A 72,089-nucleotide genomic window follows, 5' to 3' on the forward strand; every position below is an offset into this window, starting at 1 on the left:
GAATCTACATCTTGGGGTGTTCTTGCCACTGTGGGTGGCTGCTTTGTGCATCTCATGGTGCTTTGGGGTCTTCATGTCATTCTTTGTACATCTCTCAGTGCCTGTTTTTATTTTTTATCTGCACCTTTGCTGCTTTGTTCTCCCTTCACGATGCCTTAGGTTGCTCATGCCACTCTTGATGCCAATTTGCCCCTTTCATGCCACCTTTGGAGGTTCATGCCATTGTTATCGGGACTCTCCTTTGAAGGCTTGGGGTGTTATTGACACTCTTACTGCTCATTTGTTCCTGTGGTAGTGCCTTGGAGAGTTCCTGCCACTGCTGGTATCCTTTTACCCCGTTACACTGCCTTAGGCTATTCATACTCCTTTTGGTTCCACTTTGCCACAGTTTTGGAGTTCTCTTCCCCTTTTTTTGATGTTGTCTAACAATTTCATTAGAATTTATTAGAAAACCCCCTATTTTGAAGTTCAAAATTGGCTGCATTGCTTCCCTCATTAACTTTAATAGGAAACAAATGAAACAAGCATTTTTTTTTTCATTTCAAATTAATGAAATGAATGGAGGTGACCTATGAAATGAAGGAATGAACCAAAATGAAAATGTTTGTCTCTGCACATCCCTACTTGGCATTGGTGAAAACCCGAATGCTAACAAGATTTAGTACCTCTAGAAAATCCTTGAAAAAAGAAAAAGAGATTAATGAACTGATTGTATAAAGCTATGTAATGGCAGTAGATTCAATTAATTGAAGAACCTTTCTCAAAGAAGTATGCATATTTCTACCTATGAATGACATAAAATGTGTTCCTGTTCACTGACAGACTATAAGGTGCTAGGATTGTGTTCATTTTCATTTGTTTTTGCAGTTTAGGTAAGTAAATTGTTTACACACAGAAAATTAGACTTCGTGAGCCTATTTTCAATAGTCTGTATAATAACACTGAAAACTTTTTTATGTGCATATCCTTATAAGATGCCTAAATCTACTATTTCTTCTCTAGTAGAGATCTGTTGCCTTCTTCAAATACAAACTGTTTTACAAATCTAGCAACATTTTGAGAAAATGCAAACAAATCTGGTTAAGAATTTTTATAAAAACTGTCTTCAAATGTTTCTTATCTGCTTGAGATTTTCCCCAGATCTGAAGCAATTCTAAGGAGGAGTAGCCCAGTAGTTAGAGCACTGGGCAGGAAACCAGGGTTCAAATCCCACCGTTGCTCCTTGTGACCTTGAGCAAGTCACTTTACCCTCTGTTGCTGCAGGTAGAAACTGGGAAGGTAATTGCAAAAGGAATACATATTTAAATGTAATATACTATCGTATCAATTTTAAAAAGCAATTTTAAACACTTAAAATTGGGTTTTACACATGTAAATACTCTTTAGTCATGTAAGTGGGCTTTTGAAAATTGCTACAATATATGCCATTGAATTGTTCATTGGACTTACCCATGTAAGTGCACTTTATGCATGTAAATGGCTTTTGGAAATTGCTACAATAGGAGGTAATTTTCAAAGGAGATATGCATATAAATGCTTTTTAAAATCAGGCCCTAAATATGTTAGATTTACATGTGTAACTCCTTTACAAATTCACCTGATATGTTATGCGGGCCACCTGTGGCAGACTTGCAGCGTGGCCCTCTCATCTTCTTCATGGACTCCAGCTCCTGGTTCCTCTTCACTGGCAGCGGTGGGCCATCCGCTCTGTCCTCGGGCCGCTTCCGGTGCCTCAGGGTCTGCCATGGTCCCCAACATTGCCAGCCAGGATGCCCCTGCTCGTCATGCCTCTCTGTGTGGACCGCGGAGAGATGCCGCCATTGGCGACGCGTCCCTCCCTAGGCGCGTGCACATCGCTGATTCATTTAAAGGGCTTACGGCGGGAACTTGGCCGCGGCCCAAGATGCTGCGTCAGACTCTTCAGTGTATATAAGCTCAGGCCTTGCTCCATAGTGTTGCCTTTGCAACAGGTCTCCTCATACTCTGAGTACTCGTTGCGGATAGAGAATCCTCTCTACTTCGTGTTCCTGTCTCCTGTGGTTCCCAGTTCCTGTCTTCCTTGTTCCTGCCTCGTCTATGTGTTGGACTGACTCTCTGGGTTTTGACTCTACTTAGTTTGACTACTCTCCAGCCCCGTACCTCTGCTACGCTCAACTACTCTTCAGCTTATCTCTGGCTCCGGACCTGCTACACTTGACCACGCCTGCCTTTTCCATGCCCTGACCATTGTTTTGATTGACTATGCCTACCATCTCCGTGCCCTGACCATTGCCTTGATTAACTATGCTACAGACTTCTCTGTGTCCAGAATTCTACATTCTTTGCCATAACCTCGGTTTCCGCTGGCCCTGATCCCAGCCTGTTAGTGATGCCTCCTCTAGCCTATTCCCTGGGCGTGGACTTACAAGGCTCCGGCCTTTCTTTGCTTGAGTGCCTCCAGTTACTCTCCATTCCATTGGCGACTGAGTTACTGTACCGAATCCAGTCCAGAGTAGGACTACACTACCTATTGACTGCTGTCTCTGGGTGAACCACCTTACTTCACAAACCAACCTTGAGGCCCACCTGTCCTGCCGGCCCCGGCACCCAAAGGCTCAACCCGCGGGGAATGAGGGCTGGTATAGGTGAAGCTCCAGCAGCCTCTACCTTCAGCCCACTCCACCTGCCGATGGTGGGGACCCATAGGCCCCAACCTAAGGGTTGCGTTAACCCCACCTCGGCCCAAGGGTCCACCTCTGATGCAACAGATTGCAAAGGCCATGGACTTGGTGGAGCCACGTGCCCTCCATGCCATCCCAGGCCTGGTCTCCGAGGTACAAGAACAGCAGCAGTTTCTTGAGGCACTGGCCTCCTCCATGAATCATCTTCATGCCCAGCTTGATGCCCTTATAAATAATCTGGTTCCTCTTCCGGCTCCTCCTCATCCACAGCCACCTATATCGATGCCTTGAGCCTTGTTGGCAGTCCCAGTGCCACCATGTTTCAATGGCGACTCCAGACTCTGCAGAGGGTTTAACCAATTTTATATGCAATTTTCTCTGCAGCCTTTCGTCTTCCAGGACAAGTGATAAAAGTCACTTTCATTCTATCCCACCTTGAAGGGAAAGTGCTGGCCTGGGCTTCTCCCCTGTGGGAATGCCCAGACTCTTTGTTGAAAGAACTGGCTCAGTTTATTGCTGTATTCAGATGCACCTTTGATGATCCCGGGCGACATGTCGTGGCAAGCACCAGCTTACTACACCTCCGTCAAGGTCAAAGAAGTCTTTTTGATTATACGATTGAGATTCAGACTTTGGCTACTGAGCTCACTTGGCAGGAAGACTGCCTCCGAGCTATCTACCTATATGGACTCTCCCCACAGCTGAAGGATGAGTTGGCTGCATTGGAACTCCCTTCCTCCTTTGAGGACCTTATTGACTTGGCAGGCTGAATCGACCATCATCTTCAAGAGCATCACCGGGAGAGTCGGATGCCCAAGAAGCCTTTGCAGATTCGTTCCCTTTCACACCTATTACCAACCCTGCTTTCGGCAGTGATACTAAAGTGGTCAAGACAGAAGAGCCTATGCAGTTGGGTCATGGGTGGCTGACACTGGAAGTGCACCTCCAGCGGAGACAAACTGGTCTGTGTCTGTACTGCGGAGCACCTTGCCACCATCTACAGACTTGCCCTATCCGTCCAGGAAACTCCTTGGCCCGAGTTCATTAGGGGTCCTGAACTTGGGAGCAACTTATCCAGCCCCTCAGTTATTTGTACCAGTTACTCTGATCTTGGATTCCCGGTCCTTTCCTGTTCTTGCTCTGGTAGACTCTGGAGCAGGAGGTCATTTTATCCTCAACGGACTTGTTCAGCTTTTGGGCATAAAGACACGCTTGTTTGGCATCTCACTATGCATTGCCCATCCAAATTTCCTTGACTACGGAACCTGTCCAGTTTTGCACTGGGGCCTTACATACCGAGGAACTCGAATTACTAGTGTTGCAGAAATGCATCCATCCCATAGTGCTTGGACTCCCTTGGCTAAAGAAGCATTCTCCCCAATTCAACTGGGGTTCATTGTAACTGGTGGAGTGGGGCCCCACCTGCCACCAGTCTTGTCTCCAGAAAGTGATACCACCTTCTGTGGTCCCTCTGGCTACTACGTCCTCTGTCATACCTGCCCCATATGCAGCCTTTGAGGACATGTTTTCTAAACAAAAGCCCAACCTCCTTCCACCTTTTCGAAGGTTTGATTGTCCAATCGACCTCCTTCCAGGATCCATGCCTCCTTGAGGACACACCTATCGCCTATCTCTGCCCAAGACAAAGACAATGACAAAATATATCCAGGAAAATCTTGCAAAGGGATTCATTCGCTCATGTACATCTCTCTCTGGAGCGGGATTCTTTTTTGTGACCAAGAAAGATGGGTCACTTAGGCCGTGTTTTGACTACCACGGCCTAAATGCCATCACCCATAAGGATAAATATCCCTTGCCATTAATTTGCAAAATATTTGACCGCCTCCAGGGTGCCTCCATATTTACGAAGCTGGACTTACGCGGGGCGTATAACCTGGTAAGAATCCATCCCAATGACATTTGGAAAACCGCCTTTAACACCCGTGACGGGCACTATGAATACTTGGTGATGCCCTTTGGCCTCTGTAGCGCACCCACATTATTCCAATGAATGATGAACAAAATCTTCAGAGATCTACTGTACACCAAAGTCATGGCTTATCTGGACGACATTTTCATCTTTTCCAAAGACCTCAATACTCATCGTGCTGACATTCGAACCATTCTCCAGCCCCTTAGCGAAAACCATCTGTTTTCGAAATTGGACAAATGCCTGTTTGAGAAATCCAGTCTACCTTTTCTTGGTTATATAATCTCTTGGCAAGGCTTCCCTATGGATACAGCCAAATTAAAGGGCATCAGGGATTGGCCACAGCCAGTAGGCCTCAAGGCGCTCCAGTGCTTCTTGGGATTCCTCAACTACTATCGTCACTTCATCCCACACTATTCTACCCTGGCTGCTCTGTTGACAGCTTTGACCCGTAAAGGCCAAGACATGCAAAATTGGCCTCCTGAGGCCGTTGCTGCCTTCCACCGTTTAAAGGAAGCTTTCCAGAAGGGGTCCTGTCTGCACCATCCTGACCCAAATTGTCTGTTTCTAGTTGAAGTTGACGCCTCTGCCATTGGGGCTGGGGCAGTCTTGAGTCAATGCACCACCTCTGGTACCATAGTTGCCTGTTCTTTTTACTCCTTTAAATTCTCATTTGCAGAGCAAAATTATATCATCGGGGATCGTGAGCTTCTCACCATAAAATTGGCTCTCGAGGAGTGGCGCCCATGGCTAGAGGGCGCACAACACAAATTTACTGTGTCACTGATCATGAAAATCTGGAACATTTGAGTCAAGAATAACATCTCAATGCCCATCAAGCTCGATGGGCCTCGTTTTTCTCCAGATTCGATTTCGAACTCCATTATTGCCCAGCCGACAAAAATCTCTGCGCAGATGCCCTATCACGATCCTTCGAGCCCGAAGACACTCCGGAAGAACCAACTCATATAATCGACCCAGCCTGTATTTGTTTATCTGTCACTCATCCAGTTCCTACTGGAAAGACGGTTGTGCCCTGACAACTCCGAAAAAGAGTTCTCCGCTGGGTGCACAATTCCAAATTCACTGGTCACCCAGAACAAGCACGAACTGTGGCACTGCTCCAGTGATTCTTCTGGTGGCCTACCATGGCCTCCGATGTGAAAACGTACATCAAATCCTGTAATGTATGTGCACAGCAAAAACCCCTGGTCGGTTGACCTTGGGATCTTTTACAACCACTTCCATCACCTAAAGAACCATGGACTCACTTGTCTGTGGATTTCAACGTGGATCTGCCTTCAAAGGGTCACACCATAATATGGGTCACCATAGACCAATTTTAAAAAAAGGCCCATTTCGTACCTCTACCAGGCCTACCATCTGCTCCAGAGCTAGCACGATTATTCTTTCACCATATCTTCAGACTGCATGACTTACCCATGGACATTGTTTCGGATCAAGGTCCTCAATTTGTTGCCAGGTACAGGCGCTCCCTCTGCCAAACATTCAGTATTAACATCGGCCTCACGACTGCATATCATCCATAAGTCAATGGGCAAGCTGAGCAGATGAATCGCTCCTTGAAGACCTTCCTGTGCACTTACATCAATGACCGACAAGATAATTGATCAGACCTCTTATCCTGGGCAGAGTTTTCTCACAACTCTCACATCACCACCGCTACTGGAACATCTCCATTTTCAGATGTCTATCGAAAACAACCACAACCACCACTATCCATACCTCTATCAGTGCCATCCCCTGTGACACAAGCTACCTCAGATGCCCTCAACGTGTTATGAGAGCAGACAAACCTCCGCTTGTGTCAGAACGCCTCCCAGGCCAAGAGAACTGCTGAAAGTTGATGTCGCTCGGCTCCTGAATTCCTCCCTGGCCAGAAAGTCTGGTTAAGTACTCGATATATCCGACTTCAAATTCCATCTCAGAGATTCGCTTCTAGATATATCGGTACCTTCGCTGTTATCTGACGCATTGGACCTGTTACATATCAGCTTCAGCTGCTTCCTACACTGGGAATACATAACACATTCCATGTATTGTTCTTAAAACCTGTGATTTTATCTTGGCCTGCCCGGAAAGCCCCTAAGCCACATCCTTTGGTGGCAGAAACCGGTATGACGTACAAGGTCCATGAAGTCCTAGACGTCCACCGTAGGGGCCGCGGGTGGGAATCCCTCCTTTCTTGGGAGGGGTACGGACCCGAAGAGAATTTGTGGGAACCAACTTGAAACATCCTGGATAAGACTCTCCTCTTGAATTACCATCGTGCCCATCCGGGCAAACCCCGACCTCCAAGAGGGGTGCATAAATGGGGGGTACTGTTACGGGTGCTGCCCATGGCAGACCCGCGGCATGGCCTTCTCACCTTCTTTCACGGACTCCAGCTCCTGGTTCCTCTCCACTGGCGGTGGTGGGCCGCCAGCTCTGACCTCGGGCCGCCTCCGGTGCCTCTGGATCTTCCATGGTGCACAGCATTGCCAGCCAGTATGCCCCTGCTCATTGGGCCTCTCCACGTGGCCCACGGAGAGACACTGCCATCGGCGCCACTGATTCTTTTAAAGGGCCCATAGCGGGAACTTGGTCGAGGCCCCGGATGCTGACCTCAGACTCTTCAGTGTATATAAGCTCAGGCCTCGCTCCATAGCATTGCCTTTGCAACAGGTGGTCTCATACTCTGAGTACTCATTGAGTATGAGACCACAAGGAAGACAGGAACCGGCAACCACAGGAGACCTTCATGTCTCCTGTGGTTGCCGGTTCCTGTCTTCCTTGTTCCTGCCTCGTCTATGTGTTGGACTGACTCTCTGGATTTCGACTCTGATTTGTTTGACTACTCTTTGGCCTATCTCCAGCCTCAGACCTCTGCTACGCCCAACTACTCTTCAGCTTATCTCCAGCCCCAGACCTCTGCTATGCTTGACCATGCCTGCCTTCTCCGTGCCCTGACCATTGCTTTGATTTACTACGCCTGCCTTCTCCATGCCCTGACCATTGTCTTGATTGACTACACTAGACTTCTCTGTGTCCGGAATTCTACATTGCTTGCCATGACCTCCATTTGCCGCCAGCCCTGATCCCAGCCTGTCAGTGATGCCTCCTCTAGCCTATTCCCTGGACGTGGACTTACAAGGCTCCGGCCTTTCTTTGCTTGAGCACCTCCAGTTACTCTCCGTTCCATTGGTGCCTGAGTTCTTGTACTGAACCCAGTCCAGGGTAGGACTACGCCACCTATCAACTGCTGTCTCTGGGCTGAACCACCTTTCTTCGCAAACCTACCTCGAGGCCCACCTAATTCCTGCCGGCCCCGGCACCCAAAGCCTCAACCCGCGGGGAATGAGGGCTGGTATAGTTGAAGCTCCAGTAGCCTTTACCTTCAGCCCACTCCACCTGCTGATGGTGGAGACCCGTAGGTCCCGACCTACGGGTTGCGTCAACCTCACCTCGGCCCAAGGGTCCACCTCCAACGCAACAGATAAAGTGCACTTACACATGAATATCCTATGGACATTTCAATGGCATACATTGTAGCAATTTTCAAAAGCCCACTTACACAGGTAAGTTGTATTTACATGTGTAAAATCCAATTTTACAAGTATAAATGCTTTTTAAAAGCAGGCCCTTAAAATGTAGGCCCTCTAGGGATAGGGAAATACCTACAGTTCCAGAATATAATCTGCTTTGAAGTGCCAAAAAGCAGAATATAAATCAATAAAATATCTGTTAAACCCAAACCAGTCCGAAAGCTGTCTTAAGTTCATTTATCAAATGATTGTTGGTATATCTCTACTTTCTATTTCTGTACAACTTAGCGCACTGCCCTTCTACTCAGTGATTTTCTCTGAGCTCTTCATATACAGAATTTTGTTTATATTCAGACAAAATGTATTTATTTATATAGAGATATTTGATATTCCGCCATTTTCCAAGAATGCCTTCAAGGCAGATTATAACAATTTAAATATTGTTAAAGACACATTACTATTATACCAGAAATTAGCAGAAGTCAGCAGTAGAATTCAGCAGTAGATACTTTCATAGGCATTGCTCACCACCCTTTTGCAAGTTTATTATATCATAAATGACATTAAAAATAGTTCTCAATGATATCATCCCAGCCAGTGGTATTTCATTTTGGCCTGGGCGCAAGAATTCTCTTGTGTACCATAATTCTAAATAGAAAAAAATGTACCCTTCTGTATTGCACATATTTGTGGGATAATGTCATTAGCTTGCTGATGCAAGTTAATGGTTATATTATCTTTCCACTGACATGTTGAAAAATGTTATGAACTTCATCTGCCCTGTATTCACAGTAGGGGATTGTTTAACTTCTCCGAGTCCAAATTTCTCCATGCCAGGCATAATCCTAAATGTCAAAGTAGGCAAGCCATTAGATTATGTTATGGATCTACTATACAACAAATTGGGAGGAATGGAAATTCAAATGCTTTTGAGCTATCTGAGTGAATAAAAACAGAAATAGCACTGCATTTTTCTTTCTACTGCTCTATATTAAATAATAGCAAATCAATCTTGTTCTGACTTGGCTATAGATTAATTTTTTCTTAAATTGTCAGCTAATGAAGCATATATTTTAGTGAAAAGCATTAAAGACTCGGAACTTTGTTGATTTTTCTACTCCTCACATCAAAATATCGATGCATCAGTTCAGTATTTGTTCAGGTAAATCTGAACTTTCATATAACTGTCTAATATGCAGATTGATGAGTGGGCCTAGGAAATGAATTAGTTCTTCATCGAAATGTCACATTTTTGTTATTATTTTTAAATAATACAATCACTCTTGTTAAGCTCAAGTTGACATTCAGACTTTTTTGTACAGATTTTCAAGTAACATGAATAAGGCTGGACATTTGTCAAGGCTGAAAATCTACAATATCAGTGGCATAGCTGTGCTGCTCTGGGGTGTAAAGCTGAGAGCCTCTGTTTTCAAGAACATGGTACAGGACCCATGGTACATTGTGTCTGGTGGTTAATATGGTGACATTAATTCCAGAATTTCTTCATATTATTCTGCGATACCCATGACTGGCAGACCCAATGCTCATTCTTAAATTTTAACTATAATATAAATCATTAAATTATTGTTTTAATAAAAGTAAACAATAATCCTTGGCTGTCACATTTATATGGTATTCCAAAATATCCAAAGCATATATTTCATAATATCGGCAAGACAATGTACTCCTATTATTTTGAGTTTCATTTCATATGACCGTGAGGATAATTTTCTGAAGGTGATTTATGTATATAAATCCTGGTTTATGCACGCAAATCACCTTCTGAAAATTACCTGGGGGTTTGTGAGGGGAAAAGTACATGAAACACAATTTTACTTGTACCAGCTTCTGATACAAGTGGTGGGCATTCCTGGGAGTTGAGCTGGGGAAGGGAAAGAATTTAGAAGTCTATATTCAGCACCACTTAGCAGTATATGTAAGGACTTGTCTGGCTAAATGATGGTATTGGCTGAATATCTGGCCATGTTTAGTGATTGCCACTTATCTGCATAAATACTTATCTGGCTAAGTGGTGGGCAGGAAATGGGCGTTTAAGGGAGGAATTACTCATCCAGCTAACTGACTGGTTTGGCATTCTTTGGATGGGTAAGGAAGTTGTTGAAGTTATTTATTGAGGTAGCCAGGGTGGTGAGAGCTTGTCTGTGGGCTGCTGTCTGGTCACGCAGTGCCTGGGTCTGCCCATTGACAGCCCTGCTCAGGTACATGTTTTGCCAATACATGGTGGAAGTAGACACCATGGCTCCTTTCCAGATGGTCCAGCTGCTCATGCATTGAGTCCTCGCTTGGGTCTGGTGCTGTGCTAGTTGCAGGCAGAGTAGAGATTTGAGCCTCCTGAAATGACATGAGGGGGCTGGTGAGCTGCTCTGGCTCAGTGTCTGCTGCCTTGTGCTGACCATGTTGTTGTGTTGATCAACCGTGTGCCACTGCAGGCTGCATTCCTCCATGAAGCTTGAAAGGTTTAAGCTCACATTCAGTGGGCTTGCTGAGACAAGGGCTTGCAGGACCTGGCTGTGCTCAGGAGACTGCTGCTGCTCTTCCTTCTCCTCGCTGAACTGTCTGAGCATCCATAAGCAAGGGGGCAGAAAAAGTGCTGCTGCACTTTCCCATGGTCCCATGCTATTCACTGCTGGACCCTGGGGCTGGGTGGCTGGGAGCAGCTGCCCTGGGAGAGAGATGTGGAAACAAAGAAGAAGACAAAGGTATCAAATCCAAGAGGTACGTACATGCACCATTTGGCATGAGATGCGTACTTTGCATGTCAATCAATGTGAGCATCTTATGCCAAATGATATGCGCAACAGTAGCAGCCTTGCCATTTCAGGTGAAGTGAACTTAATAGCTCAGGTTCACGGGATGTCAGCCATTCATCCATGCCTCCATCACATCCAGTCCCAGCCATTGGACAAGGTCCTCTTCCACGGGTGTCAGCACATTGGACAATGAGGCTCCTTCACCGGACTGCCAGATGTATCTGTTGCGATTCACTACTTTGGTCTTCAACTAGGTCTTTATGTCCCGGTACTTGTGGGCCACCAGCTCCCCACTGCGTCTCACACCTCTGCACCTTGAGATAGCCTGGGTGCTGGTGTGTCAGATCTGGCCCTTGGTTGCCCTCGAGATTTTGACTACATGGTTGCTGAAGAGCAATGCATATTGTTCCAGAACCCCAGCAATGATGATCTTTTTGTCCTCTGAGCTGCTGAACAGAGGTGCCACTTCTGCTTCAGGAAAGGTGTCCTTCCTTTTCTGACTCTCGCTCCCACTCTTCTCTCTTCCTCTGCCCTCTTGAACCTGCCCTACCAACTCCCCTCCCCTCCCCTCCCCTCTTTCTATCCCTAGCCTGAATTTCCTCCCACCTGACTCATCTGCTTATCCCCTTCCCTCTCCCACCTCCTCCTATCCCTCTCCCACCTCCCTATTTCTACTCGTGTCCATGTCCTCCTCCTCCTCCTCCTCTTTCTCCTAACACTCCTGTCCTCCTCCTCCCCATCTCCTCACACCTCTCCTCTCCTCACCTGCCTCTCATGCTCTACTCCTCAATACCACCACGCCTCACTACCACACCTCATCTCTCCTCTTCAGCACTCCTCTACACTCCAGGAGAGAGGGGGTGCCAGCATGGCCATTTGGCTAGGGCTACAATGTTCAAGGGGCCTACTTTTGTTGGGCAAAATTTTTTTAAAAAGCTAAATATATCTATTTCTAACATGTATAAATAAAAATGTCAATTGTAATTGAAGAATTTGCTAACAAAAAAGCTCATAAAGCCTACTTAAATAAACAACAATTATTTGGGAAATGTAGAAAACAATTTCTCTTATTAAGCATCACATCAGAATCTTACATAGGGGCCTACTTTTCTTAGCTGGCATGGGCCTAATTCCTACTCTCTCCGGCCCTGCTCCTCTTCTGCCATCTCCACCTCCACCATGCCTCACGGCCATGCTTCACCACTCCTTCTCACCACCACACTTCACTAACCCTCCTCACCACTCCTTATCCACCTCACCACCACTCCTCCTCCTGACACAAACACAGACAAAAAGGACAAGGTAAAGGGAAATATTTGAGAACAGAAGATAAGACAATGCACTGAGGAAATCAAAATCTATAAGCACCTACTCCCACTAACACTCAGCATCTCTCCTCTTCTCTCTCTAACGCCTGATACCCCCTCAAAGAGATATATAAACTAGGAAAATAATGCGCCACACACAAAGCAATGCACACTGTGTAAAATGAAGTGCAATACGCGACACACTGACACAACACGCGACACAATATTTCCTCTGCAATGTGATACCAGGAAATGTTCCCTAACCATGCTCACACATGCTATTTCTGCTATATTTATAGCAACTTGATTAATCTAGGCCTTAGCTGGATAAGTGCCAATATTCAAACTTATCCATTTAAGGGCCTCATTTACTAAGCATTTTTCCCATAGACGCAGAATGGGAAAAAAAGCTTTAGTAAATTTGGCCCTAAGTTAGTACTGCTCCATAATTGGTATAAAGTTAGCAGGATAAGACTTTTCCAGCTAATTAATTATCTTTTTCAGGGATTTTCAGCAGTATAGCTGTGCTGCTGAAAATCCTTTATAAGTTAGCTCGATAAATCTTATCCAGCTATTTCACCTAAAAGCAGATCTTTAATATCTACTTCTCAGTATGCTTTTGATTTTTGACAGTATGAATGGACATGTACATGCAGAAAGTTACATTTACTCAGGAGCAAGTGTAACTTCATGTGTGGATCTCCATGCACATAAAAGCACAATCTGGGGATTTTTAAAGTAGACTTATGTGCATAAGTCCACTTTGAAAATTCCATCTAATGTCTGCAGGTACTTTGAACAACACCCAGATAACACGATCTATAAATTGTTCCAAATATATGCATTTTTATCTTTTATACAGTATATTAATTTGGCTCTGCATCTCCATCACAAAACTTGACAATGTCAGTAGAAAATAAAATAAAATAATGAATAGGGATGCAAATCATTTTTATAATGAATTGAAATATCGTACGATATTTCTTAATTCGTTATATATATATATATATATATATATATATATATATTAGGGATGTGCAGAGCAAAAGTTTATGTTCATAAGTCCATAAGTCGAAAGGGGGGGTCAATTTCCGTCAATATGGAGATATGGAGAATTCCATAAGTTGAGTCTATGTCCATACGTGCAAATAAAAATTTAAACCCCTCACCCTCCTTAATCCCCCCCCCCCCCCAAGACTTAACAAAACTCCCTGGTGGTACAGCAGGGAGTCAGGACGCCATTTCTGAACTCCTTTGCGAGGAGCACATGATGTCGGCGTCACGTCGGAGTGACGCGGCGTCACGTGATTCCCCGCACGATCGCTCCGGGACCCTCGTTGCACCCAAAAGGAACTTTTGGCCAGCTTGGGGGGGTCAGGAGGTAAGTCTTGGGGGGGGGGGGGGATTAAGGAGGGTGAGGGGTTTAAATTTTTATTTAGGATCAACAATCGCGATTTCCGACTTATTCAACATAGCTATGTTGAATAAGTTGGAAATCCGATCGTTTTCGCCTCATCACTTTTTTAAGTTAAAAAAAAAAAAAGTTGTGTTTTACATTTAAGTTCAAAACGAATGCACACCCCTAATATATATATTCGTTACCTATTCACCTGTCTGCTCATGAAAACATAAAATCTTTTAAAAAAGACCTTAAAGCATGGCTACTCAGCCAAACTCACACAGACTGCACGCTCAAAGATTATAATGGATAATCCCACAGATCTCTCCCTCCGTGAGCCCCTCCATCCGACATACAATCTACCACCTTTGACTAACTCTCTTTCTGACTCCCAGAATCCTTCCCTTTCGTTCTATACAGATGTCCCTTACAGGATTTGAACTCAGATTTCTGCTTTTACCTTTTACATGGTCTTTCATTATCTGTTATGCTAATGTTCCATACCAACTTTTACAGTGTTTACAGTGTTTGCTGTTATTCCACTTTAAATGTATCAAGTTGTTGTAACTGTAAACCAGAGTGAAGGCAACTTTTTGTTATTTTTTGTTAGAGCGCACAAACGGGAGTTAGTGCGCACTAAGCCAAAAAAATGATTTTTTACTAAAAAAAAAAAAAAATGCCTATCCACGGGAAAATGAGATTTTCCTGCAGCCAGACAAACCCAAAAGCGCAAACGATTGGGCACCCAATGCACATCCCTAATAATGAATGTTATTGAAATAATCATATTTATTATTATTAATATAACAATAGCATGGCTTAATAATTTTCCTTGCATTTAAATGACTCAATAATCTTCTTACATATATAGTATATACAGTCATCTAGAGAATGGATAACATAGTAAATAGTGATTTTGGTGTTAGGACATTGCATGTCATTAGTTTCAGTGAGGGGAGAAGGAAGTATTTTTTTATTATCCAATTTCAAATTGTTAGATTGATACAAAGGAAGGCCAATATAATGACCTACACAAAGTCATAAAAAGAGTAAGTCATAAGCCAGGAACTACAATCCACACATTTTATTTTTCAGTTTCATGTTCTAACCTCCAGACCGAATCTGCTCCTTATTTTAAATCACTTATAGTATATCCATAATTACATGTGCACCACCCTTGACATCATAAAAAAGATATATACTGTAGCAAAGCAGTCAAATGAACTGCAGAACTGTATCCTATATGGATTTCTCTTGATAGATACAGTTTATAAGATACATACTTAAAACATGACCTATAAGATGAAAAGAATGAGAAGAGATTTGAATCATATGACCCTTTGCAGAATGGAGTTATTGTATGCAATAACTTAATGGACTGGTAGTTATAGTTATAACACAAAGAACAACCTGTGCATTTATTTTCTGAAAAAATATTCCCTTCATCAGAGCATTAAAAAATGTATTAGATAGTTGCTTATCATACTGTTGTCTTCATCTATGAAATCAGAATTGCATCATCACATGTATTTTAAATTTCTAGTTTAATATGTGTTTTATGAAATAGTGTTGCAATCAGTGTTACAACCATAAAGTTTGTATGTTTTATTTTTGCAGTGTTGACTTAAATAAGCAACAGATGTACATTTGTAGCAAAATAATATTTGTTTGCTTTTGTTTTTTTACTACAACCAAATGACCTAAGCCAATATTTACAAAGAATGAATAAAAACACTTGAGCAAAACATGGGAATTTGGAACTGTCCAGTATTTCTCTCACATTCTACTTCCTTCACAAGTCTTGTCTACATTCCAAATTGGCAAAGTACTACAAACAGGTAACTTTGATGGCATGATAAGTAATCAAACAATATGAGGCAATCCCTTTCACCAAATGCCTGACATATCTGTCATGCCCTAGGAAGATGGGCCATCTTCAGCCCAGCCTGGGTTTCACTTTACTTTCCACCATGTCCCAATTGGGGGACCCTTCAGATATGATTACCCTAATTACATGCACATTGCTATCATTCAGTGCAACCATCCCCAAATCACACTAATGGCTTACCAGGGTCTCATAGTGTTGTCTGCTGCCAGCTGTGCAAGACAAATTCCTGCTGCCTTAAATTAATGACAGCTTAAGTAACCCACCATTGACAAAGGACAGTTGCAGACATACCTGTGTCCCCAAAAATATGATGAATCTTTTTCAATAAGGGACCAAGTTTCAAATTACCTGCTTAGGTACACATATTTTCATTTCATTTTCATTTCATTAATAAAATTTATTAATCGCCTAACACTAAAAAGGCCTAGGAGATGTACATAAATACATACATAAAATTAAATCATTACAAACACATAGTTTCACAGAAACTATGTGTATATACTTTGTACCACAAAACCTATACCTAATTTTCAAAAGGAAGATGGGCATACTTTGTTTCTGAAAATTGCCATGGATACAACGTTTCTACAGTCCTTTGCATTTGCATTCTGTGTGAGTAAAGTTTCTATGGAAAATAATGGATATAGATTTGAAAATATGTGTTATTTTCCAATCTGACCCAAATCATGCTCTTAGGAATTCCTGCCTTCATTCCAGCTTAAAGAATGCAAGCTATTGAACTGCACATATACTTTTAGCTAATAAATCAACATTTATCCGGGTAAATGGCTTTGAAATTTGTATGTCCATGCACTCTAAGAACTTCTAGAGAGTGGTTTTGACTACATTGATGCTGATGTCCATCAAATGGACACTGTTAGATTGATACATTCCCTCTCTACTAATCCTAGCTCAATTATGGTGGATATGCTGACCACCTTTCAGTCAATATCCAGTTTGACAATTTACCTTTTTAAGTCTGTAACACTACAAGTCATTGCCATCAGGAGCAGCAAGTCCCATTGCATCTCTGTTGAACTACTACACTAATATCCTATCTGGTGCTGGGACCAAATGATTGGTATACAAATATGTGCCCATAAAAATGAATAAATGAATGGCCTATGACCCAGGAACTGTATGTACCCAGAGGAAAATCTAAGAAAAAATATAAATGTCACTAATACTCTCACCTGCAAACTGTTCATCTCATGCCTGACATAGGAAATGAAAACCAATATTTCACGGCTACTGCCAGATCTCACCAACAAGAAAAATCAAGCATTTCATACTAAGCAAGTTGTTAAATTGCCAATTTCTACAATATTAAAACTTACTTAACCCACTGGGGAATCTTCGGGCAGTCTTCTATCACAAGGATGTGTTTGTTAAGTAGCTTGGAAGACTCATCCCCTTCAAGAGACATAACCAAATTTCTCCTAGAGTATGTCCAAAGATTTAGATGGATTACTGTCTAGTGAGAAAGTCCTTAGAGAAACAATACTTCTTCATTATCATCACAGCTATGCTGATTAATCTAATGTAGAAAGAAAAAGTCACCTAATTCCACCCTCCAGTGCACCAACAAACGGCACATTGATCTCCCATCAACAGCACCAGTCACTCAGTAGCAATACTGGTCCAGTCCTCTGTGGTTTGAATGCCTCACATAAAATTGCCAGCTCTTTCCTCATTAGATGTGACTGCTTCCAATTATACTGTCTGTCCACTGCAAATGTAATGATGGTTTCAGCCTCCACCTATTTGCAATGCTGGCTCCATCTTCTGCAGGTGTGACCAGCCAATGATACACCAGCTTTGTCTTCTGCATGTAACTGCCTCATCATATTGCTGGCTCTATTCTCTAATAGGGATTTGCATTAGTTTAAAATGAAAGGCTTATTCATGATGAATATACTGTATTCATTTGATTTGTATGCCCCTGAAAATGTATGAGCAAGTCCCACAAATGAAACATATGTCATTGGTTTCATTTATGTTTGAAAAGCATTGGATACATTGAAAAGATAGAGCTGAGGCTGGGCAAGTTTCCATAGCAATCAGCCCTGATGCCTATGACTCATGTGTGAGGTCAGAGGAGAACCGGGATCTATTGTCAAGAAAACCAGACTGACAAAGCAATGGAATCAGAGGGAAGCATCTTTCTAACAGGCCTATACATATCAGTGCGGTCCGAATGAGCGCACTGTTAACCCGCCATTGGACACGTGTTTTCCCTTACCCCTATTAGGTGTTCCCGCATGATTCACAAAGCAAAATGTGCAGCCAAGCTGCACATTTTGCTTTCAGAAATTAGCGCCTACCCAAAGGTAGGCGCTAATTTGTTCAGGCACTGGGAAAGTGCACAGAAAAGCAGTAAAAACTGCTTTTCTGTGCACCCTCTGACTTAATATCATGGCGATATTAAGTTGGAGGTCCCGAAGGGTAAAAAAAAAATAAAAAAATGTGAAATCGGCCGGCAGCTGTCGGGTCGAAAACTGGATGCTCAATTTTGCCGGTGTCTGGTTTCCGAGCCTGTGGCTGTCAGCGGGCTCGAGAACCGACGCCGGCAAAATTGAGCGTCGGCTGTCAAACCTACTGACAGCTGCCGCTCCGGGCCAAAAGGAGGTGCTAGGAATGCACTAGTGTCCCTAGCGCCTCCTTTTGCCTGTTTTCTACCGCCGGGCCTAATTAGCATACAGAATTGTGTGCACAGGCGAGTGGCCTGTGCATGCGCTGGGAGAGCAGGCATTTGCCCACTCTCCCACGGACTTTACTGAATCGGCCTGTAAATCAGCAAATCACTATTCTGTCCATTCTTCATATAGTATTCCCCAACTGTTACAGCTTGCATTTGGATCTCTCACTCATTGAGGACACATGGTACTTTGCTGTTGTGTGGAAATTCTGTATTTCATTGCAGTCTTCTGTAGTAACAATGCCTTTGTTCAAGATTAAAAACATTTCATCTTTTCTAATCCTTTTAGCTGCTGTCATACTGAGTTAATTTGCACAGGTTTTTAATTTTATTTTTTTACATCTCTGTGTCGCTGCCACTGACCTAAAGGTAGGGTAGTCTTTTTCATCTCCTCTCTTCAGGGAAGGCAGGCTTCTGTCTTGAAGTGGCTATGTTTATAGTGATTTATTAAATTTAAAACTGTTGCTGTGTTAACTAACCTGTACAGTGCCTGTGCTGTAGCTATGCCACAGTATCCAACATAGAGAGGCTGTTTTAACTCACTGTGTCTGGGTTTGTGTGTAAGTCAGTGATCCACAAGAAGAGCAGTCTGTGCCAGTGAACACCACAGGTACAGCCAGCCACTGTGGATTATTTTCTTACTGCATTTATTACTAAAGCACTGCTGTTCTACTGGTACTATTCACACAAGTATATATTAGAGCATTATGTCATCCTTTGCTTTTTCTGTATGTGTGTGCATGTGAATGCACTGCGCTAGTTAGCAGAGCAAAATGCTAAAATAGTTGTTGTACTCTAGTGTATTCTCTCTGTGTGTTGTTCAACATTACACAGAAGGATCACTAAAGCCACATTAGTGTCAGTGTGTCCCATATACATCCACCTCATTTTCAGAAATAAAGATTAATTTAAAACATCTTTTGTCCAACACTGCAGCAAATAAAATTCCCTCATGTCAGGCAAAAGTGGTGGTACTAGAGGATGTAGGAAGCTCATAGTTTTTGGTAAGAGATTTGCTAGCAAGACAACAGTGAGTCCCCGACTAAGAAATATAGTGCTTTTTTTTTCAAATACAAAACATCAGAAGGAGAAGCAGGCATGTCAAGTCACAAGAAATTGAGATTTGGGGAGGATCTGCCAATTCTATCAGTGTCTCAGCCAGATCCTGCTGTGTCAGAGAAGAGGAAAAGAGAAGGCACCAGTAGCAGCCGCAGAGTACAACTGCCAGTGCCTTTAGAAGTAGAAGTACATGTGATGAAACCTAAACTACCAGCAGTGCAATCTTTTAGTGCAGCAGAAGCCATAAAAGCCGTTTTGTCAACTCTTCCTCTGAATCAGAGCTTGAAGAATCTCTTGAAGCAGAGTTGGGAGAGGCATTAGCTGAAGACCCAGTATTAGGAGGTTTAGTCAGTACTGTGCTAGCTTCCACTTCACTGACAGAGGAGAGTGAGACAGAAGGATATATTTTTTATTTATTTGTTTTTATATACCGGTCTTCGATTTACATATCACATCGGTTTACAAATAATTTGAAAGGTGCAGGAAGGAAGTCCTTTCCTTTTGACTGGTACAGTAAATGATTACAGAAATATGTTAGTGAGTGAGAGCAGGCCACACTGACAGTGCAGGAACAAAGGATGAGTGAAGCCTCTGCTGCAATTCCTCAGGCTCCATCTGCATCTACCGCCATTTCAGTGCCAGCAGCATCATCCACTCCCAAGAATGCAGACAGAGGCAAGGGATCACAAAAGAAATCTGTGATTATGAAGCCATTTTCAAATGAGGAAGGACCCATGCTTTCCACGATGTAACTATTGCACAAAGGACATCAGCTGAAGGAAGCAACTGGGCCACTTAAACAATGCTTGAATGGAGCATCACCTGAAGAAGCAGCATCCCTCTCAATATCCACATGCGAATGGTAGTAGCAGTAGTCAGGGAAGGCCTTTCTGCAAGACAGAGGACATTAGTATTTGCAAAGAGAACAAGTGTTCCTGAAGCTGCTTCCAAGGCTATGGCTACTTCTACGTCAGGTGGCAGGCCAGCAGCAACAGTCCCCAGCTATATCTAGGAAGTGACAGCCCACAATTGGTGCAATTGGGTGGTATTCAGTGGCACTGTCACAGGGAAAGAGGAAGGGAGCAACCAAGGTGGTGTCTAGGACTAATGGTGAGATGATCACTTTAGATGATCAACCCCTGCAGGTTGTTGGGGAACGTGGGTCTCAGGCCTTTGCTGCTGCTCCTGGTGCCTAACTATAAAGTATTCCCCAGGTCCACTTTCAGCAGAAAGGTCATCCCCAGTTTGTACAAGCATTGTTTTAGCCATCTGTGAGTGCTACTGGTGAAGGCACAGGGGAGCAATGTGCATTTCAAAACTGACATCTGGACATCACAAATGCCTCCCACTCCTCTCTCTGATGGCACACTGGTGGGACCTGGCTGAAGTAGAGGCAGGAAGCAGCTCCACAGGGGCTGGGGTAACAGGACGCAGGTGGGCTTTGCTGCACACTCACCTGGTGGACAGATCCCATATTCCTGCCAATATTTTAGCAGCTATTAGAGGAATGCTGGAGGGCTGGCAGCTGGATGTGAGAGCCAGAAGTCTCAATGCAGGGTTCTTTATCGCCGACAATGGCTGTAAAATGCAGGAAAACAAAAGTGTGCTGCACAAACAAGTTTGGTGGTCTGTAAGTTCAGGTGAAAACGTCCAGTTTTAATGTGAAAATAGAAAAATCAATCACTTGTAGCTGAAACAGTCCAGGCAAATTAATAGCTGATGACAGCAAACAGATATTTTTGAAGCAGGTAGTATAACATTCATCTGTCCCTCGACATGGACCGTGTTTCGCATAAAGCTGCATCGGGAGGAACAAATCTGCAATAAGAAGCAAGTAAAAGGATATCTTAAAGGCAATACAGTTTCAAAAAAACATAGCAATATGATGGCTCACAGCAGAGGGAATGCATACCAAATTGATGGCAGATTAATCACTGACAATGAATAAATCTGAAAGAAACAGCACAAGTCAGAAAAACAAAGTTCAGGCAATGGTCGAAATTTCAGAAAGCAAAGCTGAAGAAGCCGGAAATATAAACCTTAATGAGAGTTTATAAAGACAAAGTATCAACAGCTTCTTGTAGACAAAGTATGGTGCGACTTTAAAGCAGAAACGATTGGGAAATGGCTGGCAGATATAGCAGAAGAGGTAGTAAAGCACGTGAAAAGACAGCACAGGCATAACCTGGGGGCCGGTTTAATGATGTCATTCCTTCTGATGAACAGGGATGCCCTGAGGGCGGATTAACATAACGTCATTTTTTTCTGATATAGTGAGAAAAAGAATGGGTGTCATGGGGGTGAGACTATTACGGCCGGATTTTAAATGCACTGCGGCGTAAATCCAGCCGGATTTATGCGCGCAGGGCCCTCGCGCACCGGCGCTCCTATTTTGCATAGGCCACCGGCGCGCGTAAGTCCCGGGGCTTCGTAAAAGGGGCGTGTGGGGGGGGCGTTCCGAAAATGACGCCGCGTTTCGGGGGCATGACGCAGCATTTCGGGGGCGTGCCTGGGGGCGTGGCCGAGGCCTCCGGACCAGCCCCCGGGTCGGGTGATGGCGAGCGCAGATTTACGTCTGCTTTCAGCAGGCATAAATCTGCCAACAAAGGTAAGGGGGGGTTTAGATTGGGCCGGGGAAGGGAGGGGAAGGTGGGGGGAGGGCGAAGGAAAGTTCCCTCCGAGGCCGCTCCGAAATCAAAGTGGCCTTGGAGGGAACAGGCAGCACGCGCTGGGCTCAGCGCGCGCAGTTTGCACAAATGTGCACCCCCTTGCACGCGCCGACCCCGGATTTTATAAGATACACGCGTATCTTATGAAATCCAGCGTACTTTTGTTCGCACCTGGTGCGCGAACAAAAGTGCGCGCTCGCGCAAAATTATAAAATCTACCCCTTAATGTCAAATTTGAGAAATGATTGATAGAATGTGCAGGGAAAGGAATAATTAAGGGATAAAAATGACAAAAAGCCACAATTGGGATTTAACAAAAAAAAATGGGGACAAAAATGAAATGCTGAGATTAAAACTAAAAAGAAAAAAGGAAAAAATGACGTTATATTAACCCACCCTCTGGAGGTCAAAAGTCTTACAGTTGGGGCATCCCTTCCCTTCAGAATCAGCCTCTAGAACTGCATAAAGTAGACTGGTTGAAGTCTCATCCGTGATATGTAGGAAGGCATCACTCTCTTCCTACTAGCTGTGCATCTCCCTATGAAACCAGTAATAATTATAATGTATGTGTGTAATAACCCTGAGTCTTTTATTTTATAAAGAACTAGTTGCAAAACCTGCCAAAGTGATGGCATAAAACGGGCTTTAAACGTGTATCATCAGTACTGTAATCTTTTTGCTTTTCTTCCTTCTCTATATGCACACTCAACCCTACCACCCGCTAAGGCCCTGTGTGTACGTGAGAGGAGACAGACATGAAGCCTTCGAGAAGTGTCTGGCAACACATCTTCCAATCCCAGAGAGGTGCCTTTATCAGATTCAAGAACTGTCTGCTCAGCTTTCTGCCATGTGGCAGAAGGATGACCCTCCTTGGGTCAAGCAGTTCAAGCAGTCCAAGTGAAGAAGGTAAACCAATCAGAACTCGACTCATACTCTTGTTTTTCATATGGATGAAGCCTCTGAATATGCATAGCCTGACTCTTAAAATCAGAGGCTCGGGGTTCAGCTAAGAAGATTCCATCCACACCACTGAGAAGACATCTGAGTTATTGCTCTCTGCCATGCCCTGCAACTAAGCTTATAGATGAGATCCAATGTCCTGGAGCACTGCATGCAAGAGTGTCTCAAGCCCTGCTAGTTCAGCCAGAGTTGAACTTGCCTGGTTTTTCTCAAGGAACTAAGGGAATCCTCTACTCTTCATCTAGGTGCAGAGAGCCACAGCCAGAGACAGCATTCAAGAGCTCCAGCTTCTCTTACAGCTCAGAAACCAAGAATCTTCAAAGTGGCGAGAGAGGGATTCGATTCATGGTTTTGTCTGCGGTCTAGTAAGATAGAATTGTTTATAAATTATAAGCAAGTTCCATCTAAGGTGATGGGTTATGCTTCTGCTAATTTATTCATACTTGCCAAGCTAATCATCATAAGTGCATTCTGTGCTACTGATTTATTATAAGTTTCTAACATTGCTGGTAACCTAATGCCTTACAATAAGAATCTCTATTCTGAGCCAAACGGGTGTGACTTCCTGGGCTTATCGGGTCACATATAAAAGTAATGCCCCCTTGACCGCTTACCTCGTGGGGCATTCCTGGATCTGGGAATGTACGCCGTGACGTCATGGCGTACGTGCATATGCTTTCGCTGGCTTGGGGGCCCGTGCACTATGGGCATCTATCTTCGCCGGCAGGGCTGCTTTCACCGCCGGGCATACATCTTCGCCGGCGGGGGCCACTTTCACCGCCGGCTGCCCCCGGGAGGCAGGGGAGCCGCGGTGCGTGTCTCCGGAGGAGGGCAGAGAGGGCTGCAAGAAAAAGTAAGTTAACTTTGGTTACACTTTACATGTCGAGTTGCTTTTCACCTGCGCCTTGCTTCAGGAGGAGGGGATTTTAGGTTTTCCTTTGGTTAAAGTTGCTTCAGGAGGAGGGTAGAGAGGGTAGAGAGGACTGGGGCTGCCCCGGAGACCGGCACCCATGAACGCGGCCAGGGCAGGTGACCGGGGGCTGGGGGAAAGTTTGCCGCCTACCCTTACCCCTGCCTCTAACGCAGGGGTAAGGTTAGGCAGTAAGTTAGCAGGTTAAACGTGCGGCAAAACTGCAGATTTAAAAAACGATAATTGGGACGCGCGTTAATGTATGGGAGGGAATAGCTAATCCGATCGTTTACATCTCATATACATGCCGCGGGCGGAAAGGGTTACCAGTTGATTTAAAGAGGCAGTAAGGATGGGTTAAAAGGGATAGTGAATTGCGGGTTGGTCTAACGCGGCCAAATTGTGAGTAGAAAGCGGGTTAGAAGCAGGGTAACCGCGGCCGCACTTTACTGCATTGGCCTGTCAGATAATAGAAGGACCAGGGAGCATGCCATTAAGTTAGCAAGTAGCTCATTTAAAACAAATTGAAGAAAATTATTTTTCACTCAGTGCATAGTTAAGCTCTGGAATTCATTGCCAGAGGATGTGGTTATAGCACTTAGTGTAACTGGGTTTAAAAAAGGTTTGGATAAGTTCCTAGAGGAAAAACCCATAAACTGCTATTAATTAATAAGCAACTGTAGCTTGTGATTTATCTAATGTTTGGGTACCTGCCAGGTACTTGTGACTTGGATTGGCCACTGTTGGAAACAGCATACTGGGCTTGATGAACCCTTGGTCTGACCCAGTATGGTATATCTTATGTTATGTTATGTTATGTTATGTCAACTCCTTTGATACAAATGTGTTTCAATTCCCTAGTCCTCTATTCAAACCATGGTACTTCAAAGATTTCCTATAGGAGGCCAATAGAAATTATAAACCTGAACATTTTTAGAAAGTTTAAAGAACAACCAATTCCATCACTGTTCCACATTACCTTTTATTTATTATTTATTTAGTTCTCTAATTTATAAACTATACTCTTACCCAACAGTCATTCAGCAGAACATGGTTTGGAGAAATGTATCCATCTTGTGCTCCTACCATGTGACAGGGGCCGACCAATAGCACTGGTAGCCCCTGTGACATAGTAAGGGCAAAGGCTCTCGGCACCATTTTGAATACTGGCAGCCGACGGCCCGAGTGCAAGATATGGCTCCAGGACCCCCACTGGACCAGCAGGGACTTTTGGCAAGACTTGGGGGGATCAGGAGGGTGGGGGTTTATTCGTTAATGATACGTTGCATTCGTGGTGGTTCGCCATACGTTTCGGGAACCCACAAATGCAACGAAAAGGGACCTATACATTGCGGATTGCGCATTCGTTCAAAACGAACGCACATTCCTACCCTCTGCTGCAACCAGTTTCTAACTCAGGATGCCATGTTAGTACACCCCACCCCACTCCAGCCCCTCCGCAGGCTGCTCAAATTATTTATGAGTTTCCTATGTGGATCGGTGTCATAGCCTTTCTCAAATCTAAGTATAACACCTCTGCTTCTTTGGTAAACCAGAGATATTTTTATGTATTTGTCATGATCTACCTTTGGTGAAATCGTAATGCTTCGGTAACCTGTTGGATTGAAGATATTCTGCAATCCTTTCCTTCAATGGAGATTTTACCCACCATAGAGGAGGCTGACAGGCCTGTAGTTAAGCTGATTTCCCATTCTCACTTTCATGACGAGAGATGGCATCTGTTTGGCTCCAGACTTCTGGAACCATTCCTGTTTACAAGGAACTGATGAACAGAATTGTCAGTGGAGCTGACAGATCCTCATTCTGTTTCTGCAGAAGGGATTCTTCAATCAACATCCACAAGATTAAAATCTTCCACCAGAAACATCTCCCTCTTCATTACTCTGTTATAGATGTCTCGCTAAATCTTTATCCAGCTCTTCCTCCTATATAGGAGGTCCATAAATCATGCCAGAATAAATAAAAATACCAATTCCCTAAGGTAAGCCAAAGTGCTTCCTTCCTTCCCATACCATCTGCATTTCAGTGACTTTAATATTATGTTTACATAAAGTGCTAGTCCTTCCCTCTTTCGGCCAACCCTGTCCTTCCTGAGCATAGATAGACAGTACAGCTAAATCCAGGCATGGGTCTCTTCGACACATTTTTCATCCTCATGGCATGCCCAAGAACATCCTCTCTGACCGAGGGGTTCAATTCACAGTGAAATTCTGGAGATCCCTCTGCAAAAAGTTTGATATATCCTTGGATCTAACATCAGCTTACCATCCGCAAGCCAACGGACAAACACTCCACTCTAATGTCACTTCCAGACAAAGCGACTGGACCAAATTGCTCCCCTGGGCCGAATTTGCACTGAATTCGCATCCCTCAGCTTCTACAGGATCATCACCTTTCCAGCACATCTACGAACGTCAACCGTTACCTCCGTTACCGATACCCTTGTCAGTGTCATCTCCTGCAGCCCAGGCTTCGGTGCAAGAACTGCATCAGCTTTGGGAGCACACTAAAGGACTTCTCCAAAAGGCAGAACAAAAGGCCAAAAGATTTTATGATGCTCATCACAGAGCAGCTCTGCAGTTACAACCTGGAGTGAAGGTATGGCTCAGTACCTGCTTCATTCGCCTTAAGATGCCATCTGCTTGATTGGCGCCTCGCTGCATTGGGCCTTTTGCAATACTCCGCCACCTGGGACCAGTAACTTACAGCTGTCAGTTGCCATCATCTCTTTGAATCCACAATGCTTTCCACATATCCCTCCTAAAGCCGCTCATTTTGTCAGAATTCTCAAAAAAGACCCCAGAACCTCAACCTCTCACAGCAGAAGAGGATATTACCTACCAGGTTGAAGATATTCTTGATGTGTAGAAACATGGGAGACACTGGGAGTACCTCATGTCCTGGGAAGGATTTGGACCAGAGGAGAACAGTTGGGAGCCTGCAATTAACATCCTTGACAAGGATCTGATGAGACAATTCCACTTATCTCATCCCAGGAAACCGAAACCCCTGGGGAGAAGCCTTAAGAAGGGGGTTACTGTTACACCTGTCAGTCGCAGACTGCTGCAACTTCTCATGCTCACCTCTTTTTTTCCCTGCACCAGCAATCCTCAGAAGAGTGGCAGCCTCTGCCAGCAAACGCCGACCTACCCGGCACCCCCAGGATGGTGAGGGCGCTGCCGACCACCTTCTTGGTCCCGGAATCTCCTAAGGTGCGCACACGCACACAAGGGTCTCCTTTCTACACGTCATGACAGGAACCTCGGAGGCATCCCCTCCTGAAGACATCAACCCTCTGCTGTACTTAAACCATCTGGCCCGCTCCTCCTATGAGTTAGCAAGGAGTTTCTTCGTTGATGAATTCTACTCTTCGTTTGGACTTGTAGTTCCTATCTCCGGGTTTTGGATGCTCTAGGTACCTCTCCTCGGTGGCCTCTCCACGTCCTGGCTATCCCCTCCTCGGAGGGCTTTCCAGCCGGGAGAACCTACCTGACTTACTCCCTGGGACTCTGTCTAAGAACTGCCTCGTGAGTACACTACTTCTGACTCTACGATACCAGCTTGCTGAAACTTCCTTCGGTGTACCCCGAGCCTCGGGCCACTACTGTTCTCGCTTCAGTGACTTGCTCCAGTATACCCTGTGCTGCAGGGTTCTGCCTCATCATCTACTATTCCTCTCTGGACATCTGCACCTCAGTCATCATCACCGTCTACTGTACAGACTCCTCGACGTACCCCGCGCTGCGGGCCACTACCATATCCTCACTACTGGGTTTACCCCATTACTCTGAACTGTACTTTTTTATTCCCGCTCTGCGGGCTCTGCCTTCCTTCCTGCCTAATAAAGTTTCTACTTCCAGCTGAGTCCTATGCTGCTTAGGCCATGCCAGCCCATGTGAGGCCCCACAGGGCTCCTCCCTGTGGGCAGAGACACCTCTCAGTCCGACCCAGGGTTCACATCCATACCAAAACATAACATTTACATTTATATCCCATCTTTTCAGACCCAAAAAACTTCCTAAAGTGACTTGCGGCAAATCAAAAGTACATTTCATAATTGAATATAAAACAACATTGTTTCTTTATATTCTTTTAGTCACATCAGTGTGGATTACACTCAGATACTATGTTTATTTTCCTGTAACTAAGGGAATGGAGGACGTAGTAACTTGCCCAAGGTCACAAGGGGTGGTAGTAGAATTTGGACCCTGGCATATAGCTCGCTGCTCTAACCACTAGGCTAATCCTCCACTCTAATCAATACAAAATTACAATTACAATATTTGCAAAAACATGAAATAATATTAATAACTAACAAAATTTAAATTATCTAACTAAAGCAACAGACCCTAACCCAAATTAGCCTCCCCATGCAGAGAACAGGGACAAAGTTAATACCCATGTCCTTGAGGGCTCATGAAGGGGCACAAAAAGGGACAAACCCCTTTGATTCACAACTTTAGTGATGAACCACCACCCAAAGTTGGCCACTTTTGATCTTCTGGTTAAGTAGTGGCATCATCTGGAGTGGGAAAAACCATGGCAAGCAGGAACAACATCATCTGACATTGAGGGCAGAGAATAGGAGGAGGGACGCTCATTAACAAGGTCCCAGTACAGGAATCATTCTCCCTTTCACCTCAATGGCCACATATAATGGTGATATGTTCAGTCTTGCAGCCACTTCTAAGCAGATTACATTCAAGTACTCTAGGCATTTGGCTATCTCTAAAGACCTTGTAATTTAAAGGGTGTCATCTACTAAGGCCTTTTTCATATTCTGTGTCTATGGGGAAAAAAGCTTAGTAAAGTAGGCCCTATGGGCAAGCTTCATTAAGTTGTTTCTCCCATTTTGTATCTATGGGAAAAAAAACCATAGTGAATCAGGTATTAAATTTGTACCTGAGACAATGGAGGGCAAAGTGACATGGCCAAGATCACAAAGAGTGTCAGTGGGACTTTAGAATTTCCAGCCAGTGACATAATTGAACATCAATTTCTCCTTCTTTCTTTCTTAGCAGTCTATAAAATGTGCATTGTATCTCTCCTATGGATTTAGGTTGTCAACCTTATTTCTCTCCAATCCTGCCCCTAAATCTGCCCCATCATTTCAAGGATTCTGTGCCACTGTTTTCCTCTATACTGGAACTCCATCATTGCCTCTAATCTAGATGACTCTGCAACGATCTGAATGGGGCAAATAAATTGTTAAGAACTTAAGGCACTGAATCTCTCTAGATAGGGTTCAATTAGCATTTGGATCAAGCAAGTGGTGTAGTGGACCCAGGCCCAGAGGCTAAATAGGGTGAACTGATGTTAGCTGGGTAGGGTTCTCACCCACTGAAGACCCATCTATGACCCCCCACCTTTTGACTGCTATTTCTTCTTTTCTACCCATCAAATACCAGAAAATGTGACTCACTCCACAGTTTATTTCTAACAAACTAACTTTTTTTTTTCCTAGTAAAACCAGCAGTAAGAGAATGAAATAGAGTAGAACAAATTCACTGATTAAATCAGGGCCATAGGCTTATACAAGCTAAGCTGAGGTAGTTACAAAAGCAACTGAAAAAAATACAGTTAAAAATGTTTCTGCAACTATATACAATTGTCCCTTATGAAAAGAGGGAAGCAAGTCATATTTAAAATATTTTCTGCCCCTCTTCTATCCAACAGCGCCCAGAGCTCTCAGTAAGATACAATTGTCACATTCCCATCACTTGTTGCTATCCAAAGCATCCCTTCTGTATGAGAGTCCATGGATATCACAGTCCCACCATCCACGTATGCATCATCAAAAAGTTCTTTATTCACTTCGTGTTCCAAAGTATGCCATCTCCAAGGATCAAGAACTCTGATCACTCCAGAATCCCTTGCTACCAGATCTTATCCAGACAATATCCCTGAACTTCCCCAGGGTCCAGGCTCCCACCCATCAAAATTTCTCTATTCCAAACTCTTCTAACACAAAGAACTCCACTTTTAGCTTTGGGACTCCTCGGGTTCCAGGCTGTCTCTCCTTTAGAAGACTCACCACATCTTGCTGCTTCCCTGTGAGAACTGTCTACCACCTCAGGCCTTTCCCCTTGAGGGCAAAAGCCTCTGCAGGGCCCTCTCACCTGAGAGGCAGCTCCAGGCTGAACCTACTCTCCCGGATGGGTTCCATCCAATTACGCCTAATCCAACTAGCTCCCCGCCAAAATCCTAAACCATTTTATTTATTTATTTATTTAACACTTTTTTATACCGACCTTCATAGTAAATAAACCATATCGGATCGGTTTACATAAAACAAGGGTATAACAGAAGCAATAAATAAAAGTAATTAACAAGAAAAGAGAATAAGATAAAGTTACATTTAACAAGGAGTAAAAAACTTGGGAAGCTTAAGAGCTGGAAGGAAGTTAAAGTTTTATATAAGGAACAAAGCTCCCCCTACAGGATTTAGTTTCCTATCTTTCTTAAAGGACCACATACCCGTAAACCCAAAATATTTAGTCATCATGACATCATGAAAGGTGGGAAGCAACTCAGAGAGAGGCAAATAGCTGTTGGGGCACCTTTGCAGAACCTTGTTCAGGATTTGCCTACTAGATGGAATTCCACCTATCTTATGTTGGAGAGGTTGTGTGAAAAGCAGACACCTGTTCATGATTTGGCAATGGCATTTGAAATTGGATTGGAAAGTCCTCTTGGATGTCAGGACTGGACAAACATTGCACAGATGGTGCATGTCCTCAAGCCTTTTAAAGAATATACTGATGCAATGAGTTCAGCTACAGCCACGTTAGGTGATGTCATCCCCGCAATATACTATCTAGAGAAATTTATGCATCAGCCACAGTTCTCGAAAGAAGTAATGTAATTGTAAACCGTTGTGATGGCATTGCCGATGTGACGGTATAGAAAAACCAATAAACTAAACTAAAGTGGTACTACTTGTGAAATCCTTAAAAGAGCAAGTACAGAAAAGGTTGAAACCTGTCATGCAAAGGGATTGCTATATATTGGCTGCTATGTATGACCCACGTGTGTAAGGCAATTTTGCTGTCAAGTGCAATGCTCTTACACACTGCAAAAAAAAAGTTGATTGCAATGGTTGAAAATATGTTAAAGAGGCTCAGTTTTAAGGATGATGATGATGAATTAGGATCATCTTCTTCTCAGTCTCCAAATCCATCCTGCTCAACTGCTTCTACCAGCTGCTCCCTACCATGAGAGACCAATCTCATCCCGTTTCATGAATTCATGAATTGGGTATAATGTACCAGTCAAGAGCATCACTTGCTCGCAGAAGTGTGGGTGGTGCTGACCAGCAGCAATACCTGCAAGAGAAGGTTTCAGAAATTCAGGTTAAGAGTTTTCTGTCCTAACCAATTCAGAGCATGAACTCAGATCCCTTGAGATATTGGGTACAGAAACCTTCAATGTGGCCTGATCTTGCCATAGTAGCACAGCACTTTCTTTTCTGCCCACCAACCAGTGTATAACGTGAAATAGTATTTTCAATGACAGGGAGCATTGTGAGTCTACACCGTGCACGTTTGTCTCCAGACTCAGTAGAACAATTGGTTTTCATCAAAATAAATGTTGCACTGCTAGGGTATCCGGATGTTCCCTGTGACTGGGAGGAGGAGTGAGCCTCTTGTCTAGGCCCGGAATGCAAGGTCAGTTGGGGACCCAGCAGGATGGAGCATTCCTGTCTTGAGACTCCCAGACTGGCTTCTTCATGAAGCTCCGTCCTGCTGTGTTCTCAACAGCGCAAGTTGGGGCACACTGCAGCCTGCCAGCAGTCAGCACTGCCCCTGCCAGCCTCCTGCCTAGGCCCATGATGCAAGGTCGAGGGCTGGAAGAGAGGCTTTGCTTTATGCAGCTGTGCTCCCCGCACCACCCGCTAGGGCACCCGTCAGTGCAGCTACCACCTCACTGCCGCTGCTGCCTCTTGTGGCACCCAGAAGAAGCCAGTCTGTGAGTCACAAGACATGAATGCTCTGTCCTGCTGCACCCCCGACAGTGCCTGTTGGGGAGCACTACAGCCTGCCAGCAGTCAGTGCTGCCCCTGCCTGTCTACTGCCTCCTGTCCAGGCCCGATATGCAAGATCAAGGGCTGGAAGAGAGGCTTTGCTCTATGCAGCTGTGCTCCCCGCACCACCCACTGGGGCACCCGGCAGTGCCGCTACCACCACACTGCCGCCGCTGAGTCTTGTGGCTCCCAGAAGAAGCCAGTCCAGGAGTCCAAGACATGAACGCTCCATCCTGCTATGTCCCCAACAATGCCCGCTGGGGAGTACTACAGCCTACCAGCAGTCAGCGTTGCCCCTGCCCGTCTCCTGCCTCCTGTCCAGGCCAGTATTGTTCATTTCAATACTAATAGTAAAGTACTAACTAACTACTAAGTACTAGAACTAAGAAAGCAGAATCATGCAAATGTATTCGATGGGTGGTGAAGGGCTGATGTGCACGGAGCAGGAAAGAGACCTTGGGGTGATAGTGTCTAACGATCTGAAGTCGGCGAAACAATGCGGCAAGGCAATACCTAAAGCCAGAAGAATGCTGGGCTGCATAGAAAGAGGAATATCGAGTAAGAAAAGGGAAGTGATTATGTCCTTCTACAGGTCCTTGGTGAGGCCTCACCTGGAGTACTGTGCTAGTTCTGGAGACCGTATCTCCGAACAGACAGACAGGATGGAGGCAGTCCAGAGAAGGGCGACCAAAAAGGTGTATGGTCTTCATTGAATGCCTTATGAGGAGAGATTGAAGAATCTAAATATGTATACCCTAGAGGAAAGGAGGAGCAGGGGGGATATGATACAGACCTTCAGATACTTGAAAGGTTTTAATGATCCAAAGTCAACGACAAACCTTTTCCATTGCAAAAAAAATCAGCAGAACCAGGGTTCATGATTTAAAACTGCAGGGAGGAAGACTCAGAACCAATGTCAGGAAGTATTTCTTCACGGAGAGAGTGGTGGACACCTGGAATGCCCTTCCAGAGGAAGTGGTGAAGACTAAAACCGTGAAGGATTTCAAAGGGGCATGGGATAAACGTGTGGATCCATAAAGTCTAGAGGATGTGAATGAAGAGAAGAGGCATGGGGGTGGCTTGCGGGAATGATGGCTACTACCGGGAGATAATACCTTTATTCAATATACATACACACGGTTAATGCGACTCCAACATTGCTCTATGCTTCAACGGCAAGAGGAAATGTGGAAAATAGGATTTGCATTCACAAAAAAGCGGGGAGTAGCTTGCTTGTTATGGCGGTTACTACCCTAAACCAATTAATGCCTGATACTTCACTTTCACTGCATATCCAGCATAGCTCACTGCGTCGATGGCAGGGGGGGATGAAGAAAAGATGATTTATATTCAGACAACCAGCAAGGACTGAATTGCACAGGCTGGGTAAACAAATAAGCGTGGAAATAGCTTGCTTATTGCGGCAGTTACTACCCCTAACCAATTAAGCTATATACTTCACTAAGATGCAGCTCCAGCACTACTCTCTACAGCAATGGCCGGGGTGGAAGTGAAATAGAACGAAAAAGTTACTAAGGGCCAAAAGAATCAGATAAGTATGAGAAAAAAAATAAGTGTGAAAGCTTGCTGGGCAGACTGGATGGGCCGTTTGGGCTTCTTCTGCCGTCATTTCTATGTTTCTATGTAAAACAAAAGACCTTCAGAAATAAAAAAAGAAAAACTGAGCGCCTAGCAGTTGTACATTTCTGAAGGATTTTTTTTCCATGATTCTGCTTTCTTACTCCTACTTTAGTATCACAAGCATTACATTTGCTGCTTCAAATGGCTGTCTTGGTCAAGCAGCAATGTTTGGCACCGAAGTGTGAGTTGTTGCAATATTGTGCAGTGCACAATGCACAATATTGCATTGGCCAGGTTGAAAGATGTGTGAATGGTCAGTAGCCATGGTTGAAACCTTGACGGCGCTACTGCTCACAAGTATACAACTTGTGCTAATTCAACCAGACTGAATGTTTTATGAAAGTGTATGACTGAGTGCCATACTAGTAAAAAAAAAACACTGAAATTTGTTGGATTATAATACGTACATGTCTGCTCTCTGTAATTTAGTACCTTACTATTTAATTTAGGAATAATTATTATTAATCAGTTAAATAACTAATGAATAATAAATAAATAAAAGAATAAACAAACAAACATTTTATACAAACAATATATTTTATTTTTAACAATTAAACAAAAATAATATATATATATATTTTTTTTTTTTCTATAAATAAAAAAAAAAATGAGTGGAGGAGCCCAGGCCAGGGTGAATAATGATGCCTTCTCTTCAAGACTTCATAATGTTGCAGCAGAGTCATGTGGAGAGGAGGGTGACGAACCGGGAGGATCCTGCTCTAGAACAGAGGGCTCTGGCATCTCCTCCTCATGAGATGCCATTGCCCTCTGCTCCTGAGAGGCCTCCTCCAGGGCTGACAACCTCCTCTCCACATTTATGACATCCTGCTGCAACATCATGAAGTCAGCATCATATTTTGCCTTGAACTGCCGTACTTTCTGCAGGATCTCCTCCAGCTTGGCAAACTGTGCAGGGCATGCACAGCTAGGAGGAGATCCTGGAGGAAGTATGGCAGTACTGGTGCTTGTGCTGGGCCGGGCTGCTGGCGCTAGAGGTGTGCATTCGTTTTTAACGTATTTCTCATCCGCAACGTATAGGGCCCTATTCATTGTATTCGTGGGGAAGCAAAACATATCGCGATTCCCCATGAATACACCGAATCATTCGGCCGTCTAAAGGACCAAATTTAAACAAACCCCCCACCCTCCTTACCCCCCAAGACTTACCAAAACTCCCTGGTGGTCCATCAGGGGGTCCGGGAGCCATCCCCTGCACTCACACCCTTGCTGCCGGTTTCAAAATGGCGCCGATAGCCTTTGCCCTTACTATGTCACAGGGACTACTGGTGCCATTGGTCAGCCCCTGTCACATGGCCATTGGTGCCATCTTGTGCTCTTACCATGTGACAGGGGCTGACCAATGGCACCAGTAGTCCCTGTGACATAGTAAGGGCAAAGGCTATCGGCGCCATTTTGAAACCGGCAGCAAGGGTGTGAGTGCAGGGGATGGCTCCCGGACACCTCGCTGGACCACCAGGGAGTTTTGGTAAGTCTTGGTGGGGTCAGGAGGGTGGGGGGTTGTAGTTAATTTAATTTTAGCGGGGAAACAAATAGGAATTAAAGGATAAATGTATCGGGCGGCCCCCTTGCTGAATGCAACATATCTGCCCCCTGACGAATCCGAATCCAACATGGCGTCCCTCTGCACATCCCTAGCTGACACTGCTGCTGCCACCTCTGCTGCCTCTTCTTACCCTGTAAAGAAATGTAAAAAAAAAAAAAAATTCAACATGAGAATTTACATTCAGCACAATGTAAATAATTGCTCTTCTTGCTGATGAGTAACTTATGCTTTTTTCTTCCTCTTCCCTCAGTTCCAGGACCCCTGTTTTATTGTAACTTCTGCTTCTCTTCGCTTTGTTAATATCTAAGGTTATTGTACCCCCGTTCCATGTAAACCGACATGATATGATTGTATCATGAATGCCGGTATAGAAAAGCACCAAATAAATAAATAAATGAGACATAGACATAGAACAATACATACATATATGGCAAATAAATAAGCAAATACTGGACGCGCGCGAGCAAGTTTATAAAATCGACCCCTTAGTTTACTAACCTAGAGGATTTTAGGAAAATGAGGAGTCCATAACAGGGGATAGGGAGGGAGGGAGCGAGCGGAGGGATATCAATCTAGATAGATTAGAGACAGTACATAATTTGAAGGATTGGAAGGAGAAATAAAGGAGGCTCTCTCAAGTTGGACAGAATATGATGGTACACTACAAATCTCTTCTTCTTTCTCCTTCCATTCCTTAGTTTACTCTCAAAGTCACTCAGTGTCATTATAATAAATATATACAAATATACATACATCTATCCCAGCCACTATAACTGACTGATCTCAAAAAATGATTTTGTTTTTCAGCCTTAGATATATTACCTGGGCCTAGATACATTACCTGGCCCACTAGCTGCTGGTGCTTCCTGGGCCTAGCAGGTGGCAGCTCCTGCTAGGCCCAGGAAGCTCCACCTCGTCCCTGCCGGTAGGTGGTATTTCTGTACAAGACAAGATAGATCAAAATTCAGAGAACAACAGTTAAAATTTTAAAAACAGGAATGAGATCAGACACAAGCATTCATTCACTATTATAATAAACAAACATAATTAAACACAAATCCCATTACAATTAAATTCCATTGCAACTAAAATTTAGCATAGCAACAGCAAAACACTTATTGAATGAATAATATTTGTGTACTTTTATAGTACTGAAAACAACCTACCAGGCAAGGGACGGGAGAGAGTTCTGTGGACCTCCTCGAGCCACTCACCCTCAAGAAGTCACAGGTGACGACCTGAGAATTAGAGGGATAAAGGAATAAGAATAACATTGATTAATAATTACAAACAGCATGCCCAAGTTTTGCCTTGACCTACTAGGTTATTTTTTATGCAACATAGTATTTTTTTATTACTAACTTTTCTATTTTATACCTAGTTTTCAATGTGGCTTTCAAAATCCCAAATACCACCATTTCAAAATGATAAATATAAATATTAATACCACAGATAACTATGCATCTTTTGTAGTATGGTTAGTAAGTATAGTATAGGGTAAGGGTGATACACTACTACTACTTCTGTTCTTCTAAAATATATTTATTTTAAATTATTACTGTACTTATCCCTATCCCTCTGGGGATAGGGAAAATACCTCGAGTACCTGAATGTAAACCGATGTGATATTTCAGATCGAATGTCGGTATATAAAAAAATAAATAAATACTTATAACTTTATATAACTCACTCTATGCTGCTACTACTACTATTCGTACTCTATTCAATTTTCAAATACAAAATATAAATAATAATTAATAATATGCACAACATTATTATTTCTCACCTTTCTTTTTGAGATCTTCGATCTCGCAAGGGTAAGATGCTCGCCGGCAAAACTCCTCCTGGAGAGAGGCCCAGGCTGCAGGCTCCGTTTCCAGGTTCTGCCTGCAGCCTGGGGGGGGGGGGGGGTGTAGAGGTTCCTCTCATCCAGGAGAATGAGCCGGGCCAGGAGGTCCACATCAGCCTGTGTAAAGAGGGGCTTCCTGGACCTTGCAGCTCCCTTCCTGTCCTTAGCAGCTGCCACTTTGGAGGAGGACGGTGGGGAGGAGTCGGACTCCCTGGCCCTGTCGGACTCGTCCCTGTCACGTTCCATCCTACCAGGAGAAAATAAAAAAGAAGATGTAAAAAAAAGTATGTGCTTTAGGACAGCTGTTTGTTCAGAAGCTCACACCTGAATACAGGGGGCTGTCTCACCCTTCACATCCCTCCCCCCTGACACCCACTCCCCATTCACTAGCTGGTTTATGAGGGAGGGGAGGGGGTGAAGGCCAGGCAATCCCCCATCTCTGAAGGACAGCTGTCTGCTCAGAAGCTCACACCTTAATGCAGGGAGGGAGCTGTCTCACCCGTCACCATCCCCCCCCCCCTCACCCACATACCATTCAATGGCTGGGACATGGGGGAGGGGAGGGGATGATGGGCCAGGCAGTTCCCCCGTCTCTGAAGGACAGCTGTCTGCTCAGAAGCTCACACCTTAATGCAGGGAGGGAGCTGTCTCACCCGTCACCATCCTCCCCCACACACCATTCAATGGCTGGGACATGGGGGAGGGGAGGGGATGATGGGCCAGGCAGTTCCCCGTCTCTGAAGGACAGCTGACGCAACTGGTGACAACTGTGGCCAGGTTGTTAGGCTGCTCTTTTTTTTTTCACTAAAGTAGCATAAAATAAAATAAAGAACTTTTAGTGTTAAACTTATTTCCCCTAATGTAACTTAACTTAAAATGAAACAAGGTACTTCATTTAATATTAGTTTTATATTTTATGCTAATTTAGTGAAAAAAATTTAAACTGTGGTCACAGTTTTCTGTTTCTATTATGTAAAGTAAACTCGGATTACTTTACATAAAATAAAGTGCGTTATCTATATAACTAACCATAGAAAACTAACTTTACAAAAACTAAAAACAAAACCTTATATACTTACAGTGGTATAACTCAGTCTGCACGCACTCTGTGCTAGTATGCTGAGCTCTCTCTGCTGCTGTCTCTGGCTGTGCTTCTGCAAAAGTTAGTCCGCATGAAGAAGCAAAATGGCCCCTGGGGACACAGTCGAGCATGCATGATGTAGTGCGCACTAACGCTGACATAGTATGCACTAAGGATTAGTGTGTGCTACCTCCAGATGGGCAGTTATGGCTCTATATTCCCATTGGCTGTCTTCAAGGTGGAGAGAACCAATGGGAACGCCAAACCATTCCTCTAGCTATCGAACTCCTCATGATACGTTTCAATTTTTAAGTAGCAGTTTTTATTAGTGCACACTAACAGGTTAGTTACAGCGCACTATTAGATACATAGTGCACTGTAAGCTCTATTAGTGTGCATTAACATCTAGCTAGTGCACACTATCTCGGTCATTGTGGTGCGCACTAAAGCTGAGATAGTGCGCACTAACTGGTTGTTAATGTGCATTAAGGCTCGTTAGTGCACATTAACGCACTTCAGTGAAAATCGCCGGAAAAAAAACAAAACGATCCGCAGGAAAAGGACATTTTCCACGAGGCGCCCGAACTGAAGCCCGACCCGAAAACCTTAATCGACGCACATCTCTAATGCCTAGTGGAGGCCTGTGTAGGAAGTGATTCACTTTCTCTACACATTCAGCGGAAATGTTGGCCTCCACAGAATTATACTTTGCCAGAACCATGTACCATTTACCAGAGGCCAACAATGGAGATAAAACCCCAGCCTATAGTCATTTATTTGAAATAAAGAAGCTGAACATGCTGCTAAGATACAATGAACATATAATGTGAAACCCCTAGCATTAAACCATCAGAATGATCAACTATCATTAAACTTAAGTTTCCTGAAAAGATTTTGCTTCTCTCTCCCTGAGTCTTCTATTTAACCCATGCGTAAATCTTCCTGCTAAGCAGTGCAAATACTTCATTATTTACTCATTTCTCATTGCTTGGCAGTCCTGAAGTTTCACCTGCACTCTGATTCTAAAACTGATTTGTGTCTATTCCTATCAATACTCAGCCACTTTTTAAGTAAAAGTAAAAGCTAATGAATCGCTATTCACTGTACCTGTTTATGCTGAATCATTACAATCCTGAAGATCATGATCAGGATAGATTTTACCCCAGAAATAAAATTAGAATAAAAATCAAACATTTAACAAGGCCTTACAATGGTTAGAAAGAACACCATATATCCCTTATAAAAGATGCTTTTCCCCATCCAGAAGAAAGGCTAACAAATTAGCAACATTGTGCAGCTTATGAATGAACATTTTATATTCTGCCTTTTCCCTAAATTGGTCTCAAGGCAGATTACAACAAATGTAAATGAACAGAGGCATTAGAACGGCTTGAAATGGAATCAGAATTTGCTATTAACGTAGAATGGGGATCCAGCCTAGGAAAACCTATTTGTGAATAGTTGTTCATAACACTGGCCCTTATTTGGAGTTGAGGAAGTTGGGATAAAGATTTATCTTAGTGGAAAGCTTGCCTGAAACACATTAAGCACTCTGGAAAAAAAAAATGTCAGTGTAATCCTCACACCCATTGGCTGGGAGTTTGTGTTAAATTTCCCAACCGTAAGCTGAAATAAAAGAACTTCCCATATTTAATCTGCCTTATTATGGCAGTGTACTAATACAAATCTACAGTCATCATCTATATTACATTCTCTCCAAAAATATATCATTATGTCTTTTTTAAGTAAATGTATTCCTCCTTTATTCTGAATCTCACTAAATACAGTATATTTATTCCAAGATGCGCCTATATCTGAACCATGGTACAACTAGAGGACGAAAAATCCAATGGAAACTTTTTTTTTGGCTCTCCAATTAAGATACCATGCGCTTTATTTTCTCAAATCTGATGGCTGTGCTATTCCCTCAGGTAGTTTCATCACTTGCTTTTCCTTACTGAATGGCTGTTTTGGGTAGGCTCTCCATAGTCGCTGCAGGTGTGGAGAAAGGTTATTCATTTAACTGATCTGCACCGGGGGGACCAAGCAGAACGGGGAGGGTTAGTGGGGGAACAGACGGAAGGAACTGTGCCAGCATTCGAGGGGCAAATAGGGAGGGGTGACATACAGTTTCCTTCTTCAGATGAATGCAGAACGGAGCAGTACGGTGCCTCCTGGTCGCCGTTATTGATATTTGGGATTGCACGTTATAGGTACCTATTACAACTGAAAGTTGCTACCTTTTCCCAAAGAGAGTTACTGTTAATAAGGAGCAAAGCTAAGAAGCAAGGTGCACATGAATTATCAATACCGGATGATTTCCTTTGGATTCTATATTGGGACAAGTAACTAAGTTTCTCTTTCCTCTAACCTTATATTTTTTCCAAGCCCGCTGGGCCATACGGACCCCCTGGCTCGTGCATAAAGCTGTTTTTTTTCCCCCCTCTCACAACTGTTTGGTCCTGTGGAACGCCAAAGGCTCCTCTGTCCCGTCTTTTACACTATTGCACAGTTACAAATGCCTTTTGGCAAGACGCTTGGATTACGATATCACAAATGTTAAACCTCAGCATTATCCTACAGCATTATTATTTTAAAATCTCTCTCTATATATATCCCCTTTTATCACCTCCAGAAAGGCAATTACTAGATTTCCTATTATCTATTGCAATTACACTGATTCTACATAATTGGAAGAATCCCTCCAATTTACATTCTACTTTTTGGTGGCATACAGTATGTTTATTTTATCGATATGAGAAGGAGGCTGCTGTGCGATACCAGCGAATAAGTAGCTGGGAAGCAATGTAGAGGTCGATTGACCATTATTTTCATGTTTCACAAAAAAAAGACCATTACTGTACCTTAACTTTCTTCACCCAGATTATTGTGCATGTTTTTACAGGATTATTTACTTTGCCATGTAAGCTATTCAATGCATATTTGCCTTTATTTGTATTCTTTTTTTGGCATGATGTGGTTCTTGGCAGCTGTACATGTGGACGCTCCTTCTTTCTTTTCTAATTTGTTGTTATAAATTATAAGAAAGAAATCTGAACTGAAAAAAAGGTGCAATTTCCATTGAATTTGAAATGATTGAAAGGCAAGCCAGAAAAAAAAAAAAAAAACCAACCAAAAACAACAACAACTTTGAAGTAAGGAAATGTATTCAAATTGACAGGCTATTGCTGAGATATTTAAGAGAACAAAAAAACAAAAGAGAACCTTAGTGGCAGAAATATCCCCTCTTTCCTCCAGACTGTAAACAGTTGCCTGATGAGTTGTCCTGGTCCCTCCCCTGACTGACTGGGTCCTCATTCACAGCCGTATTCATATCTCCTACTGAGCTCAAATCACTTTTAGTAGGCAGCCTTTTGTCATTTTTAGACAGAATGTCACTTTCCTTTTCCTCATGTTTATTGGTGAAAAGGGGCAGGAAGGGGTCCAAGGAGCACAGTGCAAACACTGAGTGCTCGCAGTCCACGTTTACCTTCTATTCTTGCTCCTATGCAGCATTTTGCAAAGAAAATACAGATAAGTGTAAATAAAACCCTCCATCTACAACTAGTCAGATTAAGATCCATTTACCGCCACCATAATGGAAGTACAGTGTACAGTTATAACCAGGTTGCCTTTATTGTATTATGAAACACTGTAAGTACTTGATTTCTTAATAGTTTCTTTGCAGTTTTGTGCAATTTCTTTGTAAGAAAAAAAAAAAGAGCACAACTTTTCCCAGTGGCTCAGTTATGCTAGGTAATTGTGAGCGTCACGCTGCTTTGGCATCCATGCAAAACTGATCGCATTGTGTTCTCTCTCTCTACTAATTATCATTTAGTGTTTATGTGTCAGATAAAGGTCACACGGATCTAGGACTCTATGAGGCTTCTGTACTGTAAACCAAGCTCAACCTCGAAATAGGGGGAACATGGTTCTGTTGAAAGAGCAGCCAATGAAGATCCAGCATGTCTCAGGGTAACAAATCACAACGGTGAAGTAACAAAAAAAAACCTTGACATTGCTCTACACTACAAACTGTAGGCATGCTCTTCAAACTCGTGCAGTGCAGTGCATGCATTCCCTCCCCCCAAAACAAATCAAAACACCCAGATTAATGCATTCATAATCCCATAACACCAGGCGTTTTGTTGTCACAGGCATGCATCTCATATTTGAATACAGACTTGTTCATATGAGTTGCCTGCCTATTACTAAGATACCATGAATTGGAACTTTGTAGGTATTTTGCACATACACAGAAAAACACAACACGACCAACATATATACTGTACACACACAAAATCTTAAAATAGCACAGAAAACTTACTGTCCCCTTAAGAGTCTTGGAAGATACTGGGAATTTCCATAGCGGTGCTCGAAAGTGCATGAGAGGAGAGGGGGGGGGGGGGGTGGGGGAAAGCAGGGCTACACGCACACAGCTGCGGGAAAACGCTCCCCGGATCACGAGACCCCTCCACCCCACACTCGTCCAGCCCAGAGAGAACGAGACATTGAACGCCCAGGGCGATAAAGAGAAAGTGAACGCGTTCCCCAGCTCCGCCATCCCGGAGGCGTGACGTCACCCCCCCCGCCCAGTCCCAGGGAGGCTGCGAGCCGAGCGCTTTCCCCCCACATTCAAACTGCCCTCGCAGTCAAGACAGACCGGGGAAAGGCGAAGCCGCGCTCCTCTCTCCCCCCCCAGCACCAACTTCAGATCGCCGCCTGCTCTTGCCCCCGGCGGACCCTATTTCTAGAAAATAACTACTCCAGGGAGACTTTTTTTTTTTCTCCCCCCTCCCAGCTGTGAGATGCGAAGCAAGTGGAGGTTTGCAACGGAGGAAAGCCTCGTGTTCTCCCGATGCGTGAGTACCGCGTCCTTGTTTCAATCCTGCTGCAGTGCCATTTGGCCCTGCCGTGTCTGAAAAGTAAAGAAAAGGTGTCCTAGGACTGTTTTTTTTTTTTTTTTTAAATTCCGGGGGAGGTTATGGCTTAGGGCGATCTCTGCATCACCTCGCCCTGGAGAAGGAAGGAGCAAACGTAGAGGGGGTATTGGGGGAGGGGGAGTATAGGGGGGGGGGAAGTGGGGGTTTTGTTCGCTGTTTTTTGTGGGGGAGGGGGGGTGCATAGTCTGCAGTTTTTCCTTTAGTTGGAGCAAGCTGGCAGCGGAGGAGCTCGAACAATGGTAGAGGAGGATAAAGCAGTCCGCACTGAGTCACCCTGCTCCCTGGAGCCGGCGAAGGATCCTTAAAGGGTGAGCGTGACGAGGGCAGGGGGAAATCGGAGGGCATTTTGCATACGGAGAAAAAGGCAATTAAACGGATAAGATGGGGGGGGGGGGAGGGTGAGTGGCGACAGCAGGGGGGGGGGGGACACATGCATTTAGCTTACAGAGGAATGATTGTGTGCTTGTAACACTGCAATTCCTTGGCAACTTTATACATTTGAGCTTTCGTTAAAAAAAAAAACTGGCGACGTAGGGAGCAAATGTGGAGCTCTCCCTCAGGGCAGTAGGTGAAGGACTGGCAAAACAGATGCATGGGCAGGAGTTAATTGGGATATGCAATAATGCATATCAATAATTACAGTGCAAAGCCAGCCTCACACGGAATAACACCAGCATGTAGAGATGGCCGTTTAAACTTCTAGCTATGTCATTTAAGCGACTGGATCAATAAAATTAAAGTCCTTTTCAAAATGAGACCACAGATCCAGAACTTGGTAATTCCAGGAGGGTGATGACTGTTCAGAATTCTACATAGTTTAGCCAAATCTCACGGGGGTCATGTTTTAAGAATTGCTATTTATGTTTTAGGTTGCAATAAAATGTGTTTTTTATTGTTTAACTTAAAGCCAATATGTCATTGCAAAAGCTGTAGAGATTATCAGGAGGAGGTGCAAGGTGAAACGTAGAGCTTTATTTGGGCTCTTGCTCTCTAAGAAGGTTATTTGGGTTTGTCAACAATATCCTAAGACCAATTAGCCTTATAAAGATAATATGAGAATAAACGTGGCCATTTTGATCTTTAATAATAGTGTCATATACACATTATAGAAATTGCGAGGCAGAAAGGTCCTTGTTCTGCAGAACTTACAAGTTCAGTGTGAGTGTGGGGGATATTGGTGTCATGCTGTGGGTAATATGGTACATGATTGCCTGGATTGGGGGAGGGGGAAGGGAAGACACAGTTAAAATTTGACCTCAGGATATTTGTGGGTTTGTGCTCAAGCAGTTGGATTTCATAGAAAACCTTAAGGGGAAAATGTCTTATTTGGTACATGCACAAGGAAAGAGAAATCCTTGCCTACAACTCAATATATTGAATACATAACTACAATTTTAAGAACTTTCTACTAACTAGTATAGCTAGTCTCTTAAGATACATTTTATCCAGCATTGATCTGGAACCAGTTTGGTAAGAGCAGATACATTTAATCTGTTACCTGTTTAAGTTAAGTGACAAAATAATTTTGGTAAATGTTTACTAATACCTACAGTATCTGAATGTAATCTGCTCTGGCTGAAAGGTGGAATATAAAGCAAGTAAATAAATAATATATCTTATGAATCTCTGAAATGTCTAATCTTGTGCCTTTTTATAAAGCTATGCCTCTTCAGTTCATTTAATGAGGAAGCTAACACAGATATCCAGACCAGAGCATGTTACTTGATTGATTATACACAAGTCTTTTTAGGACATAGCTGATTTATTAACTCATTCCTAGGTCAGTGGCACTGTGGCAACTTTCCAAGGCATAGTATTAAATGGTTAATAGTGTTGCAATCCCACTATATCAGGAAACAAAAAAATCATATGAAACATCATTTTTGACTGTTGCCATTAATAGTTGCTTGCCTATGAGGGTGAGAGGTTGTAATGCTGTAAATATGGGGTAAATAGATAGATAGTTATGGTCAGTCAGTTGGAATATGCTGTGGCTGGATTACCTATATGAGGAGCATAGCAAATAGAAAATCCTTGATAATAGACAATTACTCATGTTATTAAGGATATTTCTGCATTGACTTATATGGCATTGGTAGTTTAAAAAGATATTTCTAATGTATAGTCACTGGAAGATTTTATTAAAATCTGGAAAAAGAAAAATGTTACTCTTAAGCTAAATGATTGCTAGATCATTGGATGTAGATAAGGCACGTCACCAGCTCTAGCTATATACTTAGAAATATTATAAGCTTATTTTTAAAAATGTTCTAAATATTTCTGGAAGATAGTAATATTTGCTAGAAATAGCTCTCCAAGAAAGATAATTAGATGTCCCATGCAAAAGTGATAAGGATAGCAGCTGCTTATTAAATAGTAGAATTAATTGTAGACACCAATTGTATGTTTGAAATATCTTAGTAGCTTGTGAATCCTATCATTAGACCAATATGCAGATATTGTAGAAAATCAGTTCTGAAGACTACATAGGTCCCTTTTACAGTGACATGATCTGTAGAACGATCCTATGAGGTCTTAAGAGCTCACTTACTTCATCATCTTTTTGTTGGTCCAAAAATAGGTATCACAACCTACAAAGACTCTGGTTTTTTCCCCAAGACCAATATGATTACTAGAGCTCTGCAGTACCAGCTTGAGAATTCAAATGAGGTCTTGTGGGTTGATAGATCACTAAAGCCTCTGGGTTAATACATTATTAAAGTTTCTGCCTTTAAGTTTCACAGAGAGACCGTATGCATAGACACTGGCAAAATTTCCCCTTATTAACCTTGTTTTACTAGTTTGCATTGATTTGTTTTTCACAGTAGGCTGTTAGCTGAAGAGCAATGTCTTTGCAGCGTAGAGGTGAAATCTCTGTCAACATACTTAAGCCTAAAGCAATCTTCTCAGAGATTTACTGTATTTAAGACATGTCTGATGCCTAAAGTAACTACTTTTCTCATATACAGGGTGTTGATCAAAGTATGAAATTAGCATTGTGTTCAAGTGCAAAGTATTCAGAGCTGCAGGAAAATATATTGAAGGAAAGAGCTTAATTGTTAACTTTTTAAACTTGAAAAATTCCCTAGCTGCAATTTTTTTGTGTGTAGGAAGTTTCTTTTAATCAAACTATAACCTATCTGCCCTCTGAAGCTAATCAGACATATGGGGACATTTAGACTATCATCCTTATGAGCAGGCAAGATAAAAATGAGAGAGGTAAAACAGTAGGGGAGGGAGATGTTAAGTGCAAAAAACAAGAAGTTAAAGAAGATAAGATTTTGAAAAAAATGGTGGATAAATGTAGTGACATTTGAAGGAGTAAATCATAGAAGCCTTCAGACATTATTTATTTATTTCTGTTTATTTTTATAGACTTCTTAAAACAAAATGTATCTATTTCAGTGAAAAGTCAACTATGCTAAATGTTAGGGATGTGAATTATTTTTAAAATAAATGGTAATCCAAACCAAAGAGGGCATTTTTTCTTTTGGTTAATTTTGCCCTGAAACAAATGCATACATTTTCGGGTTCATTCATTTGCAAATGGTGCGAGTTTTCCCTGAAACAAATAAAAGCAAAAAAAAAAAAAAAAGGAACAAAATGAATAAAAATGATCTAACATGAAAAAACAAATCTAAACAAAAAAAAAAAATTCTCTGCACATCTTTACTAAATGTATTGTTATATATGTGATATCTGTGTTTCAGGCCACTATTTCAAGCAAATTATATTTTCTCTTGCATTTTTTAGGCCTACAGGTTCTTGAATGAATCTTAGTCCTATTACAAGAAAAGCAGTGCCATAGAAATTTAAAATCACCACTATTTTCCATAGCATTTATAGTTAGGCTTTCTTATTAGCAACTTTAGTTGCATAGTCAAACCCTATACAGAGGCACTTAAGGCACTAAAAAAAAAAAAGCACTCTATAGCGCAAAGGAGAGAAAGTGAGAGAAGATTGAAATAGACAAGTATCTAATGAAGTACAATAAAGTCATATTTTCCATAGATGAAGTTCAAACTCAAGAGGCCATGATATGAAGACAAAAAGGTGCAGAGAAAGATACCTGACCTAATTACCAACAGCTGATAGCAAACACAACAGCAGCAGAATTCAAGAATGATTGAGAGAGATGTAGAGAGAAGTTAAAAGGGCAAGGGATGAAGTACATTAGAGATCAAGTGTGACAAAGTAAGTAGCGATAATGGAGCAAGGTTGGTGGGATAAATAGCCCTCATCTGCCAAAATTACTTTATTAAAACAGATCAAGATGATAGAAATTTAAGAATCCAGAAATGGAGCAGAAAGGGCAAGTTACTTTATATTACACATGTCTAGAATCAAACATTCCTATAAGAGGTGGTAAACAAATACCAAATAAACCTAAATCAAATAAATAAATAATATAATATGGTGAGATGCTTTTAGATTATGTACATTGATGATATCTCACTAACCAATTTTCAACTTAACAAGATGCTAAGGAAGGCTCTGCAACAAAAGCTTAAATGGGAAGACTAGTTGACTCCTTCCCTTATGATAAGGGTGACCACATTGACAGTCTTGTTAAGGTTGGTGGCTCCTTATAGACTTCCACATTGATTGAGGCATAACTTTCGAGGACAATAGTTCATCATCTGATGCACATTAGTCTTTAAGATGACATCATCATGTGTGTCATTTTTGCAATGAAATTCTAACACAGATACCCCTCTAGAGGTTACATAGAAACATACATAGAAACATAGAAATGATGGCAGAAAAGGACTAAATGATAGAGATGTGCATTCGTTTTTCCCGTATTAGGCAATTTCAACGAAATTGTCTAATTCGGTATGGCTCGGGGGAACCGAAAAATGAATGAAATTTTTCCAAAATTTCATTTTTCGTGTTAGTGCCCGCTAACTCTTGTTAGCACGCACTTTGACCCATTAGTGCGCACTAACTCTCAATAGTGTGCACTAACACAAAAATCAGGGCCCCCCCCCCCCCCCCCCGAAAAAAAAAACCCTGAACCATGGGGGAAAAATGAAATTTCCAGTTGGGGGGGGGGGCCCCCGAAACGAAGACTGAGATGAAAAAAAAAAACTATGCACATCTCTACTAAATGGGCCATCCAGTCTGCTCAGCAAGCTCATGGTAACATCAAAAGTTGAACAAGGAATCCATTAAACGAATTGTGAGATAAGGGTGAAAAAGTTTTAAGAAGTAAGTTACATTGTAAATGATGTGGCCACTTTATGCATTTCTTTCCAACAATATCAGATCTTATCAGAAAACAATAGTTTGAATTTTCAGCTATTCCTTCTTCTATTGAGCAAATATTATGGAAAAGATTGAGGTTCGACTAACAAAAAAGGATAAAATATATTGATTGGGGTACAGAGTTTATTAGAAGGAATTGATAGCCCCTTTTATTGAGTCAAAAGGGATAGGCAGATTCTGAAAACAATGATAATTCATCTAGGGGAAATAGTCATGGGAAAACCAAATGAATTCATCTGAGGATAATAATTAAAAGGGATGAGTATAATGGGTATACTATTATGGCAAAACATTTTCTCTTGAATGGTTAAGGTGGTAAAAGATGAGTAGAAAGAAACTAAATTAAATGGTTGTCATTTTTACCATAGTGACTAGGGAATTGCAAAATTGTATTTCTCATTCTTTCCCTGTGAAATGCACATTAAACCCCAACACACTGTCAATCTTATTGTGGCTCTTTGTACCCAGAATGTGCTTTGATGAAATTGTAGCCACGTTTCTTCTGAAAATGTGTTGGCTTTGAACTCTTTTTGTAGGGAAAAGTGTGTCATAAATAATGACTTGCATGATGTTATAGCCACGGATTGGGTGAGCCTTTACAGACCTGCTGGAGTGTCTTATTTATCTTATTCAAGCTTTGGTATTTTAATCTCACATTACAGAATGTAATAAAAATGATATATCAAATTAATTAGGCTACTGGGAGCATTATCATGTAAATTACTCATCACACTCTATAGTGGGACCTCATCAGTGATATCAAATCACAAAGGGATGATCAGGTCCTAGTTGAGCAAAGTTGAAGATGGATTGGGTTGGTAAAGAAAAACAAATAGGCTAGTGTGCATGGAAGTATCAGATGTCAGAAAGAGGGAGGTAGCAATATTGATTATCTGAAAGTGGTTATGTAGCTTTGGTATGTTCTTAAGTGTACAAAAGAAAGATGGCAGGGTCACCTAACCTGAAACAGGTGGATGACGTTTGTTCATTTCAAGTTAATAAACAAATTGAAGAAGCATCCATCTTCAGTTGGTCAACTTTCTGTGGTTGACCACTGGGATACCTCCTGAAACAATTCATATGAGTACATTTTCAGTAAGTAAAAAAGATGGCAGGTCATTTTGTGGATGGCTAAGATGGTAAACTGGCCAAAGAATTCAACTCAATTTAGCCAGCTATAATATAGCTTTCCAGAAATTAACTACATATGGCCAATTTAATAAGTTAGGTGATTATTTAAAAAAAAGAAAATCTCAAGTCTTCCCCACTCCCATATTTCAATCTTTTAGAAATCTCGCTGACCCATGGATTGTCTCTTCTATTTGGATGGCTCAATGTCTACACAATGTCTTTTCCCTTCAGACTCTCCCATCTGGCCGCTTCTTTCCATCTCAAAGGCAGAAGGAGGGCATCAGGGAAGGGGTGATCTCCAGATTTCAGTGAATGAGCTTCTGTTGACTGTCAAGCTTCAGAGGTTGGAAGGGGGCGGATCTCCAGGTCTGGGAGTACATGATCCATATACACATACATAGCCTGCTAAACTTAGCTGACTGATTCTGAAAATTTACATTAGCCAGCTAAGTTCCCTCCTCCCCTGACCATAGCTCAGTCCTGAGACTGCCTTCCTTTTCAACAGCTAAATATAGCTATCTTTTGATCACAACTAACTTTATTTGGCCACTCTTATGCTACAATTCTCAAATGCTCAGGTCTAGCTACTTAATTCCTAAAGTCAGCCAATTAATCCCTTTTGAAAATCTAATGTATGGAAATGTTTATATGGTGATATTTTCAAAACAACATTTGAGAATGATAAATAGCAATTGGGGCAATTTTTAGCAACATGCATAGCAACAAGATGAATTGGTACTTTTGTACTACTCAGGTTGTTTTCTGTTTCACAATACACTAAAAGTACATGGACACATAAGTACCCATGTAATTCCTATATCTGTAGATGAAATATACACTGGAAAATATGCACATATATTTGGAAATATAATCTACATACATATTCTACCCCTATATGCCTCCAGGAATGCCCATTTGTTGAATAGCTAAATGTAGATGTTCAAACCCTATAATCTAGCAGAGGCTTTTATCTATCTTCTTTGTTACCCTGCTAGAAAGTTTTGAAAATTGTTCTTCACGTGTTTTGTATTAGTTAAGAACAATCCTTAATAGATTTGTTATGATAATAAAGCTGCATCTTTCTTTGCCACTGAAGTACTGGTTTATTGGCAATCCTTTATATTAACGAATATGCAGGGGTGGTATGAGACGCAAAGGCACGGTGTGTATGAGGTAGGGAGATCCTATATTTTGAAAAATGACTGCAGCACATTCAGAGGACAATTTCCTTTTGATTGAAGAATGTTTTAGTTGAATACTTGCTTGATTGATTTAATAGTTTTATTTCCCTCTTTTCTCAACCCTTCTTCTCTTTCTCATGTTTTAAGGCATGACTGTAACTACCGAAACTTGGAACTACGGTGAATAAAGATGCTGAACAGCGTCCTATTGCTAAGTGTGTTAACAGTGGCTGGGATCTTAAAAACAGAAGGCCGCAAAACCTCCAAAGACATTTGCAAGATTCGCTGTTTCTGTGATGAGAAGGAAAATGTGCTAAACATTAATTGTGAAAACAAAGGATTTACAACTGTTAGCTTGCTTCTGCCACCCCAGTCTAGAATATACCAACTCTTCCTTAATGGCAACTTGTTGTCTAGGCTTTATCCAAATGAGTTTGTGAATTATTCCAATGCAGTTACTCTCCATCTGGGAAGCAACGAGCTGCAGGAAATCAGAACTGGTGCATTCAATGGCCTCCGAACTCTCAAGAGGTTGCATTTAAACAATAATAAATTAGAAGTTTTAAAGGAGGACACTTTTCTGGGCCTAGAAAATCTTGAGTATCTTCAGGCAGATTACAATTACATTAGTGCTATTGAAGCTGGGGCTTTTAGTAAATTGAACAAGTTGAAAGTACTGATTCTTAATGACAATCTACTGTTGTCTCTTCCTAATAATGTATTTCGTTTTGTGCTCTTAACCCATCTGGATCTGAGAGGCAACAGGCTCAAAATGTTGCCTTTTGCTGGTGTCCTTGAGCATATTGGAGGGATAATGGAAATTCAACTGGAAGAGAACCCATGGAATTGCACTTGTGATTTACTTCCTTTGAAGGCTTGGCTTGACACCATTACTGTTTTTGTTGGAGAGATTGTCTGTGAAACTCCCTTTAGGCTGCATGGGAAAGATGTGACCCAACTGACCAGGCAAGATCTTTGTCCGAGAAAAAGCAGCAGTGACTCAAACCAGAGGGGAATGCATCCTTCATATTTAGATCCACGCATTCAGAGGTTACCACCTACTTTAAACCCTGCTATGATACCTACCAGAGCTCCAAAAGCCAGTCGGGCACCTAAGACAAGATATCGTCCAACACCTCGAGTAACAGTGTCCAAGGACAGACACATTTTTGGACCAATAATGGTTTATCAAACAAAGTCCCCCGTTCCTGTTACCTGTCCAGATAGTTGTGTTTGTACTTCACAAAGCTCAGACAATGGGCTGAATGTGAATTGTCAAGAAAGAAAGATCAGTAATATCTCCGACCTTCACCCTAAACCCACCACTCCAAAGAAACTTTATCTCACAGGTAACTATCTACAAACTGTTTATAAAAATGATCTCTTAGGTTACAGTTCTCTGGATTTGTTACACTTGGGAAATAACAGGATTGCAGTAATACAGGAAGGTGCCTTTACAAATCTAACTAGTTTACGCAGACTTTATCTAAATGGCAATTATCTTGAAATTCTCTATCCTGCTATGTTTGATGGACTGTATAGTCTGCAATATCTCTATTTAGAGTATAATGTAATTAAGGACATATTGCCACACACGTTCAATATCTTGAGTAACCTTCAGCTTTTATTCTTAAACAACAACTTACTGAGATCGTTGCCCGATAATGTGTTTGGTGGCACTGTCCTCACAAGACTTAACTTGAGAAACAACCATTTCTCTTCTCTTCCTGTGAGAGGGGTTCTTGATCAGCTCACTGCCTTCATTCAGATTGACCTCCAAGAAAACCCTTGGGATTGTACTTGTGATATAATAGGCTTGAAGACCTGGATAGAGCAATCAAGTTCCACGGTAGTGGTGCATGAAGTAACATGTGAGTCACCATCTAAATATGCAGGGGAGCATTTGAGATTTCTTAGGGCAGATACTATCTGTCCAGAAAACCCTAATTTGTCAGATGTTACCATTCTATCCATTAATTACAACACAAACACACCATATTCTCTTAACGTGTCCCCGAGTTCCTATCCAGAAATACATACAGAGGTGCCACTTTCAGTCTTGATTTTAGGTTTGCTAGTTGTATTTATTTTATCTGTCTGCTTTGGAGCAGGTTTGTTTGTTTTTGTACTGAAGCGACGAAAGGGAGTGCAAAGCATACCAAGCAGTGGTGCAAACAATCTGGATTTGAGTTCATTTCAAATACAGTATGGGTCATACAACACAGAGATGCATGATAAGACGGAAGGACATGTTTATAACTATATCCCACCTCCTGTGGGACAAATGTGTCAAAATCCTATTTACATGCAGAAAGAAGGTGATCCAGTTGCATACTACCGAAATCTTCAAGAGTTTAGTTATAGCAATCTTGAACATAAAAAAGAAGAACCAGCAACTATTGCGTATACGATAAGCACAACTGAGCTATTGGAAAAGCAATCCACCCCACGGAAGCCAGAACTTCTGTATCAAAATATAACCGAGAGAATGAAGGAGCTTCCAAGTGGAGGGGTAGTTCATTATAACTTTTGCACTTTGCCTAAAAGACAATACATGCCTTCCTATGAATCGCGGCGTCAAAACCAGGACAGGCTAAATAAAACTGTTTTATACGGCACGCCCAGAAAATACTTTGCAGAACAATCAAAACCTGAGCATCCTCTGCTTCAAGGAAAGCTGCAATCTGAGCCAGACTACCTCGAGGTTCTGGAAAAACAAACTGCAATAAGTCAGCTGTGAGCAAAAGAAAAAAAAATGAAATTAGTTTCAAACTTGATTTACTTCAGAACAGAAAATGCAAAGATGCATTCTCGATATTTTCACTTGTGGAGCTAAAATGGGAACTTTTAAGAAAAGGTGGAGTATACGTTTCCTTGTAAGTTATTTCTACATCCCTTTCATTTGTAGATACAGTCTCAGCAACTGAATGTTTCTACAAAAGGATTTTGCTTATTATTTTTGTTCTTTTTTTTAAAGAAGATTGGGTATTTTATCTTTTATGCAGAAGATCTCCAAAGATCTTTTTGGACAATATATATATATATTTTGTTTTTTTGTTTGTTTTTGTAAATAATATACTGCTGTTTCAAATCAGTCGCTAAGTATAGCCACTGGGCATCACTTTCTGTGTTAAAGTGCCTTTGCACTTTAAGTACATTACTTAACTGTTGCTTTTAGCTTTGAAAAAGTGAATATTTTAATGTGTTGTATTTTCAAAATTAAAATAATTCAAAATAGATCTATATGTCAGCTGCATTACATCAAAACAAAGCATCTTTTTTATTTATAGGGATTCAGCTCTGTTCAAAAATTCTAATATTAAACTTTATAGCCTGAACTGTAAATTAATTTTTTTTTTCCTCTGGGTTTCTTTAAAGTTGTACATTGAAATTAACCAAGGGGATTTAGCAATTTACTTGAGGTTACCAGCTCTCTAGAAGAGGAGTAACAGCTAATTAAAAAAAAAATATATACCTATATAAATATATATTTAACAATTATATAGTGAATTGAACAATTCATGTTAATGCCTAATTCATTATATACTGCAACTCTAGTATGATAGTAATACTCAATGTTTTAAAATTATTTTCCTAATTAAAAAAGAAATTACACAACTCGTAATATATTTTTGTGTATTAAATTATATATTTTTATATATTTAAAAGAGGTGTACAGAAATTGAAACTTTTTAAAAACAAGTCCATTATGTTTAAATTGCAATTAAAATCTGTTCTGCCTGGATTTTGGTGGCTAAACATATGATGCCAAGCTTTCTGTAGAAAATAGAAATCCAGCATTTTAGTAATATCTGAAGAAATAGCACCTTTCAGCATTATGGAAACATAAACATTTCAGTCACCCTAAAAGAGGTTACTAAGATTATTATATTCATAAACAATAAATAACTTTCCTGTTGAGGTATTTGCTTGTATTGTTATCATGACAGTTTCAAGGATATCTGTCTGTTTCTTTCTTGAAAAATATTGAAGTTATTTTAATTAAACTATGTACATTTTCTAGACTCTCATTAACTAGTAAATAATTTTTTTTTTTAGATGCAAACATAATTGTTTTGATTTAAACAAGCAACCCTTATTTACAACAAAACCAGTTTTGTTTTTGTCTATTGTAAATCCTTATGCAACTGGGATGGTGATCTGCATGTAAAGTAGGCCAGGCTTTTCAGGTTCTTACTAAAGCAGTTGACGGAGTCTGAAAGAACTACACTGTTTCCTTTTCATAAATAGGTTACTGCTCATAATAATCCTTTATTATCATTCAGAGGTTGACGTGGACTCTGCTGACCAACATTTAAAGCTTTACTATAAATTATAATGCACTATTCGTAACTTTGATTACTTATATTTAGAATCTGGGATATAAGTAATAATTGCATATCTGTGTCAAGATTACTCAGAATACCTTCCAAAGAAAAGCAATTCCATATTTAGCAAAGTTTTTTTTTTTTAACCCTTAATTTGTTGCACATAGTTGAGGGTTACCTGCAACTGTAGTGATTGCCAAGACGGTGGCACCCAGTAAGTCGCACTGTGACAGTTTTTGTTTTCCATTTAGATTATGTAAATTGTGATGGCGTTCATTCAGTCAGGTTTAATGCTAAACAAGGCAGGGAATGTTGAGTGTTGGTCTTTAGCTTCGCTTCCAGGGGGAACTACGATAACACTGACTGAACTTGGAATATTTGCTTAGCCTCAGATACGAAGGCTGTGATAAGTCGAAAAGCAAAGAAGTTTTTCTAAATTAGCAAATTATGACTGCCAGCACTGTCCACAGATAATAGTACTGGGCATTATGGTGCCTAGTAAAATGAAGTTTTGAGACTGTTTAGGATATTAGTATTATATAAATTTGGGGTTGCTGATTGTCCGTTGTATATTTGGAACTGGTGTGTTCTGTTTTAATTCAATTTAACTTTTTTATTTCAGGAACTACAGCAATATAAATTGCACATCTTCAACACAGCTGACAGTTTTATATATATTTTTATTTTAATAATATCTGGAGAAAAGAATTCAGTCAGGACTCAGATTTAAATTTCTGTTAGGAAAGTATGATGTTGTTTGTACATGGACTAAGTTCATGGCTGTGATCTTGTATTTTAAGGGGATATCAAAAACTAGGCTTAGATATCATCCCTGCTAATACATTTTCAAAACAAGCTCTCATTTAAATAGATTTGATTTTTTAATTATTTTGCAAATTGTATTCCCTTGTTTCAGACATTTGGTATACATTTTTTTTTCCATTTCCTCCCAAAATGATATTCTTTCAAGATTTTTCCCCTTATTGGTTTTTGTATTGTCCGATAACTTAATGATATTTACAAGGTTGAATTAAAAATATACTGTCAATTATGAATATAAAACAATAAGGTTTGCTGTGGTTTTGAAAGTTAGATTCAGCATAAAGTTTCAAGGGCAAGTTATTCTACAGGATTGTTGAACACAATAGTGGAGATGTATTTATCCTGTGACAAATACTGTATCCATTTATATCCAGCTTAATAAAAATTATACAGTGATCTTGATTGACGTAAATAATTTAATCAAGATATGACATTACTTTAGGTCTCTCTTTGATATTTATTACCCTTGGTATAATACATTTTGATTGTATTATATATTCAATATGGCCAAATCTTTTAGATATTAAAAGGTGCGTTTTTTAAAGTTGCGTGCGGGTGCACATGTGTGTGTGTTTGCCAGCACGCGCACATTGATATGCTGATTTTATAACATGCACACGTTTATGCATGAATGTTATAAAATCGGCTACCCGCCCACACATGCGTGCATGATTTTACATCAACTCCCGTCTCGATCGCATAAGGGGGGAAACTTTAGTAGGTACGTGCGGCCACACGAAAGGCCAGTTTCCCTGTTCCCTCCCAATTCGCCCCTGTAAAGGAGTAAGCTACCTAACCTGCCTCCCTTTTACCCTACCATCCCTGACCCCTAAAACCCGCTGACTACCCTAGATCTTTTTTGTTTTAATACTTACCGGCAGTCCATAACAGCAGCAGGTTACGTGGTCGTCCAATCAGCGTTGCTTCTTCGCAAAACTGACTTGCTGGCACTGTCCCAGTTGCGCCATTGAACAGACTCTGCTAACTTTAGTACAGCCTGACCAGAGTTAGCCCGTTACCTTCTGCAGCTAACTCCTCTCCTCCCCAGAATGCCTCCTGCCCTCCCACATTACGCTCCCATCTTTATCCAGTTAAGGATACATTTTAAAAGGACTGTGCGTGCACCAATAAACGTGCATATCTCGCTGCTGTGCACAAAAATATGCGCTATTTTATAATCTACGTGTGTAGGTTATAAAATACTCTTCACAGGTGCATATCTGCAGCTGTACAATGTGATTCGGGGGTGAGTTTTTGGGAGGAGCTGTAGCAAAATGAGCCCTTCCCAGCTATTTTACATACTAGTTACCCAGCTACCATTTAGCTTAGTGAGTAAGCCATTTGGAAAGATAGCTATTATGTTATCCGACTAAATTTTGAATATGGACCTCTGTTAATTTATTTTCACATATGTGATTCACGAGTAATTGAAAATACAGCTGATTATAAGATTAATCTTGTTCTTTTATTCTATAACTATTTGTATAACTTAAAAGTTTTAGATTTGAAAAAGCAGTTGTTGAAGTTTTAGGTTAGCAAAATATATTTATCCTATTTGCATTATTATTTTTCAACCTATAAATTAATTGGGCCCGATTTAGCTCAGGTTTTACTTGTAAGTACAGAATGAAAGACTTGAGCAATCAAGGCCATTATTACTGTTTGAAAAATAGGATTGCATTGTGATTTATAATAAATCTGTTTTGGAAAAAAATATGCACTCTCTGGACTAAAACGTTTCAGATTATTGTGAAGATCTAAGGATAGCACCCTATAAGCCAGTGAAATTTCCTGTGTTACTCGGCACATTGACTGCAAAAAAGCAGAAGGTTTTAATCATCTGCATCATCTGCATCATCTGCATCATCTGCATCATCTGCATCATCTGCATCATCAACAAGATATAAAAAAAAAAAAAATCCAGTTATGTTGTAGTAATATTCTAAACAAGGATACAACCCTATTGCATAGCAAATGTATTTCTTTTAGCCTTTAACTGAAGCCACATACAGGCAGTCTGAGTAATTTTAGAATTACAGAAGGTCCAGTGAGCAGGAGGTTTACTCTTCTGCCTTTACCCAAATAGCTGGATAAATCTACTGCTGAACATACCTGGATGAAGTTAGGACAGGCGTTTGATACAAACAGACTTACCCAGCTACCAGTAGCTAGAGAGTGTGGATATATGCTGGGTAAGGTGTAACCATGCTCCAGAAGGGGATATTTTTAACCACACAGACGTTTCCAGCTATTTCCAAAAGTTAGCCAGACAAATTGTTTGATTATGAAACTCCCTATTTATTGTAAAAAAATATGCTTGCTCTGCTTATTTAGTTCTATTTCAGAATTCCAGCTTATAATTTAGGACTTATATAATGGTGCTGTTCAATGAAAGAAGCCAACCTCAGCCTGTACGTGTTCATAGAGAATTTTTACTTTATGGTTTGAGCTTTGCCTTCTATTTTATTTATTTATTTAGAACTTTTCTACACCGACGTTCATGAAAAGACATATCACATCGGGTTACATCAAACAAGGGATAGCTATGAACAATAGGTAGAAGTGGTCAAAATCCACCACTAATCAATAACAATTGAATAACTGTAGAACGAACAAAAGCGAGTAACATGAAGAGAAGGGCTACATATGAAAATGTAAACAGGTCGGTTAATATGATGCCAAAGGCCCTTATGACAAGATGCTAAAGATCATTAAACTTGGTGCTGGAGAGGAGGTGAAGGGAGCAAGGGAAGGTATTAGATACATGATGCTAAAGATCAATAAAACATGATGCTTAAGATCAATACGATGACATAAAGCTGAAGAACAATGTAGAATGGTGCTAGGGAATAATCCAATATTCTGGAACGGACCGGGTAGCCACTAGATCCAGTAGCTAGGGAATCTTGGAGCATTTGGGAAGTGTCAGGCCACAACTAGAGTCAATGAGAAAGCATCTGCTCTTTAGGGAAACGCTTGTTTGAAAAGTCACGTCTTAAGCTTTTTCTTGAAAGTCAGTGGGCAGGGTTCCTGGCGAAGATCTGGGTGAAGAGCGTTCCATTGGGAGGGACCAGCTGTGGAGATTCTATATAGCAGGGGTGTTCGAGAGCCCCAACGCAATCTGGGGATTTCCACAATAAATATGCACGGGATTTATTAACTTACATAATGGAGGCAGTCCGTGCAAATGGATCTTGTATGTATTCATTGTGGATATCCTGAAAAGCCTGACTGGGTTATGGCCCTTGAAAACCAAGTTCGGGGACGTCTGCTCTATTGGAAGAGTACATACTAAGTACAGAGGACAATTTTCAAAGAGATTTACCTAAGTAAACAGCAACGTCTTTGGTTAAACTGACTGGAAATTGCTGGCGCACAATCTTCCATAGCTTGCACACTTTTAACCAGGCAATGAGGCAGCATTCCAGAAACATGTTTATGTAAATGGAAGAAAATAACTTGCACAGATTTGTATTTTCGAAACTATGCATTATTTTTCCATTGCAATTTCAATAGTAAAAAAATGCAGGTGGAAACTACGTGGAAAATGGACACTTTTCTAAAGAAAATCAGGTACAAGTTCCATGGAGACAAAACACCTCATGGACTTTGCTGCTAGGCAGGGAGTTTCAGAAATAATTTGGGCCAGATTCTCTTTTCTCCTATAGACATAGAATGGGAGACAAGACCCAAGACTATATCCAGTGATGGAAATCAGGGATGTGCTTCATTTGAAACAACACAGACAATATCAGTGACACTGAATTAGTGCACACCAGTTTGACTATTGTGTGTGATATTTGAGTAAGTGCACATTAATTTAAATTGTACTAAAACAATAAATGTAAAAACAAAAATTATTTAAACTAAAGAAATTAAAAAATAACCAAAAATGAAACAAAAGCAAAATGATACTTTTTTTTTTTTGCACACCCCTACTAGAGATTGCTTTTAAATAGTTTTCCCAAAAGAATGGCACAGTCAATTCATTTATTGTCTATCATGCTCTTGTTCACCTAATTGACTTTTTCTGTGTTCTCTTATATAATTTCAAGTGTAATCAGGGACTGGGCCTAGATTACAAAAAAAACATTTCAGGTATCAGATCAGAAGATAGGGATGGTAACTTTCAAACTGGTGTGCGGGTGCACATTTTCGCACATGCATGGGCCCACGGCCAGGGACGCTGCTATTTTATAACTTGAATGTGTATATGCGTGCATGTTATAAAACAGCCTGACCGCGTGCACATCTGCACAGAATCTTAATTGGGCACGTGCATGGGCGGGCAAATCCCACTTTTACCATGTAAGCTGGAGGATTTTAAAAGGGGCACGTGCCCATGCCATTGCCAGATTACCAGTTTGCCCAGTTAATCGGACACCCCCCCCCCCCCCTGGTTTGATGGCCTGTACTCCCCCAGTTATCCTTTAAACCCCTCCAAAATGGCTCAGCCTTTCTTTTATAACTTAACACTTCATCCGTAGCAGAAGTAAAGTTTTATATAGCAGGGAACCTCAGCGCATGCCGGGATGTGTACGTATTTACACGTGCATCTCTTGGCCAGTCCCCAAAACGCCCATTCCCCACCCAGACCATGCCCCTTTTTGATATATGCACGCTGAGGCATTTATGCAGGTTACTAGGTGCTTTCTAGAATACGGTCGGCATGCACGAGTGCAACTAATTTGCGTGTTTCCTAATTAATGCATGTGCTGGGCTTTAAAAATTCATCCTAAAATTTGGTATTTAAAAAAACAGACTAATCACAGCAAGCACAAGGCAACAGACTTGAGTCCTAAGAATATGGCTGGACATTAGCTGCTAGAACCAAGAATCGTGAGAGAATTGTCAAATGCTATATTTTGTTTCCCATATGGGTAAAGTTACTTTGTGGTTGAAGTGGTTTAATCCTTTACAATTATTGAGCTTTCCTGTTATGAAAGTTTTGCTATAGGTTAAGAATGAGAAAAGGCATTTCATTAAATTACGCAAAAGACAATTCAGTGTCACCTATAGCACACCAACTTATACACCGGAATAGAAAAATATAATAGATACCCTTGCCAAAAAGTAAGAGAAACAAATGTATACAAGCCGGCTGCATTGCTATCATTGATGTATATGAGTTGGACAAAGAGTAGAATTCTGTTTTATCAACAGATGTAATTTTTCCTCTATTTGTTCAGCAATTCCAGTGAGTGTTGTTTCATTAGCGAGATAGCCACCTTCTACTCTATGACCTTCAGTTCATTTAGAAATTATCACAACCCTGCTGACTGCAATATTTGCACACTCTGTAATGTGCAATGGGCCTTCCTTAATGACTACCTGAGTTTCTCCCATGTTTTATCCTTTTTCCTGCCTAGCCTAGCCATCGCATCAACGTTAGCTTAACTAAGAGGTATTGAATATAGTTATCTCTGAAACCTGTCACAAGTGTGACATTAAACCTTACAGTAAGTATCACTGTTGCATAATGAGTGGGACAACCACCATATCAGGGACCTGAAAGCTGCTTTTGCAGCATCCTTAACTCTCCACAACCAAGAAGCAGGAGCTAGACCCTGGAATCCAACCTGGATCGCCTACATGATTAAATCATCGCACCAGGCTTGACTTTTTTTTAAAAAGCAATCTGTGGATTAACTTGCCATCCTTCCACTTTAAGAAACATTCACACTAGGAGGATAAAAGTCTTCCCCCCATGTATCTCATCAATGGTCAATTGAAATGTCCCTTTCCTTACTTATGCATTCTCTCTGTTCCTCAAGCTGGTCTATTGCTCTATATGATGGTTCTATCTTTCTGCCATTTTTAATACATAGCATGTAACAAATTATATACCTTTTTTTGTTTAGTTGAGAATGGGATTCCACTACCAGAAGCATAACTACAATATACCACTGCTAATTTCTGAAGTCTGGGAGTATGTGGTGAACCACACTGCTTGTTGCTGTTTTGGTGCCCATTCCTAATAGCAGCTGAGAGAATGGAGAGAGTTGGAGAAGGGGTGGGGGGGAACTGAAATAAATGTATTTAAAAATAGAAATTACTGTCCTGGAGTTGGGAAGACCCCCCCCCCCCCCCTCTCTCTCCCACTTTTCTTTTTCCTTTCAGTTTGTAGTAAGCTTGCTGGGACTGGCCAGTTCCTGCCCCATTTTAGGTATCTTTCAGTGGTTCCATGCCCAAAGATTGCAAGTCTCTGGCTTCAACCAAAATCAGGTCTCCTTTGAGAGTCACTCTAGTTCTTGTAGGAGTCTTCACAGCCAATCTTGGTTTGGGACTTCATCTTGCTGTGATGGCTCGGATTGGGAAACCCCAGTTGCATTGAATCTGAACCATCCTTGATCCATGGACTTGGTCAAATTGCCTAGAAAGGCAAAGCACCATGACTCGTTGATGCACTCAGTGCATGCTAAACAAGTTCCATTGAAGAAGCAAAAAAGACATGATGCAGCATTTACTAAAAAGATGTACCATAAAAAAAGGCAAAGCAGCCAATACATGGCACATCAGTGGAAGCAGTGCATGGTGCATCAGAGCACCTGACGCACAGCACATCAGAGCACCCAAAGCAAGATGCATCAGGGTGGCGGCTGCAGGATGAATCGGAGCATCCAATGCATGGAGCATTAAAGCACTTAAGGCAGCCTGCTTCAGTGCCAGGAGCTTCAAAGTCATTGACAAATGACACTATGATGCTTTCGATGCACAAAGCAAGAGAACACTCCAGTATGACTGCCATCATCCGTGCATGGAACGTTGAATCAGGCAGAACTGAAGGCATCATTGATGCTATTAACAGCCACATTGATGCAAGTGGTGCAAAAGGAATCTGAAATCTTATAATTTTGTTCAGAAGAGGCTCCATATTGATCTCCACAGTCTCGTTATTCAACCACTGCCTGACATTCGAAACGCTCTGAACATTCTGTGACTTTTCCTGTTCTGCCAATTCATCCAGGAGAGCATTATGCCCAGAAAATATTGAGAACAGCTTTGCCTATGTTATGGTAGTGGACTCTTGAGCTGGCTAGGGGATGGAGAGAGACTGCTGAAGGAAGGCCTGCAGTGGAATCCGTAGCCGGGAGGCAGATCAGAGCCAGGAGACCAGCAGGACTTAGGCGGGGTCTCCTGGTGACGAAGAGTTCGATGAACTGTCCAGGTCAAGGCAGGAGGAGGAGGAGTGGAGCCAGAGGAAGCCCAGAGGTCGTGGCAGGCAACAGCAGTGCAAATCGAGGAAATGGACCAATAGTCGTGGCAGGCAGCAGACCAGCAGAGACTGGAGACAAGCTAAGATCAGGACAGGCAGCAGAACTGGAACAGGAGAGCTGGAACGGAGCAGGAACTGGATCGGGAACATGAAGGCAGGAGCAAGCAGGAACTGGATCAGGAACACGAAGGCAGGAACAGAAGAACAGCAACTAGCAACTCCGGAGAGTGAACCCTGTTGCAAGGCAAAGAAATGGACGCAGATGCTGGGTTTCAATATCCACCGGCGTCTGACGTCATCCAAGGGGCCGGGCCAAGGTTTCCTGCTGTGGCCCCTTTAAATATCGGCCCCTTGCATGCACACGTGCCTAAGGGGCAGGGTCTGCTGGAGGAGCTCAGCGGTGTCTCTCATGGAGATGCTGCCGCGGAGAGGCCCAGCCACGGCTGAACGAGGAGCAGGGAATGCCGCGAACAGCCAGGAGCCGGCAGGAGAGGAGGTGAGAGCCCGGCCATGAAGTCCCATGGCCAGGATTCGTAATAGCCTACCCAGCTGTATATAATCTTTGGTTTCTTGGGGCTAGAAGAATCACTCTGGCCTCAGCCACCCATAACTAGAGCCTTGCTAGTATCGCAACTGTTATCGCAGGGTTTGAGTTCATAGTCTCCAGACCTACTTTGTTCCATATTTCCTCTGGTCTCTAATCCACTATCCACAGAAGAATGTGAGCCTGTGCTGTTTTCAGAGGAAAATGCCTCTCCAATTGACTCAGGCCAGAGGTCGTAATGGGTGATGGAGCAAATAATGGACATTGTTCTTACAGTCTTCTCCTCCTCCTTCATCCAAGAGCTGAAGTAACCTTTTCAGTTTCAAAAATGGGTTTTCACACTGGCATCCTAATTCTACCCTTCTCACCACAACGAGTGATGCCTGGTGCACTTCTATTACCCATTTCCTCAGCTTTGGGTCAAGTATGTAACTCATTTAGTAATCAACCCCCAGAGGTTTCAGTTCTCTCCAAGGTCCAGACCTTCCAACTGTCCCTTTTTCCTCTTGGTTCAGTGTCCAATCTCCAAGGGAGTCCCCAGACAGCTCCGCAGGTATTCCTTCTGAGCCACCTCCATGGCCCCCAGACCATACCTCACTGCCGAAGGACTCTCTTAATTCTTTGAGAAAATGGGGTAGCACTTAATATAATGTAAAGATCCTGACGCTAGAGTAGAAGTTATGGGCATTCTGAATATTTTTGAGCTCCTATTTGAACCATCCACATTGCCTATCCATGCAGTTCTGTATGTAGTACTCAAGAAAAAACGGGAAACAACCTACTCTGGTGTAAACATTGCAAGAAAATTGGACAAAGTTTTGGATGAAGAAATTTCCTTGCAATAGCATATTCCAGCTTTCCCACAGCTCCATGATGATGGATTCCGCTCTTAAAAATGTGAGAAAGACCTGTCTTTATTCTAACACTCTGCCAGGTAAAGATCATTGAATACTGGTTGACTTCGGCAAGAAAGTGTTCCAGGACACTATGGTCATGGTTTAAATCACTCAACACCAGTTCTACATGGTTCAGTATGTTTATATGTGTGTGTCTAGAAACAGAAACCATTCTTTCAGTCAGAAATTTCTCCTGCCCCCCTTTTTGACTTAGGAAGCCATTTGACATCCTCTCCATCTATGAATCCTTTGACACAACAGCACTTACTTTGGCTGCTTCTAAATGGCTTGGTTGAGCATAAGCAGTGAGGACATGCACGTGAAGTTAGCCGACTTGCCATGCTTAGGCATTAACCTATTTGGCAATAATCTATTTGAGGAAAAGTTAAGGGAGATGGTTCATAGAATAAAGAGTAAAATATGGCAATTCAATAATTATCCACAGCTGCAGAAACACACTCCTCTATCAAGAGGTTATACTTGTCTTATAAACATCCCTATTATCCCAGAAGTTCTCACTCTTCTATCATCAATGACTTCCACCACTGCTAACTCATCAGTGATTTCCACTACTGCTAACTCAAATCCAACAATCCAGATTTGCACCAGCGAGGGACCACCCTAGAGAATGATGCCAACAAAAAGCACAGCAATAGCCGCAAGATAAAGCAGATCAGAATTTTTGATCAACCACTTAGTATCCATGATGCTACATCCAGTAGGGAGCAGAATTCAGTCATATCTCACTGTGTGGAATCAAATATCACAGGATAATTGGGACCTGAAGATTGTTCAACATGGATATCATCTCATTTCCAATGATGGATGACTAGTGCACCCTCATTCTTCTGTTCTGCTCTCCAAACCTTATGCCTTCCTCAGTTACATCTGGAGATCCAAGTAGCTATTGGCTCAGAAAGCCTTCACAACGTGGCTAGGGATTCTACTTCCACTATTTCCTAATTCCAAAGAAATCAGGGGTCTATGCCTTATTCTGGACCGTTGAGATATTAATCTACACCTTTGTCAGGAAAAATTCAAGATGTCTTCGTTGAACACTATACTTCCCTTTACAGCAGGTAGACTGGATGTGTTCTCTGGATCTCAAGGAAGCCTACACACACATTCCTATCTACCCTTTGATTTGACATTACCTCTCTTTCTAGATGGAAATGGCCCACTTCCAGTATAAAGTTTTCCCATTTCGACTTTTGGCTTCCCCCCTCAAGTCTTCACATAATGTCTTGCAGTGGTAGTGGCCCATTTATATTGCCAGAGAAATTGCATATTTCCATACTTGGATGACTGGTTTATAGTGTCCCCATTAGAGACCTCTACAATGTCATGCACCTAGTTATGTTTCCTAAGTTCAGACGTTTGTACCCTATGAAATTCTGTACTCGAAGGTCTGTATTGTTGTTCAAAAAAACTAATAATAAAAATATATTCAATGACAGTGGAAACCCTGCAGTCACTGGGGTTCCTCATAAACTTAACAAAAGTCAATCATGTTAGTTACTCAGCACATACAATTTATAGGAGCCATTATAGACTCAAAACAGGCAAGGGCATTCCTCCCTGCGGACAGAGCAGCTACATTGAATTACCAAATCCTGCTCACCTGCTTGACCCTCACAGCATTTTGACTTCCAGATTGAGCAGCCCAAAAGCAACACTGCCAGAAGAGATCACTAGCCATCTCACCAAGGGGAAGAGCAGGAATCTTGCAATCATCCCCATCCAAACTGTTCAATGAGTGTTATGCTTAGAGATTTGCAGGGTCCAAAAATTCAGTGCAATTGTGAGGTATTGACAGATTAATATGAAAATAAAAAAATTAATTTTTTGGTGCCAATCTTTTTTTTTTTTTTTCATTTTACTTTGAAGACAATGGGGAAAGACCACATTGACTTCAAAGTAAACAAAAAAAAAAAAGAGCCAGGGCCCAGAACCATTGCGGGGACCTTCCCAAGGTGGTCCTGTCACAGAGGTCCAAGCCTAGACCCAGGCCCTATGCTGAGGCCTGGCCGAAAGCTGGGTCTAAGTCTAGGTCCAAGGATGGGTCCTATTGATGAGGCCCAGATCTGATGCTGGGACCCAGCTGAAGCTGGATCTTGTCACTGAGGTCTGGGTCTGGGCCTAGGCCTTGGATTGATGCTGGAGAAGGGCCAAAGGTGGAGTCTAGTTGCTGAGGCCCAGGACTTGCCCTGAGATGTAGGCCCAGGTCCAATGCTGGGGCCTGGCCAAGGTTGGTCTTGTGGTTGAGGTCCAGCCCTGAGCCAAGGCCTATGCCCGATTCCATGACAGGTCTGGGTCAGATACTGGCACCTTCCAAGGCTGGGTCACGAGGCTGAAACCTGGACCTTGACCTAGGCCTAGGCAAGAAGCCTGGGCCTGACTGAGGTCCAGATCTGGGCCTAGGCCTAAGCCCAAAACCAGGGCCCAGCTTAAGGCTGAGTCTTGTTTTTAAGGTCTAGGCTGAGTCCCACCACCGAGGTTCAGGCCTAGGCACGGGATTGACACCTACGCCTGAGACTTCTACCTTCTTTTTTAGGAGTCTAAAAGTGATGTTATCTGCCCAAAAGATACACTGCAGTAACATAACTACAGCACCTTCCTGTTTCCAACAGTAGCCAATCCCGGCCATAAGAACCTGGCAAGTACCCAAAAACTAAGTCTATTCCATGTTACCATTGCTAATGGCAGTGGCTATTCTCTAAGTGAACTTAATAGCAGGTAATGGACTTCTCCTCCAAGAACTTATCCAATCCTTTTTTAAACACAGCTATACTAACTGCACTAACCACATCCTCTGGCAACAAATTCCAGAGTTTAATTGTGCATTGAGTAAAAAAGAACTTTCTCTGATTAGTTTTAAATGTGCCCCATGCTAACTTCATGTAGGCTTTCTACTATCCGTAAGAGTAAATAACCGATTCACATCTACCCGTTCTAGACCTCTCATGATTTTAAACACCTCTATCATATCCCCCCTCAGTCGTCTCTTCTCCAAGCTGAAAAGTCCTAACCTCTTTAGCCTTTCCTCATAGGGGAGTTGTTCCATTTCCCTTATCATTTTGGTAGCCCTTCTCTGTACCTTCTCCATCGCAATTATATCTTTTTTGAGATGTGGCGACCAGAATTGTACACAGTATTCAAGGTGCGGTCTCACCATGGAGCCATACAGAGGCATTATGACATTTTCCGTTCTATTCACCATTCCCTTTCTAATAATTCCCAACATTCTGTTTGCTTTTTTGACTGCCGCAGCACACTGTACCGACGATTTCAATGTGTTATCCACTATGACACCTAGATCTCTTTCTTGGGTTGTAGCACCTAATATGGAACCCAACCTTGTGTAATTATAGCATGGGTTATTTTTCCCTATATGCATCACCTTGCACTTATCCACATTAAATTTCATCTGCCATTTGGATGCCCAATTTTCCAGTCTCACAAGGTCTTCCTGCAATTTATCACAATCTGCTTGTGATTTTAACTACTCTGAACAATTTTGTGTCATCTGCAAATTTGATTATCTCATGCGTCGTATTTCTTTCCAGATCATTTATAAATATATTGAAAAGTAAGGGTCCCAATACAGATCCCTGAGGCACTCCACTGTCCACTCCCTTCCACTGAGAAAATTGTCCATTTAATCCTACTCTCTGTTTCCTGTCTTTTAGCCAGTTTGCAATCCACGAAAGGACATCGCCACCTATCCCTCCCTAGTGGTCAGTACCATTTTGATGTATGGCCAATGAATTGTAAGATATCTATCACACAAAAAAAGCCCTACTACTCAACGTATTCCAGAAACCCTCAGAACTGTAAACACACTTCAAAAAATAGGTTTCACTGGTCCAACTAATTATAGTTATAAATATAACCACTTATGCATTATCACACATATTTGTTTGTAGGACCTACAACTCAATGAGTTTGGCTGGCGTTCAAACTCATACCACAAATGAAAGGTCCATTTACTTTATTTAGTAATTACTCAATTTTTAGATTTTTTTAAGTTGTAACTTCAGAGGTATTTTAACAGTATGTATAATCAAACTCGTGAGCAGATGTTTGAACGAAAGATAATCCTTTGTCTAATTTGAAAAAGAGTCTCGTAGACAAATATTGAAGGAAAAAAGTCCCATAACCAATTATTAAAAGGCAATACTCGTCTGTATAATTGAGACCAAAGATCCCTTCCAAAAAAGTCCCGACACGATCGTGTTTCGGACCACACCGGGTCCTGCTTCAGGGGAACGGCTCTTCAGAGGTTAAGCTCCATTTCCTTCATACAAACTTCAATTCTGCTCCATTCTATGAACACAACGCTTTTGTGGTTAAATCAACAGTTTCCCAACGTGGTCTTCATTCAGAACCGCAAGCCAAACTCATTGAGTTGTAGGTCCTACAAACAAATATATGTGATAATGCATAAGTGGTTATATTTATAACAATGAATTGTAAGGCCATACAACAAAATGACACAGGCTGCTCTAGAGGAAGGCACTGCAGTGGCATCACTGTGGCATGTCCTTCTGGCAAATGATGACATTTTTAGTGTTTGGAAGAAAAAGATGATGGGAGGCCTCATCCTGGGTCTAGTTCTTGGGCCCGGCCTTGGCGTCAGGTCCATTTTTTGGCCCAGGGCCTCGGCAATGGGACCTGGCCTCGGTTGAGCCCTGGCATCAGACCTAGTTCTAGGCTTCTAGTGTAGGCCTTGGCTTTGGCAACAGTTCCCGGCCTCTGGCCAGTTTCTGCCATCTGGCCTTGGTATTGGGCCTAGGCCTAGACTTAGACCTTGGTGACAGGATCTGGTCTTGGGCCGGGCCTCATCAATGGGACCCAACCTCTGGCTGGGCCTCCGTGATGGGACACAGCCTCAGGCTGGGCCCCCAATGATGAGAATAGGCTGAGGTCTTGTCACGCTGGTGGCCCAAATTTGGTAAAAGGGTACACTGTGTTCCAAAAATTAAATTAAATTTCATATTTTGGCGGGAGGCGGAATTTCAGTCTATTTGAAATGAAATAAAGCAGGATTTTTTGATCACATTTTTCTTTTTCATTTCAAACAGATGTAGATCTGCAGTAGCCAACATGGGTTGTAGAGCCACCATTTTACCAATGGCATCTGTGCTGATGTGGCACCAAGGAATTTTTTTTTTTTTTTAAGTTTCATATCTTTTTAGTAATCAGCGGGAAAACAGCATGGAAGTCATGCAGATGAAATAATTTATAGCCTCTGTTCAGTAAGTCAAATGTAAGGGTGCTATTGTGATTGATTCTCCCTGGGCTCCACAACCTCCTACGATCAGCCCTGCTAAAGGCATTTCTTTCTTAACAGTTTGTAGTTTTGAAATAGAGGATCATTAAAATTTGCAAAGTATAATTTAGAAAGGAACTGTTTTTCAACTTGAACTGAAAAATAAGGACATTCACAAAATAGTTTTGCTTAATACATGCTGCTGAAGCAGGAAAATGATTCTCTAACCAGAAGAACATTAAAGCTGTTGGATTATTGATCTCATAGTTTTTCTGGGCTCAGGGCCAATCATTTGGACTAAGGATTTAATCCTAACTAATTAGAAAGTTATACTAATGAGTTTCTTTCCTTTCCTTTCTGTCCTTCTTGTGCTATTGTGGAGAAGAAAGAATCATTGACGTGATTCCCCATTGAACAAATTTGCTTTAAACAGTGCAAACAGAAAAGCAGGAAAAGCAGGTTTTATTAATGCTGCATGGAAATTGAAATATTCAGCAAGCAAAATATTAAAATATTATCTGCCATGCAGCATGCTCTGCATTTAGTAGAAAGGCATCATTGTGAGAATGCCATTCGTCTCATAATATCTGACATTTGCATAAATGTCAGGTACACTTCATTTATTCCATAGTCCATTCACTTAATTGAATTGTGTTCAGAATTTCGGACATACATCAGTCTGTCTTTTATCTATCGGCATTATAAATATCACACCTTTAGCTTTTGCTTAGCAGGCTCCAGTTTGACAATTATGCAATAGCATTTTCATGGAAGATTTTTTTTTGTCAGACATTTTCCATATCCTATTTTTTTGTCAAGAAGGGTGCTTATTAGGATATTTCTGGAACCAATGCATTCATTTATTTTGTTAGTTTCCCCTTATTTGCATAAAAATAAAGTAATTTTATTTCAGGTGCTAGGTAAACAAAGTACTACCTCATGGCTGAAGGAGGACTGGAAAAAAAGGCACGCCAGTTACCTGAGGCCTGCTTTCAAAACTGTGCATGGTACCATCATTTGTATATGCCAGTGGGCCTGTAGCAATGTTACAACATATTTTAAAACCTCAGGAGTTCTTTGCCATGCTCCCATAATCAGCGCAACCACAGCAGTACCTGTCCTCCTCCAGGTTTCTGGAGTATTTTTTCTTTAAATATTTTAGTTCCCAGAATTGCCTGACCCCTGTAAATGTATGCACATTTAATTTTTTTATGGTCTATTATAAATAGTTTGGTAACATTTTTAAAAGAATTTGTATCATCTTTAAATCTTCAGTCGTTTTCTTTTTTTTTTTTTCCATATCACCTCTTCCTCTACCCCTATTCAGCAAGCATGCACACACGCGTGCACATACAAACATACAGGATAATTCCTGCTTCATGATGGTTGTTGCCAACCCACTCTTTTGAAACTTGCTTTCTTTTCCCCATTGGCAAAAGGTGAGTGGTATTGTCCTCCACTGAACTCAGCTCTCTACATTTTGCACAGTTACAAGTGTCACTATATGAGATTCTCAAAGAGGCCAGGGCCAAATGACAAATAGCAGCTGATCACTATTGACCTCTATTGTAAGCTTATTTGCCATGTCTTCAGTGCTTTCTTAAATCATAGAACTACCAAGAAACGGAGGTAAATAAAACTGTCATCATGACTGGTGCCCCCTCTTGGATTTCAATGCCCTACAATAAGAGAGAGAATAGAGGTGTGCAGAATTCTGAAGGTCCTTCAAATTGCATAATATTATACCATTCCAAGTAATACAAGGTTTTTATTTCAAAGGAACTCCTGAGATTCGAAAGGATTCTAAATCAACAGGTCAAAATGTCCCCGAACATGTACACCATATTTTGCCGAGAGAGGCTACGTCAGAAGGGTTAGAGAGTTCATGCACTGTAAAATGAAAACAATTTTGTTACCACTAAGGACGGAACACAGACGGGAATGTGCAGCAGACAACATACTAGAATACCTGTTGTAAATTTTAGTGCAAATCAAAAGTCCGTACACAAAATCAGCCCCTTACAGAGAAGTTTTAAAGATGCTGACAGGGGCGCCAAAATGCTAGATTAACCATAGGCGGTTGCATGATGTAACCAATAAGGTTGCAAATAATGGTGTTATATTGTAATTATGCATAATATATGCTAAGACTCATAGGTAATACAAAAACTTTGAACTGTCAAGAGGCATAAGAATCTAAATAGGCACATTTGTAAACATTTATAATACCATTTAATATGACAAATCACATAGACACTGCAAGACCAACAAAGGAAGTGCATCAAAAGTTGTAAGAGCATACTTGTTATGTCTATGCACAGACCACGTCCTTTAACAGAAAGATTTTATAGATGCCGACAAGGGCTCCAAAACACTGAATCAAACGTAAGCGGTCACATGTTGTGGACACAAACCAATCAGGTCGCAGATGGTTGCATCATATTGTAAGTGTACATGAAGATCAAAAGTGACACAAACTATTGACTGCCAAAGGCATAAAAATAATAAGAGTA

The 72,089-nt window shown here is 41.8% G+C and overlaps 1 protein-coding gene and 2 long non-coding RNA genes across 4 annotated transcripts; 1 reads left to right on the forward strand and 2 right to left on the reverse strand.

Moving 5' to 3' along the window:
• Positions 1 to 19,756: 19,756 nt before the first annotated feature.
• LOC115093316 lies at positions 19,757 to 23,720 on the reverse strand. Its single transcript, XR_003857286.1, has 3 exons — positions 23,501 to 23,720; positions 20,714 to 21,075; positions 19,757 to 20,147 (listed from the first exon to the last, which is right to left on the reverse strand). It is a non-coding gene; the product is annotated as an uncharacterized LOC115093316 (long non-coding RNA).
• Positions 23,721 to 35,891: 12,171 nt separating this feature from the next.
• Positions 35,892 to 42,411, reverse strand: LOC115094560. The gene is made up of 4 exons (XR_003857582.1): positions 42,303 to 42,411; positions 36,832 to 37,141; positions 36,212 to 36,283; positions 35,892 to 35,983 (listed from the first exon to the last, which is right to left on the reverse strand). It is a non-coding gene; the product is annotated as an uncharacterized LOC115094560 (long non-coding RNA).
• Positions 42,412 to 42,506: 95 nt separating this feature from the next.
• On the forward strand, positions 42,507 to 56,044 carry SLITRK2 (SLIT and NTRK like family member 2). 2 transcript variants are annotated; one of them, XM_029607745.1, is made up of 2 exons: positions 42,507 to 42,837; positions 50,646 to 56,044. In XM_029607745.1, the coding sequence occupies exon 2, from the start codon at positions 50,689 to 50,691 to the stop codon at positions 53,236 to 53,238; it is 2,550 nt and encodes an 849-aa protein (XP_029463605.1). In that variant the 5' UTR covers positions 42,507 to 42,837; positions 50,646 to 50,688; the 3' UTR covers positions 53,239 to 56,044. The 2 variants fall into 2 exon arrangements, with proteins under 2 accessions (XP_029463605.1, XP_029463606.1); XM_029607746.1 differs by lacking the exon at positions 42,507 to 42,837 and adding an exon at positions 43,092 to 43,226.
• Positions 56,045 to 72,089: the final 16,045 nt, after the last annotated feature.

Source organism: Rhinatrema bivittatum, chromosome 6 (genome assembly GCF_901001135.1).
Source record: "Rhinatrema bivittatum chromosome 6, aRhiBiv1.1, whole genome shotgun sequence".
Taxonomy (NCBI): domain Eukaryota; kingdom Metazoa; phylum Chordata; class Amphibia; order Gymnophiona; family Rhinatrematidae; genus Rhinatrema; species Rhinatrema bivittatum.

Coding starts and splice junctions, on each gene's coding strand:
- SLITRK2 (XM_029607745.1), top strand. CDS start 50,689: ATGCTGAACAGCGTCCTATTGCTAAGTGTGTTAACAGTGGCTGGGATC.